The following is a 70923-nucleotide window of genomic DNA, read 5'->3' as shown; positions in this document are numbered from 1 at the left end:
AGTCGTGTTCGACTTTTTGCCACCCCGTGGACTGTAGCCTGCCAGGCTCCTCTGTCCGTGGGATTTCCGAGGCAAGAATACTGGTGTGGGTAGCCATTCCCTTCTCCAGAGGATCATCCCAACCCAGAGATTGAACCCAGGTCTTCTACACTGCAGGCAGATTCTTTACCATCTGAGCCACCAGGGAAGACCGCTTCACCTCTATTGTGGTTGTAAATCATTATGGCACCTAACTCATGGTTTGGAACAGTTTCTTGACTCACATCAGTAATACATTGTCAGCTCCAGTTAGGGTCTGGCACTGGGTTAAGTTATGCTCAGCAAAAACTGTTCTCTTGTAATTGCATTTTTCAGGGCAAAATGGCCTTTCATCATCAAATAATCACAAGAGTCTTAGATCTCAGTACAGTCACAGGTGAGTGTCACCAATGAGTAGAGCCCCAAATTAAGAACCCTGGCCCCAGCAGGGGTGTCAGAGGAAGTCACCTGAACAGGTGCTCCTGATGCAAAAATCTAGAAACTGTAGAGATGTACTCATTAGTGTTTCCAAAACAGGATGCAGAGAGTATTTTAAAGACTGTATGTTTTGCTTGGCCAAAAAGTTCCCTTGGGTTTTTCTGTAAGCTGTTATGGAAAAACTGGAATGAACTTTAAAAATATATATATATTTGTTTTTTATTTATTTGACTGCATTGAGTCTTAGTCATGGCATGTGCAATCTAGTTCCTGACTGTGGATGGAACTTGGACCCCTTGCATTGGGAGCTCTGAGTCTCAGCCACTAGGCCACCAGGGAAGTCCCTTGAATGAACTTTTTGGCCAAGCCAAATATTTTAATATGTATTATAAAATATTCCCTGATAGCTCAGTTGGTAATGCAGGAGACCCCAGTTTGACTCTTGGGTTGGGAAGATCTGCTGGAGAAGGGATAAGCTACCCACTCCAGTATTCTTGGGCTTCCCTGGTGGCTCAGCTAGTAAAGAATCCTCCTGCAATGCAGGAGACCTGGGTTCGATCCTTGAGTTGGGAAGATCCCCTGGAGAAGGGAAAGGCTACCCACTCCAGTATTCTGGCCTGGAGAATTCCATGGACTACAGTCCATGGGGTCACAAAGAGTTGGACAGGACTGAGCGACTTTCACTTTCACAGGTGTCTCAGTGGTAAAAAAGATTCACTTGCCAATGCAGGAAACCTCGGGCATACGGGCTTGATCCCTGAGTCAGGAAGATCCCCTGGAGGAGGAAATGGCAACCCACTCCAGTGTTCTTGCCTGGAAAATCCCATGGACAGAGAAGCCTGGCAGGCTACAACCCACGGGGTTGAAAAGAGTCGGACATGACTGAGCAACTGAACACACACACACTTTACAAATTACATCACCAAAAAAAAAGAAAACCTGCTGAGTTTAACAAAAGAGCCAATTAAGAGTCACTTCCAAGTAAATAGGAGTATTAGCAACAATCATGGTGATCAGGAATGGATCATTTTGGGAGACTGCTTCCTTGATAAGGGAGTGATACTTGGTAAAGGACGACTATCTCTGCTGTTGGGCATCTGACCCACCCTGGGCTGTGAACTTTGGTAGCTGAGAGAGGTAAGAGGAAAGGTCACATGCTTATCCCCACTCAGGGAATTAGCAAGCCAGTAGTTTTCTTCTTTCTGTTGCAGGACTGAAGTGATGAGAGAGCAATTTGGCTAATGAGGAACTTTGGAGATAATGCTCCAAGGGCCAGAAAAACAAAACAAAACACAAAACTGTAAACTGGCCCCCTATCCCCATCAGTGCAATCTTACACTTACAAGACCAGAAAGGAAGTTACTTTGTTACTTTTTAGAGAATAGTCTTATCCGGAAACTGCATGCATAGACTGTCTCCTTGAAATTTTCAAACATCAATTTGTCTTCAACATCTAACTCCTGGGGAGAAACTCAGCCCCTGTGGTCTTCTATGGGGCCATCCTGGAGATACAGACACCCTTGTAAGTTCTAGAGGAAAGGGGAAACATTATTATTATCATTATCACTATTATTCTCATTTGGATGTAGTCTTGGGTTAATTAAACAGGAAATCTAAACCAACGGTTCTCAAAATGTGTCCTTAGGACTGCCCTGGTGGTCCAGGAGTTAAGACTCTATGCCTCCACGTCAGGGGCCTCAGGTTCAATCCCTAGTCAGGAAGCTAAGATCTTGCATGCTGTGCAGCATGGCCAAAAAATTAAAAAAAAAAAAAAAAAGAACACTTCCCTGCTGATCCAGTGGCTAAGACTTTATGCTCCCAATGCAGGGGGCCCAGATTCAATCCCTGGTCAGGGAACTAGGTCCCACATGCTCCAGTTAAAGATCTCACACTAAGACCTGGTACAGCCAAATAAATAAGTAAATGTGTATGTTTGTGTTAGTCGCTCAGTTGTGTCTGACTCTTTGCAAACCATGGACTGTATCCCACCAGGCCCCTCTGTCCATGGGATTCTCCAGGCAAGAATACTGGAGTGGGTTGCCATTTCCTTCTCCAGAGGATCTTCCCCACCCAGGGTTAGAGCCCAGGTCTCTTACACTGCAGGCAGATTCTTTACATCTGAGCCACCAGGGAATCCCTAAGAAATACATAGAAATAAATAAATATTAGAAAAATAATGTGTCCCTTAAATAATGGGACCAGCAGTCAGAGCTGGATTTGTGGGTGTGCAATCAGAAGGGCCACAGAGGACCCTGCTGTTGGTTGAACGCTCTGCTATCACTGTCTTGACATTTTCGCAACCTGGGGTTCCAAATTTTCATTTTGCACTGGGACCTGAAAATTATGCAGCAGGTTCTACCAGTTGTATCAGCATTACCTGGGGAATTCTTTGAAATGCAGTTTCTCAGACTTCACCTAGAGATGCTGAAACTGGGGTGGCGCCCAGCAACCTCTGTTTTAAGAAACCCTCCAGGTGACTCTGACACATGGTCAAGACTGAGAGTCACTGTCTAATGGGCCTCTTGATTTTTCTGGCCTATTCCCAAGTCCCTTGGCACCAGGTTTGCAATTGCTCCTGGCTCTGCTGACCCCATTCTCTCACCCTGAAATTTTATGGACTAATTTGCTACTCAAAGGAAATCAATACTTCCTAATATTTTCTGATAATTTCAGGCTGCTCCAATGTATTTCAGGAAGGGAAGGAAGAGACCTGTGCTATCAATTCTGATGTGATTCTACCAAGAACAGGAGGAGGTAAGATCTGAGTCTCTGTGAATGGTGTTAAATATTCCCTGATCTGCAGAATTCCCTGACTGAGGGAGAAGCCTGAAACAGAAGTGGGGGTGGGGCTGTGTCCCTAAGAACCATGAAGTTCAAGAAATGAAGGGGCAGCTGGCTGATTTCTTAAAGCACAGAGGACAAGCACATGCATAAGCAAAACAGAAAGAGTTCCTTCAGTACTTCTTATAAATTCATTTATTTTTTAATAGTGACAAAATATAGAAAATAAAATGTACCCTTTTAACTATTTTAAGTATGCAGTTCAGTGGCATTGAGTTCAATTCCATTTTTGTGTAACCATCACTACCATTTATCTCCAGAACAGTTTTCATCTTTCAAAAGTGATTCTTGGTCCCCTTGAAACACTAAACACCACCCACCCACCCCCCATTCTGCCATCCTCCCATCCCCTAACAACCACCCTTCTTTTTTTTTTAATTTATAAATTGAAACCTTTCATTTTGTTAGTTTGTTGTTCTTTGGTTGCTGAGTCATGTCTGCCTCTTTGCGACCCCGTGGACTGGAGCCCACAAGGCTCCAAAGGATTTCCCATGGGATTTCCCAGGCAAGAATACTGGGGTGGGTTGCCATTCCTTCTCCCAGGGATCTCCCTGACCCAGGGATTGAACTTAGACCTCCTGTGTTGGCAGGCAGATTCTTTACTGCTGAGCCACCAGAAATCACATTTGTTGGGGAATTACAAATCATTTTTGTAATGAAAAAGATAAATCATAGTACCTTCCTCTCAAAGAAAGGAAAGTTACCAAATATTAGAGAATAACCACAATGGTTTCAGGTTTATGATGCCAAGAATTAGAAAATATCATTAGGTCTTTGAGAAATCTTGGTCAAGGAAAATCAAGCAAAAAAAGTTAATTTTTTGAAGAGGTTCGTTAACATAGCTCAAAATTCAAAAGGAACCAAAAACAGTGAAAAATGTCCCTTTTACTCCTGTTTCTTAGCAGTAAAGTCCTCTTTTTGAGGTTAACATTGCACTGATACTGTGTGGAATCTTGAAGAGAAATTTTATGCACAGATAGACATCTACGTTACTTCCTCAACTCTTGTCTGCATGCTAGTAATCATACTATTTTTTTAACCTAATAAAATAGCTTACAAATTGTTCCCTACAGTGCAATAGCGTTAGAATATTTAAAGGAATGGATTAATGATATTATTTTTTTACATTGAGATAGAAGAGAATCTGAGCTTAAAATTTCCAACAATACCTGAGATTTGCAAATCTGAGCAGACTGAGTATAAGGTTAACCACAGAGTTAAAAATCCTCTGAAAAAATAAAATCATCCAACTAGGCTTGAGGGCTTCCCTGTTAGCTTAGCTGGTAAAGAATCTGCCTGCAATGCAGGAGACCCTGGTTCAATTCCTGGGTCAGGAAGATTCTCTGCAGAAGGGATAGCCTACCCACTCCAGTATTCTGGCATGGAGAATTCCACGGACTGTATAGTCCATGGGGTCTCAAAGAGTCAGACATGACTGAGCCACTTTCACTTTCACTTCTTAACTAGACTTGATCTGTATGAAGAACTGACTAGAATTTAATCATGGATTTTAAAATGTCTTGGGATTTCCCTGGTGGTGCAGTGACTAAAACTCTGTGCTCCCAATGCAGGGGGCCCAGGTTCAATTCCTAGTCTGGCAACTAGATCCCACATACTTCAACTAAGAGTTCACATGTCGCAACTAAAGATCCCAAGTGCTGCAACTAAGGCCAAATGCAGCCAAATAAATAAATTAATTAATACTAAGAAAATAAAGTGCTGTGAAGGCATGATGCATGACTGTGTGCTCAGTTGCTTCAGTCGTGTCTGACTCTTTGTGTCCCTGTGGACTGTAGCCTGCCAGTCTCCTCAGTCTACGGGATTCACTAGGCAAGAATACCGAAATGGGTTGCCATGCCCTCCTCCAGGGGATCTTCCCGACCCAGGGATAAAGCCCACATCTCTGACACCTCCTGCATTGGCAGGCGGGTTCTTTACCACTAGCACCACCTGAGAAGCCCATGCTGGTTCCTAGAAAAAAACAATAGTACTTGTTTTCATTTTTTAATTTTAGTATTGGAAAAAAAAAATGTACAGTATTTAGAAGTTATTCAAAAACTACTTGGAGAAGGAGGAAATGAGTAGAGGAACTTGAAGGGAAGAATTATTTACATTAAAAAAATTTGTTTTTGGCTGCCTCACCCACCATGCAGGTTCCTAGTTCCCTGACCAGGGGTCGAACCTGTGCCCCTTGCAGTGGAAGCATGGAGTCTTAACTCCTGGACCACCAGGGAAGTCCCTAAATATTTTTAGAATTTAAGGCATAGAAGAAAAGTTTCTCTCAAACAAGTGATATTTTCTGCAGATTTATGACTCATCTCCCTGGCATCGGTTTCCTCTTTCAGTTCAGTTCAGTTGCCCAGTCATGTTCGACTCTTTGTGACCCCATGGACTGCAGCACGCCAGGCTTCCCTGTCCATCACCAACTCCCACAGCTTGCTCAAACTCATGTCCATCGTGTCGGTGATGCCATCCAGCCATCTCATCCTCTGTCGTCCCCTTCTCCTCCCACCTTCAATCTTTCTCAACATCAGGGTTTTTTTTCCAATGAGTCAGTTCTTCGCATCAGGTGCCAAAGTATTGGAGTTTCAGCTTCAGCATCAGTCCTTCCAATGAATGTTTAGGACTGATTTCCCTTAGGATTGACTGGTTTGATCTCCTTGCAGGCCAGGAGACTCTCAAGAGTTTTCTCCAACACCACAATTCAAAAGCATCCCTAAATATTTTTAGAATTTAAGGCATAGAAGAAAAGTTTCTCTCAAAAAAATGATGTCAGGGTATCCACTTCATAGTAACTCATGTCTATATTTTCCAGTACACTCACCAACAACGTGAACCAGACAGACGTCTCAGAATTCCTCCTTCTGTGCCTCTCAGATAAGGCAGACCTGCAGTCCCTCCTGTTTGGGCTCTTCCTGTCCAGGTATCTGGTCACCGTGCTTGGGAATCTGCTCACCATCCTGGCTGTCAGCTCTGACCTCCACTTCCACACTCTCATGTACTTCTTCCTCTCCCACATCCTTTGTTGACATCTCTTTCATCTCCACTATGGTCCCCAAGGTGCTGTTGAGCATCCAGACAGAGAACAAAGCCATCACCAGTGCAGGCTGCCTCACTCAGGTGTATTTTTTCACGGTTTTCATTTGTACAGACAGTTTACTCCTGACCATCATGGCCATCTGCCACCCACTGTATTACGTGACCATCATGAACCCCTGTCTCTCTGGTCTGCGGCTGCTTCTCTCTTTGTTTGTTAGCATTCTGAATGCCCCAATCCACAGTCTGATGGTGTTGCAGCTGTCCTTCTGCCCAGACTTGAAAAACCCCACTTCTATGAATTTGCTCAGATCCGCAAACTTGCCTGTTCCGATGCTCTTATCAATAACATCCCGGTGTATCTGGTGACTAAGCTGTTACGTGTTGGTCCTGTCTCAGGCATAATTTTCTCTTACACGTGGATTGTCTCCTTCACCCAGAGAATCCCATCTGGAGGTATAAACCTTTTCCACCTGTGGGTCTCACCTCTCTGTCGTTTTCTTAAATTATGGGACCTGTGTTGGGATCTACCTTAGTTCTGCAGCTACTCTCTCTCCCCCAGGAGGAGGGCGGTGTGATGTACACTGTGATTACTCCAATGATGAACCCCTTCATCTACAACCTGAGGAACAGAGACAAAAGGTAGCCTTGAGGAAATTCATCTCCAGAACATTTTCTTTTTCATGATTCTGTCATCAACTTTTTGTGTGGGCTTCTAGAATGAGTCAAAGGGAATGAAATATTGGGTATGCCAGAATTTCTGGTTCTTCCAAAGTGATTAATCATGGGTTTTCAAGTCAAGTATCTTTGTATTAAATCCTACTACCCTGGGAATTCCCTAGCAGTCCAGTGGTTATGACTCCACGCTTCCACTTCAAGGGGAATGGGTTTGATCCCTGATTGGGGAACTAAGATCTTCCAGTTTGCTGAAATGCACACTCCCCCCAAAATCCTTCTATCTTGTGTTTTACTACCTGTCAGTTATCAAGCAACTTAACTGAGCTCAGTTTGATATCTATAAAATAGATAAAATATTACATACTTAATAGTGAAACAGGAAATACATGTGTACAGAAATTTATCTAGATTAAGAACTAGTAAAATCAAATGTGTAATTATCAGGTGCTAACAGAAGTCAATTAATCCCCATCAAGATGGAGGAAAAAATCATTATTATCAGGTGTGCAGTTTATGTGTTTGTATACTTGTGAACACGCATTTGCTTTAGCATTATACGTTGATAAACCAATTCTCATTTATCCTCTTCCTTTTGAGTCATCTTCATTTTCCTCATTTCTGCTGGAATCTACACAGAGAAATTGATTAGAATAAAGTCAATTGAGAGTTTTTCTTTCATCCATGAGTTATATAGCAGTGCGTTTCTTTGTTTCCAAATATGTGGAGGACCTATTTTTATGCCTTTGTTAGTGGCTTTTAGTGTCATTGCATTGTGGCTAGAGAACATACTCTGCACAGTTTAAATTCTTTGAAATTTAAGTGTGGAATGCAGCACTTGTGGTCAAACTTGGTAGATGATCTGTTTGTGCTTAAGGATCATTTCGGCCGTGATCAAGTGCATTTTCTGTATACGCCCACCCATTAGGTCAATCATGTTGAAATCTGACTTTTTGGTTTCCTTGTTGTATCAATCATGGAGTGATATATGTTAAAATCATTCAATGTGATATTGAATTTGACGGGTTTTTTTTTTAATTTTTAATTGGAGGATAATTGCTTTACAATGTCATGTTGGTTCAACAGGGTGAATCAGCTATTTGTTGTTGTTCAATTGCTAAGTGGTGTCTGATGCTTTGCAACCCTGTGGACTGCAGTGCCCCAGGCTTCCCTGGCCTTTACTATCTCCCGGAGGCAGATATAAGTATACATGTATCCCCTCCTTCTTGAGCCAAATCACCCCCCCACCCCCACCCCCACACACTGAATTTGACTATTTCTGCTCATAGTTCAATCATTAGATACTGAGTACAAATTCAGAATTGTTATGTCTTTCTTGTGCATTCCATCTTTTATCTTTATGAAGCTACCTTTGTTATCCCTGGGTGTATTATTGCATTAAAATCTACTTTGTCTGAAAAGTGAAAGTGAAAATGTTAGTTGCTCAGTAGTATCTGACTCTTTGCAGTCCCATGGACTATAGACCACCAGGCTCCTTTGTCCATGGAATTCTCCAGGCAAGAATCCTGGAATGGGTTGCCATTTCCCTCTCCAAGAGAAAAAATTGTAGCCTTAGAAAGTGTGTTAAAGCTTGAAATTTTATTTAATAAACACAGTAAGGTATTAATAAGAATAAATGTAGCAAACTCAAAGAAGAAAGCAGGAAACAGTGATCACAAAAGAACAAATTAGATTAATTTTGAAGAAGTGGAGTAGTAGGGAGAAAAAACCTGAAATTTGGTTTCTTGAAAAAATACTAATAAAGCAATCTCTAGCAAGATTGATAAATTTAAAAGTTTACACAAATTAGTATTGGTATTAATTAGTATTAGTATTAATTGCCAGTCCAGAAGTTAATTCAGAAAAGTAGATTCTCCAGGCCAGAATAGTGGAGTGGGTTGCTATGCCCTCCTCCAGGGGATCTTCCCAACCCAAGGATCAAACCCAGGTCTGTTATGTCTCCTTCATAAGCAGGTGGTCTCTTTACTGTTAGCACCACCTGGGAAGCCCAGAAAGGTAGGACATGGATATTTATTATATTAGGGTCCTGCCCTCTTTGTGTTTGAAATATTCCACAATATGGAGAAGGAAATGACAACCCACTCCAGTTTTTTTGCCTGGGAAATCATATGAACAGAAGAGCCTGATGGGCTACAGTCCATGGGGTCACAAAGAGTCAGACACAACTGAAGCGACTTAGCATACACACCTGCATGTCATAGTCTAGGCATTGCCTATTGCCCCTGTATTCTGTGTACTATGCTTTAACAGGTACCAGTTCTCTCCTGTTCTAGTGCATCTTGCTCCAAGTGACTGTTGCATTCTTGCTTTGAACAGGCTTGATATTTGAAATCCCAGTAGTTGAAGCAGTGGCAGGGTCAAAATGTGAAATCAACAGACTGAATGCCTTTAGCAGTGGTTGGAGAGAATAAGACTCCTATCCACACATGGTCAAAATAGATGGATGCACAATGGATCAAAGTCATGGTTGGTCTAGGGACAGTTTCCATGGAAGGCATGGGCTTCCTTGAGGCCTCTTATCCCCAGCCACCCCAAGATTATCCAATTGCTTTTCCTTAACTGGTTGATGTTATTATTCCTCCCTTTGGCATTTCTTGGGCTTCCTAGTGGCTCAGCTGGTAAATAATCTGCCTGCAATGCAGGAGACCTGGGTTCAATCCCTGGGTTGGGAAGATCTCCTGGAGAAGGGAAAGGCTACCCACTCCAGTATTCTGGCCTGGAGAATTCCCTGGACTGTATAGTCCATGGGGTTGCAAAGAGTTGGACACGACTGTATGATTTTCACTTCATTTCTCCAAGGGATCTTCCTGACGTGGGATTTGAACCTGGGTCTCCTATATTGCAGGTAGAGTCTTCACCATCTGAGATAGCAATGCACCATAGTTACCCAAGGTTTTTCTGGCATCTCCCAGGTGGTGGGCAACCTGGCTGTAGCCCATACTGGTTTGCTTTCAGTTCCTCCCTATTCCCCAGAGATATTCCTTTGGGGTGCTAGCCTAAAGGGAGAGCTTTACCCTCACTGTTCACCCCTGATCCTGCAGAACTTAAAGCTCACACTGGTCCCTCAGCTTCCCTTGTAGACCACCTCAAGGGTAAAACCAGCACCAGTGTCTGACTCACCACTCTGGAGCCCTTTCCTCTCCTAGTGTACATGCAGCATTCTCTTTTTTGTGTTAAGTTTAATGTGTACAAGGTACTAATTTGCAAAATGCTTACATCTTGCAAAATGGTTACATTCATAGTATTAGCCATCATCTCTACCATGCCACATAATTACCACATTTTTTTGTAGTAAGAACATTTATGATTTCCTTTCTTAGCAACTTTCAAGTATAAAATACATTTTTTGCTTTCCTTAATATTTTAATATAATTTGTTTCCTCTATAATTCTGTGTATTTTATTAAATGCATAAAATTACTAAACTATTAAATGCATGTAAATATAAATTACTCTAAGAAGCGGTTGATAAACTTTTGCTTTTTTTGCTCTTTGTTGTTTTGGCCAAACCCTGTAGCATGTGGGTTTGCCAGGTTGCCCTCGAGGTAAAGAACCGCCTGCCAATGCAGGAGACACAGAGACACAGGTTCGATCCCTAGATTGGGAAGATCCCTGGAGGAAGAAATGGCTACCCACTCCAATATTCTTGCCTGGAGAAGCCCATGGACAGAGGAGCCTGGCAGGTTACAGTACATGGGATCACAAAGGGTCGGACATGACTAAGCAACTGAGCACACACACAAAGGTATCTTATAGTAAACTAGGCATTTGTATGCATGGCTCAAATATTAACATATAAAAGTGAGTGATAATAGCGAATTTTACCTGTGCTGCTGGAAAATGCTGAGAAGATGTTGACATGCTGTATCATGTGGAATCTTAGTTCCCTGACCAGGGTGGAAACCTTGCCCCTCTGCATTGGAAGCACAGAGTCTTAACCATGGGACAAACAGGGAAATTCCACAAGTGAAGCCTCCTGGGAGGAGCAAGACTCATTATTCCCTGGAATTACCCTTTGACTTTTGACTCCAGGGAGACTTTTTGCTATGTGTATTGTCTCCCTTATCCTTTACTCAGACAGGGTTTTTGCTTCTCTTTGTCCTTGGCATGATTATTTCCTTGAGGTGTTTACAAGAGACAAAAATCGGCTATTTACCCTGTTTCCGTTGTTACTTCCATTTCTGAGACCAAACAGGGGGCTGTTTGTAAATTCCTCAACTGGAGCCCACCTATCTCTTGCCTCAGGAAATGCAAAATGGAGGCTTGCCGTTCAGTTGCAGTCCTGTCCAACTTTGCAACCCTACGGACTGCAGCACACTAGGCTTCCCTGTCCTTTAGTATGTCCCGGAGCTTGCTCAAACTCATATCCATTGAGTTGGTGAAGCCATCCAACATCTTGTCCTCTATTGTCCCCTTCTCCTCCTGCCTCCAATCCTTCCCAGCATCAGGGTCTTTTCTAATGAGTCTGTTCTTCGCCTCAGGTGGCCAGAGTATTGGAACTTCAGCTTCAGCATTAGTCCTTCCAATGAATATTCAGGGTTGATTTCCTTTAGGATTGACTGGTTTGATCTCCTTGCAGTCCAAGGGACTCTCCAGAGCCTTCTTCAACACCGCAATTCAAAAGCATTAATTTTTCAGTGCTCAGCCTTCTTTATGGTCCAACTCTCACATCCATACATGACTACTAGAAAAATCATAGCTGTGGCTATACAGCGCTTTGTTGGCAAAGTAATGTGTCTGCTTTTTAATATGCTGTCTAGGTCTGTCATACCTTTTCTTCTAAGGAGCAAGTGTCTTTTAATTTTATGGCTGCACTCACCATCTGCAGTGATTTTGGAGCCCCGCTCCCCGCCCCAAATAAAGTCTGTCACTGTTTCCATTGTTTCCCCATCTATTTGCCCTGAAGTGATGGGACTGGATGCCATGACCTTCATTTTTTGAATTTTGAGTTTTAAGCCAGCTTTTTCACTCTCTTCTTTGACCTTCATCAAGAGGCTCTTTAGTTCATCTTTGCTTTCTGACATAAGGGTGGTTTCATCTGCGTATCTGAGGTTAAAGAGGAGGCTGGCTGGTTTTAAATGTCCAACTGGAGTCCATTTATTTCTTCCCTCAAACCTAATAGGTTGGGGTTCAGGGAGCTTCCAGGTTGGAAAGCAAGAACTCATCTATGTGCTTGGACAGTGGAGCTTCCTGAACTCTCAGGTGACAGAATCTCCTGTGCTGAAGACCCTCTGGACCCTGCCCTGTGTATATATCTATCTGATTGTTCATTCGTATTCTTTAGTATCCTTTGTAATAAAGAAGTGACCTAGTAACTTATTTTCCTGAGTTCTGTGAGCTACTCTAGCAAACTGAGCAAACCAAGGATGGCTTTGAGGGAACTTGCAATGTATAGCTCAGAGAAGGCAACGGCAAGCCATTCCAGTACCCTTGCGTAGACAATCCCATGACAGAGGAGTCTGGTAGGCTGCAGTCCATGGGGTCGCACAGAGTCGGACATGACTGAATGTATAGCCAATTAGTCAGACTGATTCTCAAAAGGTGTGCTGCTATTTTACCATGACCCCATCGCCACACCCTGACTCCGCCTCCAATCTTCATTCTATTCACCTTTGGCACCAGATTAAAGTCTTTTCTGGGAGATTATCCTGTGCATTTTGAGATGTTTAGCTGCACCCCCAGATGACACCACTAGATGCCAGTAGCACTCCACCCAAACCAAGTTGTGCCATTTTACAAAAATCTCCAGTTCAGTTCAGTTCATTTCAATCGCTCAGTCGTGTCCGACTTTTTGTGACTCCATGGATTGCAACACGCCAGGCTTCTCTGTCTATCACCAACTCCTGGAGCTTACTCAAACTCATGTCAATTGAGTTGGTGATGCCATCCAAGCAAGTCATCCTCTGTCGTCCCCTTCTCCTGCCGTCAGTCTTTCCCAGCATCAGGGTCTTTTCCAATGAGTCAGTTCTTCCAATCAGGTGGCCAAAGTATTGGAGTTTCAACTTCAGCATCAGTCCTTCCAATGAATATTCAGGATTGATTTCCTTTAGGATTGACTGGTTTGATCTCCTTGAAATCCAAGGGACTTTCAAGAGTCTTCTCCAACACCATAGTTCAAAAGCATCAATTCTTTGGTGCTCAGCCTTTAAGGTCCAAATCTCACATCAATATATGACTACTGGAAAAACCATAGCTTTGACTAGATGGACCTTTGTTGGCAAAGTAATGTCACTGCTTTTTAATATGCTGTCTAGGTTTGTCAGGAAGCAACAGAACTGGACATGGAACAACAGACTGGTTCCAAATAGGAAAAGGAGTATGGCAAGGCTGTATATTGTCACCCTGCTTATTTAACTTATATGCAGAGTACATCATGAGAAACGCTGGGCTGGATGAAGCACAAGCTGGAATCAAGAGTGCTGGGGGAAATATAAATAACCACAGATATGCAAATGATACTACCCTTACAGTAGAAAGTGAAGAAGAACTAAAGAGCCTCCTGATGAAAGAGAAAGAGGAGAGTGAAAAAGTTGGCTTAAAGCTCAACATTCAGAAAACTAAGATCATGGCATCTGGTCCCACTTCATGGCAAATAGATGGGGAAACAGTGGAAACAGTGGCTGACTTTATTTTTTTGGGTCCAAAGTCACTGCTTATGGTGATTGCAGCCATGAAATTAAAAGACCTTTACTTCTTGGAAGGAAAGTTATGATCAACCTAAACAGCATATTAAAAAGCAGAGACATAACTTTGCCAACAAAGGTCCATCTAGTCAAGGCTATGGTTTTTCCAGTAGTTATGTATGGATGGATGTGAGAGTTGGACTATATAGAAAGCAGAGTGCCAAAGAATTGATGCTTTTGAACTGTGGTGTTGGAAAAGATTCTTGAGAGTCCCTTGGACTGCAAGGAGATCCAACCAGTCCATCCTAAAGGAGATCAGTCCTGAATGTTCATTGGAAGGACTGATGTTGAAGCTGAAACTCCAATACTTTGGCCACCTGATGCGAAGAACTGACTCATTTGAAAAGACCCTGATGTTGGGAAAGATTGAAGGCAGGAGGAGAAGGGAACGACAGAGGATGAGATGGTTGGATGACATCACCGACTCAGTGGACATGAGTTTGGGTGGACTCCGGGAGTTGGTGATGGACAGGGAGGCCTGGCATGCTGCAGTCCATGGGGTCACAAAGAGTCGGACATGACTGAGCGACTGAACTGAACTGAACTGAACTGAGGCATGTCATAGCTTTTCTTCCAAGGAGCAAGTGTCTTTTAATTTCATGGCTGCAGTCACCATCTGCAGTGATTTGGGAGCCCCCCAAAATAAAGTCTGTCACTGTTTCCATTGTTTACCCATCTGTATGCCATGAAGTTTTGGTACCAGATGCCATGACCTTCATTTTTTGAATGTTGAGTTTTAAACCACTTTTTCACTTTCCTCTTTGACTTTCATCAAGTGGCTCTTTAGTTCCTCTTCACTTTCTGCCATAAGGGTGGTGTCATCTGCATATCTGAGGTTTTTGATATTTCTCCCGGCAATCTTGATTCCAGCTTGTGCTTTATCCAGTCTGGCATTTTGCATCATGTACTCTTGCATATGGCAAGAATACACAGAAGAACTGTACAAAAAAGATCTTCACGACAAAGATAATCATGATGGCGTGATCACTCACCTGGAACCAGACATCTTGGAATGTGAAGTCAAGTGGGCCTTAGAAAGCATCACACGAACAAAGCTAGAGGAGGTGATCAAATTCCAATTGAGCTATTTCAAATCCTGAAAGATGATCCTGTGAAAGTGCTGCACTCAATATGCCAGCAAATTTGGAAAACTCAGCAGTGGCCATAGGACTGGAAGAGGTCAGTCTTCATTCCAATCCCAAAGAAAGGCAATGCCAAAGAATGCTCAAACTACCGCACAATTGCACTCATCTCACACGCTGGTAAAGTCATGCTCAAAATTCTCCAAGCCAGGCTTCAGCAATATGTGAATCGTGAACTTCCAGATGTTCAAGCAGGTTTTAGAAAAGGCAGAGGCACCAGAGATCAAATTGCCAACATCCGCTGGATCATGGAGAAAGCAAGAGAGTTCCAGAAAAACATCTATTTCTGCTTCACTGATTATGCCAAAGTCTTTGACTGTGTGGATCACAATAAACTGTGGAAAATTCTTAAAGAGATGGGAATCTCAGACCACCTGACCTGCCTCTTGAGAAACCTGTATGCAGGTCAGGAAGCAACAGTTAGAACTGGACATGGAACAAGAAACTGGTTCCAAATAGGAAAAGGAGTACGTCAAGGTTGTATATTGTCACCCTGTTTATTTAATTTATATGCAGGGTACATCTTGAGGAATGCTGGGCTGGAAGAAGCACAAGCTGGAATCAAGATTGCCAGGAGAAATATCAATAACCTCAGATATGCAGATGACACCACCCTTATGGCAGAAAGTGAAGAGGAACTCAAAGGCCTCTTGATGAAGGTGAAAGAGGAGAGTGAAAAGTTTGACTTGAAGCTCAACATTCAGAAAACAAAGATCATGGCATCTGGTCCCATCACTTCATGGGAAAGAGATGGGGAAACAGTGTCAGACTTTAGTTTTGGGGGCTCCAAAATCAATGCAGATGCTGATTGCAGCCAGGAAATTAAAAGACGCTTACTCCTTGGAAGGGAAGTTATGACCAACCTAGATAGCATGTTAAAAAGCCGAGACATTACTTTGCCAACCAAGGTCCGTCTAGTCAAGGCTATGGTTTTTCCCGTGGTCATGTACGGATATGAGAGTTGGACTGTGAAGAAAGCTGATCGCTGAAGAATTGATGCTTTTGAACTGTGGTGCTGGTGAAGACTCTTGAGAGTCCCTTGGACTGCGAGGAGATCCAACCAGTCCATTCTAAAGGAGGTCAATCCTGGGTGTTCATTGGAAGGACTGATGCTGAAGCTGAAACTCCAATACTTTGGCCACCTCATGCGATGAGTTGACTCACTGGAAAAGAGTCTGATGCTGGGAGGGATTGGGGGTGGGAGGAGAAGGGGATGACAGAGAATGAGATGGCTGGATGGCATCACCGACTCAATGGACATGAGTTTGAGTGAACTCCGGAGGTTGGTGATGGACAGGGAGGCCTGGCGTGCTGTGATTCATGGGGTCGCAAAGAGTCGGACACGACTGAGGGACTGAACTGAACTGAACTGAACTCTGCATATAAGTTAAATAAGCAGGGTGACAATGTACAGCCTTTCCAAATTTGTAACCGGTCTGTTTCCATGTCTGGTTCTAACTGTTGCTTCCTGACCTGCATACAGGTTTCTCAGGTGGCAGGTAAGGTGCTCTGGTATTCCCATCTCTTTAAGAGTTTTCCGTAGTCTGTTGTTGTGATTCACACAGTCAAAGGCTTTGGTGCAGTCGGTGAAATAGAATTTTTTTTTTAAATTATCTTGCTTTTTATGATCAGTGGATGTTGGCAATTTGATCTCTGGTTCCTCTGCCTTTTCTAAATCCGGCTGGAACACCTGGAATTTCATGGTTCAAGTACTGTTGAAGCCTGACTCGGAGAATTTTGAGCATTACTTTGCTAGTGTGTGAGATGAGTGCAATTGTGTGGTAGTTTGAGCATTCTTTGGCATTGCTTTTCTTTGAGATTGGAATGAAGACTGACATTTTCCAGTCCTGTGGCCACTGCTGAGTCTTCCAAATTTGCTGGCATATTGAATGCAGCACTTCCACAGCATCATCTTTTAGGATTTGAAATAGCTCAACTGGAATTCCATCACCTCCACTAACTTGTTCCTAATGATGCTTCCTAAGGCCCACTTGACTTCACGCTCCAGGATATCTGGCTCTAGGTGAGTGATCATACCATCGTGATTATATGGATTGTGAAGATTTTTTTAATATATTTCTTCTTTGTATTCTTGCCACTTCTTCTTAATATCTTCTGCTTCTGGTAGGTCCATACCATTTCTGTCCTTTATTGAGCCCATCTTTGGGTGAAATATTCCTTGGTATCTCTAATTTTCTTGAAGAGATCTCTAGTCTTTCCCATTCTATTGTTTACCTCTATTTCTTTGCACTGATCACTGAGGTAGGCTTTCTTATCTCTCCTTGCTATTCTTTGGAACTCCGCATTCATAGGGTATATCTTTCCTTTTATTGTTTGTTTTTCACTTCTCTTCTTTTTTCAGCTATTTGTAAGGCCTCCTCAGACAGCCATTTTGCTTGTTTGCATTTCTTTTTCTTGGAGATGGTCTTGATCCCTGTCTCCTGTACAATGTCATGAACCTCCATCCATAGTTTATCAGGTGCTCTGTCTCCAACATTTTGGCCACCTGATGCGAGGAGCTGACTCATTTGAAAAGACCCTGATGTTGGGAAAGATTGAGGGCAGGAAGAGAAGGGGATGACACAGGATGAGATGGTTAGATGGCATCACCGACTCAATGGACATGAGTTTGGGTCAACTCCGGGAGTTGGTGATTGACAGGGAGGCCTGGTGTGCTACAGTCCATGGGGTCACAAAGAGTCGGACATGACTGAGTGACTGAACCGATTTGTCTATCAGATCTAGTCCCTTAAATCTTTTTCTTACTTCCACTGTATAAGGTATTTGTAAGGGATGTGTAAGTGATTTGATTTAGGTCATACCTGAGTGGTCTAGTGGCTTTCCCCACTTTCTTCAATTTAAGCCTGAATTTGGCAATAAGGAGTTCATGATGTGAACCACAGTCAGCTCCTGGTCTTGTTTTTTCCTCACTGTATACAGCTTTTCCATCTTTGACTGCAAAGAATATAATCAATCTGACTTCAGTATTGACCATCTGATGATGTCCATGTGTAGAGTCTTCTCTTGTGTTGTTGGAAGAGGGTGTTTGTTATGACCAGTGCGTTCTCTTGGCCGAACGCTATTAGCCTTTGCCCTGCTTCATTCTGTACTCCCCGGCCAAATTTACTTGTTACGCCAGGTGTTTCTTGATTTCTTTCTTTTGCATCCCAGTCCCATATAATGAAAAGGACATCTTTTTTGGGTGTTAGTTCTAGAAGGTCTTGTATGTCTTCATAGAACTGTTCAACTTCAGCTTCTTCAGGATTACTGGTTGGGGCATAGACTTGGATTACTGTGATGTTGAATGGTTTGCCTAGGAAATGAACAAATCCCATTCAGTCATTTTTGAGATTGCATCCAAGTACTGAGTTTCAGACTCTTGTTGACTAAGATGGGTACTCAATTTCTTCTAAGGTATTCTTGCCTACAACCTCAGTTCAGTTCAGTCACTCAGTCGTGTCGGACTCTTTGCGACTCCATGAATCACAGCACGCCAGGCCTCCCTAACCATCACCAACTCCAGGAGTTCACCCAAACTCACCTCCATTGAGTCGGAGATGCCATCCAGCCATCTCACTCTCTGTCGTCCCCGTCTCCTCCTGCCCCCAATCCCTCCCAGCATCAGAGTCTTTTTCAGTGAGTCAACTCTTCGCATGAGGTGGCCAAAGTATTGGAGTTTCAGCTTTAGCATCAGTCCTTCCAATGAATACCCAGGACTGATCTCCTTTAGAATGGACTGATTGGATCTCCTTGCAGTCCAAGGGACTCTCAAGAGTCTTCTCCAGCAACACAGTTCAAAAGCATCAATTCTTTGGTGATCAGCTTTCTTCACAGTCCAACTCTCACATCCATACATGACCACTGGAAAGACCATAGCCTTGACTAGACGGACCTTTGTTGGCAAAGTAATGTCTCTGCTTTTCAATATGCTATCTAGGTTGGTCATAACTTTCCTTCCAAGAAGTAAGCGTCTTTTAATTTCATGGCTGCAATCAGCATCCACAGTGATTCTGGAGCCCCCAAAAATAAAGTCTGACACTGTTTCCACTGTTTCCCCGTCTATTTGTCATGAAGTGATGGGACCAGATGCCATGATCTTAGTTTTCTGAATGTTGAGCTTCAAGCCAACCTTTTCACTCTCCTCTTTCACTTTCATCAAGAGGCTTTTTATTTCCTCTTTACTTTCTGCCATAAGGGTGGTGTCATCTGCATATCTGAGGTTATTGATATTTCTCCCGGGAATCTTGATTCCAGCTTGTGCTTCTTCCAGCCCAGTGTTCCTCATGATGGACTCTGCATAGAAGTTAAATAAGCAGGGTGACAATAAACAATGACCCACCTGTCTTGGGTGTCCCCACACGGCATGGCTTAGTTTCATTGAGTTAGACAAGGCTGTGGTCTGTGTACTCAGATTGACGAGTGTTCTGTGATTTTGATTTCAGTGTGTCTGCCCTCCGACGCCTTCTCGCAATACCTACCGCCTTATTTGGGTTTCTCTTTCCTTGGTCGTGGGGTATCTTTTCACGGCTGCTCCAGCAAAGCGCAGCTGCTGCACCTTACCTTGGATGAAGGGTATCTCCTCATGGCCGCCCCTCCTGACCTTGAACGTGGAGTAGCTCCTCTTAGCTCTCCTGTGCCCGCACAGCCCCCGTCAGTTTGACTTGGGGTTGTTCCTCTCGGCAGCTGGCCCTGACCTCGGGCGTTGCCTACAACCTAGCTGCTGCTGCTATGTCGCTTCAGTCGTGTCCGACTCTGTGCGACCCCATAGACGGCAGCCCACCAGGCTCCCCTGTCCCTGGGAATCTCCAGGCAAGAACACTGAGGTCATATTAAAAAGTAGAGCCATCACTTTGTCAACAAAGGTCCGTATAGTCAAAGCTGGTTTTTCCACTACGCATGTAAGGATGTGAGAAAATGGAAGTGAAAGTATTAGTTCCTCAGTCCTGCCCGACTCTCTGTGACCCCATGGACTGTAGCCCACCAGACTCCTATGTCAATGTGATTCTCCAGGCAAGTTCCAACGTGGGTTCCCATTTCCTTCCCCAGAATATCTTTCTGACCGGGGTATTGAACCTGGGTCTCCTGCATTGCAGGCAGATTCTTTGCCCTCTGAACCATCAGGGAAGCAGCACAGATGTGAGTGCTGAGGGCCAAAGAATTGATGCTCTCAAACTGTGGTGCTGGAGAAGACTCCTTGAGTCCCTCGGACAGCAAGGAGATCAAATCTGTCAATCCTAAAGGAAATTAGCCGTGAACACTAATGGAAGGACTGATGGTGAAGCTGAAGCTCCAATAACTCTGGCCACCTGATTGGAAGAACCGTCATTGGAAAAGACCCTGATGCTGGGGAAGACTGAAGGCAGGAGAAGAGGGCAACAAAGGATAAGATGGATCCTGCTTAGTTTCAAGCGCTGCTGTCACCTTTCTTGACTCAGGAAAAATATTTCTTGCAAAGCAGTAAGATTCATGGCTGATGATCAAGGTAGAACTGAGCATTCTCTGTTGGAGGGAGAAGAGTCCAGCCTGTTGTCAAGTTTATAATGGAAATGTGGAAAGATGGGGTTGCTATTATTCGATGTTGATAAGATGCAGTCAGGAGTTTGATTTGTGGCATTTTAATGTATCTATTAAAAGCACCGTTTACTTAAAATGGTAAGATTAAGTGCTAACATAGACACAGGACGAAAAGAGGCCTGAAAACTGATTACCAAGGGACTTGAACAGTTATAAATTGGAGAAAATGTGCCTGGTTCATAGATTACACCTAGGCAACCCCTTCAGGCCCGATTTAATTCCCAAACTACATTTCCCAGAACCCTTTCCGCTCTGTGCTTCCTTGTTCGCGTCCAGTTTTGAAGTCCCGCGACACTTAGAAGGCGGAAGTGAAGCGGAAGCCATTACTCTTGGGGGGAGAGTGTTGCTGCTATACACATGGGAAGAGGAGTGGTCCACTGTGGCTTCTTACAAGCTCTTGGTCCCCGCGGCCGATCGGACTTTCCGTATGAACTTGTCATCCCTTCGACTGCAGCTTCCGTGACCTTTGCTTCCCACGATTCTACTGTCGGTGATGTAAGTCCCGCTTTCCTCACTTAACCCTTCATGAGAACCCGGGAGGCCCAAAAGGCCGGCGGAGGTAACAGGGGACAGGACCTGGGACCGGGAAGGCAGGCAGGAGTGTGTTTTAGAACCTGTGATAAGCGGTATGAAGTGCTGGTGACGAAGTTTAGGACCCGGGTGAGGCACCAGTGATGTCGTCCAAAAAAATTGACATCTTGTGGTGGGGACAAAAAAGCCCATTCCGGATGAGTTCAGGACGTTATTGAGGTGGATATATGAGTCAGGAATTGGAGACACAAGGATAAACTACCAACCTTTTGCTTTGTGGTCATTTTTGTCTAATGTTAATAGCAGCACACCGGTTTTCTTTCAGTTAACATTTGTCTTGAATGCTTTTTTACACTTAAACTTTTCTGTTATCTACTTTAGTTGACTGCCATTGTAAATAGTCTATAACTAGATTGAAAAATGCACTTCAATGTTGTTAACTTGAGAATTAGTCCATTAATATTTAATGTGATTACTAATATTTTGCATTGACTTTTGCCATCTTATTTGGTGCTTTCTATTTTCCCTTCGAATAATTTTTTTATTAGAATATAAGACATATATGTCCCCCCCAAAGTATGAAAATACACAAAATTAAAAGAAGAATAAAGTGAATCCTCAAACTAGGACAAGAAAAATAAGATTATGAAAACTCAGAAACCTGTATTCTTCTGAACTGCATCCACCTCCTTCTTCATGATTTTTTTCCTGGATTTTACTGCTTATATGTTTTCTTAAAAATGTATTTCCTAATTTTGGTAATTACTTATGAATTACATGCACCCAAGTATTTTCAGAGACATGTGGCTACCATTCCTTTTTAGATACATAGTGACTTAAATTTTAGTCAGTTTACAAAGTTCCATATACTGTGGTTTTATTTGCAAATTGTGTTTTATACACACACACACACACACACACATAAACACACAGACACACACACCTGTGCGTGTGTATAAATTTTGAGAATATTGGCATTATGCCATTGAATTTTACAGTTAACTGGTTACATCTTCTCTAATGCTTTTCAGTAAAGTTTTATGAGTATCAGCAAGAAAGATATAATGGTCTTGTTATTGTTAGTTTTATTCCTTGGAAGGTACTGATGTATATTTATGCTTTTCTTTCGTTTCACACATTTATTTTTATTATTTACTTTCTTTGTTGGACTTCCAGTAGCATTGAATGGAGTATGAAAAGCCAGCTTGAGGCAATCCTGTTTTCTTTCTGACCTTAAGGGGAATCAACTTGAGTGTTACCTGAAGGCTTTTTTTTTTTTTTTTTAAATAGGTAAAGGAAGTTCCTTTTTCCTAATCTGAGAGTTTTTTGTCATGAAAATCACTCTTACTGAGTGATTTTTTTTTTCCAGCATCTACTTTGATGTGTTGATGTACTTTAGTCATCTCAAACTATGCCTGTTCTGTAGGTTCTAGTTCTGTTTGTGCTTTAAATGAATAAGTGAAAAACATGATTATCTTATTTACCTGGTAATGGTATTAAACCAATTACAGAATTAAACCGTTCTACATTTCAGTGAAATTGGCTTGTAATTTTCCTTTTCTGTTTGAGTTTTATGCCAGCCTCATAATGAGGTGGGAGTGTTCTCTCTTTTTTTCCAAACTCTGGAATATTTTACCTAAGAGTATAATCACTTTTTCTTTAAAAGGGAATGAGTTCAGTTCCGTTCAGTTGCTCAGTCGTGTCCGACTCTTTGTGACCCCATGAATCACAGCACGCCAGGCCTCACTGTCCATCACCAACTCCTGGAGTTCACCCAAACTCATGTACATTGAGTTGGTGATGCCATCCAGCCATCTCATTCTCTGTCGTCCCCGTCTCCTCCTGCCCCCAATCCCTCCCAGCATCAGAGTCTTTTCCAGTGAGTCAGCTCATCGCATGAGGTGGCCAAAGTATTGGAGTTTCAGCTTTAGCATCAGTACTTCCAATGAGCACCCAGGATTGATCTCCTTTCGAACGGACTGATTGGATCTCCTTGCAGTCCAAGCGATTCTCAAGAGTCTTCTCCAGCACCACAGTTCAAAAGCATCAATTCTTCAGCGATCAGCTTTCTTCACAGTCCAACTCTCACATCCATACATGACCACTGGAAAAACCATGGCCTTGACTAGACGGACCTTTGTTGGCAAAGTAATGTCTCTGCTTTTTAACATGCTGTCTAGGTTGGTTATAACTTTCCTTCCAAGGAGTAAGCATCTTTTAATTTCATGGCTGCAATCAGCATCTACAGTGATTTTGGAGCCCCCAAAAATAAAGTCTGACACTGTTTCCACTTTTCCCCATCTATTTGCCATGAAGTGATGGGAGCAGATGCCATGATCTTAGTTTTCTGAATGTTGAGCTTCAAGTCAAACTTTTCACTCTCCTCTTTCACTTTCATCAAGAGGCTTTTTAGTTCCTCTTCACTTTCTGCCATAAGGGTGGTGTCATCTGCATATCTGAGGTTATTGATATTTCTCCTGGCAATCTTGATTCCAACTTGTGCTTCTTCCAGCCCAACGTTCCTCATGATGTACTCTGCATAGACGTTAAATAAGCAGGGTGACAATATACAACCTTGACGTACTCCTTTTCCTATTGGGAACCAGTCTGTTGTTCCATGACCGGTTCTAACTGTTGCTTCCTGACCTGCATACAGGTTTCTCAAGAGGCAGGTCAGGTGGTCTGGTATTCCCATCTCTTTCAGAATTTTCCACAGTTTATTGTGATCCACACAGTCAAAGGCTTTGGCATAGTCAATGAAGCAGAAATAGATGTTTTTCTGGAACTCTCTTGCTTTCTCCATGATCCAGCGGATGTTGGCAATTTGATCTCTGGTGCCTCTGCCTTTTCTAAAACCTGCTTGAACATCTGGAAGTTCACGGTTCACATATTGCTGAAGCCTGGCTTGGAGAATTTTGAGCATGACTTTAATAGCGTGTGAGATGAGTGCGATTGTGCAGTAGTTTGAGCATTCTTTGGCATTTCCTTTCTTTGGGATTGGAATGAAGACTGACCTTTTCCAGTCCTGTGACCACTGCTGAGTTTTCCAAATTTGGTGGCATATTGAGTGCAGCATTTCCACAGCATCATCTTTTAGGATTTGAAATAGCTCAACTGGAATTCCATCACCTCCACTAGCTTTGTCCGGAGTGATGCTTTCTAAGGCCCACTTGACTTCACATTCCAGGATGTCTGACTCTAGGTGAGTGATCACATCATCGTGATTATCTTGGTCGTGAAGATCTTTTTTATACAGTTCTTCTGTGTATTCTTGCTACCTTTTCTTAATATCTTCTGCTTCTGTTAAGTCCATACCATTTCTGTCCTTTATCGAGCCCATCCTTGGTATCTCTGATTTTCTTGAAGAGATCTTTTGTCTTTCCTATTCTGTTGTTTTCCTCTATTTCTTTGCATTGATCGCTGAAGAAGGCTTTCTTATCTTGCCTTGCTATTCTTTGGAACTCTGCATTCAGATGCTTATATCTTTCCTTTTCTCCTTTGCTTTTCGCTTCTCTTCTTTTCACAGCTATTTGTAAGGCTTCCTCAGACAGCCATTTTGCTTTTTTGCATTTCTTTTCCATGGGGATGGTCTTCAGGAAAAACCATTGGGGTCTGGAGGTTTTTTTTTTCTAAAGCTGTTGTTTCAGTTCTCTAAGAGTCAAAGGGCATCCAAGTTCACTATTTCATTATAGTAAATAAAATTTCTTTAGGAACTTATTCATTTCATCTAAAGCTAAATTGTATAATCAAAGTTGTTAAAATATGCTCTTCAGTTCAGTTCAGTCACTCAGTCGTGTCCGACTGTTTGTGACCCTGTGGACTGCAACATGCCAGGCTTCCCTGTCCATCACTAACTCCCGGAGCCTACTCAAACTCATGTCCATCATGTCAGTGATGCCATCCAACCATGTCATCCTCTGTCGTCCCCTTCTCCTCCTGCCTTCAATCTTTTGCAGCATTAGGGTCTTTTCCAGTGAGTGGTTCTTTGCATCAGGTGGCCAAAGGATTGGAGTTTCAGCTTTAGCATCAGTCTTTCCCATGAACACCCAGGATCGATCTCCCTTAGAATGGACTGGTTGGATCTCCTTGCAGTCCAAGGGACTCTCAAGAGTCTTCTCCAACACCACAGTTCAAAAGCATCAGTTCTTCGGCACTCAGCTTTTTTTATGGTCCAACTCTCACGCCATACATGACTACTGGAAAAACCGTAGCTTTGACTAGACAGACCTTTGTCTCTGATTTTTAATATGCAGTCTAGGTTGGTCATAGCTCTTGTTCCAAGGAGCAAGTGTCTTTTAATTTCATGGTTGCAGTCACCATCTGCAGTGATTTGGGAGCCCCCCAAAAATAAAATCTGTCACTGTTTCCGTTGTTTCCCCGTCTGTTTGCCATGAAGTCATCTGTTACTGTGTTTTTAATGCTTGATACATGTGTAATGTTACCAGTTTTTCATTCTCATATTTATTTTCCTTTATTTTAAATAAGTCCTGTCAGAATTGTGTCAATTTTGTTTTTCTCTTAAAACTTTTGGCTTGATTGAACCACTTTATAATATGTATGTTTTCTATTTCATAACTTTGTGTTCTTCATAATTTTTTTCTTTTACTTTCTTGGCACGTTTTCTTTACAGTTTCTTACGCTGGATACCTGCATGTCCCAAAGGACTGTAGTGAGTATTCTACTGTATTTCAGTTCTAAGTATTATCAAATACTATGACTCCTTTGACATGAAAGTTATTTAGGACTTTTAGTTTTCATTTCTGTGACCTTTTTCTGGTTATCTTTTGGTTATTGTTTGCTAACTTACACTGTCGTCAGTTTGATGGCATTCTCTGAGACACACATTTGTACCCCATGTGTGATTGGATTTTATAGTTAGGAAATACTATTTCATCTTGTGTAGTCTGCATGTAGTTATTGAGTTGTCTGCTTGAATGTAATGTTGAGAGTGGCTTTGTCCATTCTCCTTAGAGACCTACCACCCTTCCCCTGTATTTTTGAGGCTAAAACAGCTAAAACATATTTAGTATATAGCTAAAACAGCATATAGCTTTTTTTGGGGTTATAGCTTTTTTCATTATGCAGTTCCTCAGTTTTCACTCTTAACCTTTTTGCTTTAATTCATTCTGGTATTAAAATATTTAAACCAGATTTAAAAAAAAATATTTACCTTGAATGTGAAGCGAAAGTCACTCAGTCATATCCGACTCTTTGCAACTCCATGGACTGTACAGTCCGTGGAATTTTCCAGGACAGAATACTGGAGTGGGTAGCCTTTCCCTTCTCTAGGGGATCTTCCCAACCTAGGGATTGAACCCAGGTCTACCCACATTGCATGCAGATTCTTTACCAGCTGAGCCACAAGGGAAGCCCATTTACCTTTCCATTCTTGCTGTATCCTTATTTTTTAGATGTTCTTGCAAACACCATATAACTGGATTGTTTTTACTCCATTTTGAGAATCTCTCTACTGTAGTTGAAATGTTTGGTCATTTTTTTTATAGCAATTTTTTTTTCACCCTCTAGCTTCTTTTGATTTGAGAATTTTGTTCACTTTTTTCTTTGCATGTTTTGAATTTATCTATGTGTGTGTGTGTGTATAATTTATTTATGTGTCTTATCTTAATAGTTGTCTTGGAGAATTTTTATCCTTGTTCACTCATGAAATTTAGATTTTTGATACCTTATCACTCTCGTTTACATGGTTTTTTTGATCATTTTATTATTTTAAAAAATATTTATTTAATTATTTGGTTGTACCTGGGCTTAGATGTGGCAAACAAGATCTTCAGTCTTCATCCTTATTTTGTGACATGCAGGGTCAAGTTCCCTGACCAGGGATTGAACCTGGTCCCTCTGCATTGTGAACAGAATTTTAGCCACTGGACCATCGGGGATGTCACTGATCATGCATTCTAATTCTGTCATTTTTTTTTTTAAACTCAAAAGAGATTATCGTGTATAGTCATGTTTAGTTTCATTATACCTACACATTTTCCTTGTTGTATTCTTTCTTTGGTTCTTGGACCCTTTGGTGTAAGTTCTTAACAGTCTTTGCTTCCTTGAATTTTCCTTTCTCCCTAAAATGTTTATTTTAGAATTTCTCTTTTCTGTGAGTGGCAAGTTCAAATATGATGTTATTTTGCCATCTTAATGGACATTTTGATTTTTAAAGTATATTCCAGAGCCATGAAGATGTTCCACTATCTCTGGCTCCCATTGTTGCTGGTCAGAAGTCAGGTGTCAGCCTAATGTTTTACTTTTTTAAAGCAGTGATTCTTAAAGTGTGTTCTTCAGACCAATAGCATCAGTGTCACCTGGGAAGTTGTTAGAAATTTATATTTTTGTATTTCACACCCCATATCTTCGGAGTCAAAAGCTGGGGCTAGGGCCTAGCAATGTGAGTTTTTTGAAATACATTTCCAGTTTTAACAAGCTCTCCAGGTGATTGAGATGCAACTTGAAGTTTAAGAACCATTGCTTTAAAGGTAACCTGTGTTTTTTTCCTCCTGGGCTGTTGTTCAGATATTCTTTTGCCATTTTTGTTCTCTGGTTCAGTTTACTTGTATCTAACTGTGATCTGTTTTTATCTTCAGTCTGTTTATATTTGTCTTCTGAAATGAGACATTCACAGCTATTGTGTTTTGCAATAATTGCCTGGATTCCTACCTTCTCCTTTTAGAATTCTATTTAGAATCAGTTCAGCCATTTTCCTCTGTCCCCCATAGCTCTTTATACTTATCGTCTCTTTATCTGTGTGCCCTCATGTTTATTCTCTAGAAGTGGTTTTTAAATTTAAGCCTGTGTAAAAGTCACCTCTAGTGCTCGTTATTAATAAAATAGATTCATCTGTCTACTTCAAAACTCTCATTTAATTGGGCTTGGATATGAACTGGGCATCAGAATTATTAAAGTTCTCTAGGTGATATTCTTACCTGGAGAATCCCAAGGACGGAGAAGCCTGGTAGGCTGCAGTCCACGGGGTCGCATAGAGTCGGACACGACTGAGCGACGGAACGGAACGGAGGTGATGTTTATGCAGCTGGCTTGAGGACCACACTTTGTGTAAGACTCTGAAAAACAGGAGTTTTTTTTTTTTTTAGTTTGAGGGGGGCGGGCTGTGTAATCTGATGAAACTCTTTATTTCAACATTTTGCCTTTAACAATTGTAATTGTCCTTTTAAAATTACACATTTTAAAATTTCTGCATATTTATTACCAGCGTGTGAATGATTTTAAAAAATACCTGTGTTTATTTTATATTGCTCTTAAAATAGTTTTGAGTGGAAGATTTAACCAGTATATGTAGATTACCTGTTGGAAACAAAAGTATTCATCTGTCCTTTTATCCCCTGGGACATTTCATCTGGTTGGTTGAAAGCTAGTGAAGTATAGAGATGTTAGTTTATGACTGTAACACATTTCTGGAGTAAAAAAAAGGGCTTGCAGTGTTCTCAAAACTATTGTGTCTTTGGGCCTACAGGAATGACTGGTGGAAACAATTCTAGCAGGGGCAGAAATACCACTTAATAAAAGTAACAGATTATTCTCTCTATAGTAGTTCCACCTGCAAATTCTGAATATCTCTGGGTTGTATTACAAAATTGAATATGGGGATTTTAAATCAAATATTGGAGGAATTATGGCCACAAAAGGAGAAATCATAATAGAACAATTGTAAAGGATAGAATGTGTTTTGGACTGAAAAACGATGAAGGTAGGTCTTTTGTAATTGTGAGGAGCAGGGGTGAGATTAGGGTGAGGTAGAAATGCATGTGAGCATGCAGAATACATGGTGGCGTTAACTCTGCTTGTGTGCTGCTGAGATCTGTATCCAGGGTCACCAATTCTCAACAAGTGGTATAATTGCTCAGATGAGAAATACTCCAGAACCTTGCTCTGGTCTATAGTTTACATTACCATGAGACTTTGAAAATATTCCATAGGTTTGAAATTGATGTGCGTGCATTCTCCATCCAGGCTTGAACCACTGTGTACCTTGCCCCATATCGCAGATGGTGAACAGTGAGGGCCAAGGTTGTGTCAACATATATCTCATAGGATCTGAACAGGATCCTCCTCCCCTCCAAGTTCCATCCTTTGTGATCTTCCCAAGACTCCAAGGCCCAGGGATGTCATCTCAGTATGAAGAGAAATGTGGGTCAGCTTATTTGTCACCATTCATTCTTTCACTCACTGTAAACCTGTTTATTATTTGAGGTACTGTTCCAGACACTGCGTACTCAGTCTGTTAGTCATGTCCAACTCTTTGTGACCCCATAGACTGTAGCCCGCCAGGCTCCTCTGTCCGTTGGATTTTCCAGACAAAATACTGGAGAGTATTTTGCCATTTCCTTCTCCAGGGGATCTTCCTGACTCGGGGATCGAACCTGCATCTCTTATGTCTCCTGCATTGGTAGGTGGGTTCTTTTACCCACTGAGCCACCTGGGAAGCCCTTCAGACACTGCAGCAGTGAACAAAACAAAGAAGTGAAAAATCTTTGTCTTTCTGGCACTTCTTGTCTAACAGGGTATACATTGTGTAGGAGATTTTGTCCAGAGAGCAAATTTTTGAATCATTGTTAGGTAAACCTGATTCTAGTGATGACAAGCCCTGAGCTGTAGCCCACAGTTGTGTATGCTGACATCGAGTATGGGGCCAGAAGGCATTGGAGATCAGAACACATGGTCCTAGATGGATCCTCCTCATGGTTACTTGAACCGTCATAAGCCAGGATGAGCCTTGAATAAGTCTGGAGCCTAAGTGTTTAGTGAGTGACAGAGTTTATCATAACTGTAATTGGTGACATGGACTTCTCATGTGGCTCAGTGATAAAGAATCTACTTGCCAAATAGGAGATGCAGGTTTGATCCCTGGGATGGGACAGTCCCCTGGAGAAGGAAATGGCAAACACTTCAGTATTCTTGCCTGGGAAATTTTATGGACAGAGGAGCCTGGTGGGCTATGGTTCATGGAGTTGCAAAGAGTTGGACATGGCTTGCTGCTGCTGCTGCTAAGTCGCTTCAGTCGTGTCCGACTCTGTGCGACCCCGTAGACGGCAGCTGACCAGGCTCCGCCGTCCCTGGGATTCTCCAGGCAAGAACACTGGAGTGGGTTGCTATTTCCTTCTCCAATGTGTGAAAGTGAAAAGTGAAAGTGAAGTCGCTCAGTCGTGTACGACTAGTAGCAACCCCATGGACTGCAGCCCACCAGGCTCCTCTGTCCATGCGATTTTCTAGGCAAGAGTACTGGAGTGGCTTGCCATTGCCTTCTCCATTGGCTTGCCATTGCCTTCTCCATTGGCTTAGCAACTGAATAACAATTGGTGACACATTACTTGAGAGAGTGCCTCTGAATCTTAGTTGAGGTGGGTCCAGGACCTCCACCATGTTGCCTGGAGGTTTTACCTAAGCAAGGTTAAGGCCCAGGATGAGATAGAACTTGCTGCTCAAAGGAGGAAATGCTGAAAAACAAAAGTCAGAATTGTCATGTGAGTGGGAGAGACAGGAAACCTTTGACTACACCTAGTAGTCTTTCTCTCATTTCCTACAGATGTCTGCCCCAGGAGACCCATGAGAGAGAAAGTAGCTTCCTGGTCCCAGGCCCTGCTCTTCAGGCAGATTTACTGTCATTCTCGCAAGATGGCAACTCTTGGCCTGGCTCCCACATGTGGTAAGTTCTTCAGGTATTGAATGTCCTCAGAAATCAAGCTTCTGTGGCTCCTGCCACTTCACTGAGGGCAAGGATGTGCATAGCTTGTGGGAGGGCTGCCAGGTCAAAAGTGGTGGAGGATGCGTGAACTGAAGTGGGTGGGGCAAAGTCCTGAGAGCTCCCCTGGCAATTATGTCTGATTCAGGGTCTTTGTGAGTTTGGGTGAGACAGGGAGTGTTTGTAGTTTGTGAGTAAAGAAAGCTACAGGTAATTGATAACCCATTTATTATTTTGATAAATCTGAGGAAAGTAATACCTCCATCTCTTAGAGCTTTCATTTCTTCACTCATAAATTGAGAATGTATATAATTTTCTTTTTTTTTTTTGAGACTGTATATTAGTTTCTTTCTTTTATTTTGAGGATGTGTCATTTTCTTTATGGCTATGTAGACCCACCACCCTTTTTCCTCTCCTTGAGTGGAGCAGGGCTGCTCTGGCTTGTTACACAATGTGTGTGTGTGTGTGTGATTGTGATTGGGGCATGTGCACTGCACACACACATAATTAGTATGGGATCATTTCCTGATTTGCGAGTGTCAGATGGGCTTTAATCTTCATGGGTTCTCTCTTCTCTAGCTATGCCCAACCAGGAGCCTGCCTATATCCATGAGTCAGAAATTCCTCTTTCTTCAAAAGACCATTCCTGTCCCCAGGATGTGGACCTGTTTGCATGCAATGGCCTGGAGCCTCATACATCAACCAGTGTTGAACCATCCCAGGTATACCAAGCTCTTTAAGACCCCTAAAGGTGGGGGAGGGTCTTCATCTGGGCTGATGGATGCCTGATCAGAGTGCAAGAGGAAGAGCCAGAGAAGGTTGTGAGGCTGGTATCAGGGATGTTAGGGAAAATTACATGTAACAGGTTGTTTTTTCATCATACAGCTCAAAGCTCTCAGGCTAGAAGTGAAGGGAGGTTTGATCCCTTGTCAGAGTTGCATTTGAAGCAATGAGATAGGATGAAATTATCTCATAAGGAAGAGAAAACATCTGAGGACTGTCTTCTAAAGTAAATGTTTAGACCCCAGAGCCCTGTATTGAAAATCTTGTGTTTAGAGTCTCACATGTATTCTTTATCTTCAGCCATCTTTTAACACAGGCTGGGTTCTCACTGAGCCCAAATGTGTGTGGTGTTTCAGGAGTCAGTGACTTTCCAGGATGTTGCTGTGGACTTCACTGAAAAGGAGTGGCCCTTGTTGGACTCTACTCAGAGAAAACTGTACAAAGATGTGATGCTGGAGAACTATAGCAACCTTGCCTCAGTGGGTAAGGCTGGTGTCATTTCTTCATTCGTTCATTCATGAATCAAATGTCCTTGTTACAAGTGCTTGCTGTGGCTCAGGAACTGTGTGGGGATTTGGAATACAGTTATGAACAAGTTGACCTGGTCCCTGCCCTAGTGGTATCTCCCTTTGGATATGGAGATCTGTCCACTGCATTGACTTTGGAGGTTATGTGTGACTGAGCTTGGGCATAGTTTTCTGAGTTAAGAAATCCTCATTCTTTTGAAGGGCAAAATGTATGGGAATATTTCGGGTTTTGTGTTTTATGAAAGCCTTTCACTGTGTTCCTTAGAAATGTGGCACCGCCATTTTGCTGCTCCTAAGTCAGACTTGTCCATCCTCAGAACACTGAAGACCAAAACACTGACCCCAGACTATTGGAAGGGGTGGTCCTCTGCACAATCCTCTGTCAACATATGTCTTTCCCCATGAGTAGGGTGCCAGGTGGGCAAACCCAGCCTCATCTCCCACTTGGAGCAAGAAGAGGAGCTGAGGGCAGAGGATCGGGAACTTCACCGAGGCCCTTGTCCCGGTAAGCACCAGGCAGACGCAAGTGCTACTGAGAATCTGCTCTTGCCAGCGATGGGGATGAATGGGGTTTCATTGGGAAACCTCACCCAGCTTGAAAATGCCCTTTCTCTTTCACTGAACCTCCATCCTCTCAAAAGTCTTTGTTTCGGTGTCCCTTCATCTTTAAATTTGAGGTGGCTATGTGGGCTCTTTGTCCCATTCTTTCCTATTCCACTTTCCTGGTCATACTCTTAATATCATTATCAGTGTCAGTATTTGAGGAGTTAATTCTTAGTGAGTCAACTTAAATTTCTACCCCCTTCATTGCCAAATGTCTCACATGTTCAAATCTCTGAGTCCTTTTTACTTATGTGTGTTCTCCACTCTCACATTCCCTTTTCTTCTTTATGGTTTGTATCTGCAAAGAAAGACACCTCTGTTTTTGTCACCGTCATCCCACCATTTTCCTTCATCTGCAGGTTGATATTTTTCCAATTTGTTTCAGATTGGGCGACGCCATCTAAAACCAAATGGTCAATTCTTATGGAAGATATTTTTGGGAAGGAAACATCTAATGGTGTGACAGTGGTAAGATTTCCTTGGAATAATTCTGAATCTTCCATACTGGGAGAGGATGGGGGCAGCCTGAATTAGACAAGCTTCTCAAAACCAGGCAGGTGCCCCACTCCCCTCAGCCACCCCCAAGAGCAAACAGTGATAGAGATAATATTACCAGTTTGGGGAAAACCCTGAATTTGGCCCCAGACTTTTCTTAAAATCCTATTGAGTAATTATTTCTATAACTACATCTCAGATGTTGAGTGTTGGCTTAATTTAGTTTTAAACAGTTAACAAAGTATATATGCAAGAAGCTTTGTGAAAGTTACATTCATGGCATTCATTTATTTCTTTCTTTGATGGAGTCCATACAGGGCAGGAGCAATATTTTGCTTTGCAGATTGTGACATCATTAGTAATTACAGTGTGTTTCTACTTAAACCAGTTTATGTGGGGATAGTCTTAGGAATGTAACAAACATGGGAAATGCCTTAGTCAGTTCCTTAATGCCTTAGTGCTCCCTCTCCATCAACAGGAAAGCAGTCAGCTTGGAGAGAAGTCCACGGAGTACTCTAACCTGTTTGACATCTTAAGCATAGGCACTCATCTCACTCAGCAGATGGGAAGGCACACTGGCAAGAGACCGTATCACCACCAGGACTGCGGGGTGACTATCAGAAACAGGTCCCATGTAACCCAACACGTGAGCATTTACAATGGGAGGAAGATGCACGAATGTCATCAGTGCCAGAAAGCCTTCACTACAAGTGCTTCCCTCACACGGCACAGGAGAATACATACTGGGGAGAAGCCCTACGAGTGCAGTGCCTGTGGGAAGGCTTTCAATGACCCCTCAGCCCTCAGGAGTCACGCAAGAACTCACCTCACAGAGAAACCATTCGACTGCACTCAATGTGGGAATGCCTTCCGCACCCTCTCCTCCCTGAAGATACACATGAGAGTCCACACTGGGGAGCGGCCGTACAAGTGCGACGAATGTGGGAAGGCTTATGGCCGGAGCTGCCACCTCATTGCCCACAGGAGAACACACACTGGGGAGAGACCCTACGAGTGTCATGATTGTGGCAAGTCTTTCCAGCACCCCTCCCATCTCAAAGAACATGTCAGGAATCACACCGGGGAGAAGCCCTACGAGTGCACGCAGTGTGGGAAGGCCTTCCGGTGGAAGTCAAACTTTAACTTGCACAGGAAGAACCACACAGTAGAGAAAACCTACGAGTGTAAAGAGTGTGGGAAATCTTTCGGAGACCTCCTGTCCCGGAGGAAACACATGAGAATTCACATTGTAAAGAAACCTGTGGAGTGCAGACAGTGCGGGAAGGCATTCAGGAACCAGTCCATCCTCAAGACACACATGAATTCCCATACTGGAGAGAAGCCATATGGGTGCGACCTCTGCGGGAAAGCCTTCAGTGCGAGCTCCAACCTAACTGCACACAGGAAGATCCATACCCAAGAGAGACGCTACGAGTGTGCTGCCTGCGGGAAGGTCTTTGGAGACTATTTATCCCGGAGGAGGCACATGAGCATTCATCTCGTGAAGAAGCGTGTTGAATGCAGACAGTGTGGGAAAGCCTTCAGAAACCAGTCAACCCTCAAGACTCACATGAGAAGTCACACAGGAGAGAAGCCCTACGAGTGCGACCACTGTGGGAAGTCCTTTAGCATTGGCTCGAACCTCAATGTGCACAGGAGGATACACACTGGGGAGAAGCCCTATGAGTGCCTGGCCTGCGGGAAAGCCTTCAGTGACCATTCGTCCCTCAGGAGCCATGTGAAAACTCACCGGGGTGAGAAGTTCTTTGTGTCATCGGTGTGGAAAAGACTCCAGTGACACATCTTTTTTAAAGAAAAACATGAGAACTCAGATTGGCAGGGAACCTGGCAAGTGTCAGGAAGGCAGGAAGCTTTGAGGAACTCATCTCACTGGGCATAAATTATTAAGTTGGGAGAAATCCAGTTTGTATAAAAACTGTGGAAAGACTTTGGTTTTTCCATGTCGCATTGGAACTATGTGAGAACTCACAGTGGGTGAAAAAACATGTATCTGAGGTGCGAAGAAGCCGTCAGTGTACATGTAGCTCTCAACAAACAGGAGGACTTTGAGAGGGAACCCCTAACCTGGTATTTAATGTCAGAATTACTTTAGTACCACCTTGTACCTTCTGGGCACGAGAACAAGCTCATCCTGGAGGATCTCTGTAAATTCCATGACTGGACAAAACTTTTCTGGTCTGATTGTATCCCTCATGAGAGAAATCACACTAAAGAGAAAAATCTATGAAATAAGGACCACGGGAAAGCCAGTAACAGGTTGGCAAGCTATAGCCAGCTGTCTGTTTTAATGCATCTGGCAAGTTTAGAATAGTGGTTGTGTTTTTAAAGAAGGAAAATGTTGGAGACCACTTTTGGCCCACAAAGCTTAAAATACTCAACTCTCTGGCCCTTTACAGAAAAAAAAATTGCCAATTCTTTATCTACAGCAGTGGGGATAACTTAACTCCCTGGGGTCATTTGGCAAAGTCTAAAGACATCGTTGGTCTTTAAAAGTGGAGGGGGGTTGCCATTGGCATGTTTTGGAAGACACCAAGGATGCTGCTAAATATCCTACAATGCACAGGGGCTTTCCTCAAGAGGGAGAAAGTATGTGCCCCAGAATGTCAGTATTGCTAAGGTTGAGAAATTTTAACCAACAATTCCTAATGTTTTTGTGAAACACGTGGGTACTCATATTATGAGAAATTCCTATTTACAGCTTCAAAACTATACTCAGTGTAATTGTTTTAGGAATCACACGAGAACCCACACTGCAGACAATCCTTCTGTGGAGTTTTATCCACAGCCCTCTCACGTGTGTGTATGAGAATTCTCTCCCCATTAGGATTTCTCAGTACATGTGGAATTGCTCTTATCAGTCAGTCTTCTATCACGAAAATGGACCCTAGCTCATTAATTTTTCAGTCTTTAATTTTAAGGTTATGGTCTTGCAAATAACCCTCATGCCTCATCATAGAAGGTTTGTACATAGTACTTCTACTATAATTTCATTTGTGATGTGTTTATTTCCTTTTGGACAACTTTGAACGGGTTTTTTTTGTTTGTTTTTTTAGAATAGTGTCATGTGCTGTGTAACATGTGGGTATTTTTAGTACCTGTTTGTTACAAATATCTAATTCAAATAAGTTGTGATCAGAGCAGGATGTCATTATCAAATTGTTCCTTTGAAATGTTTTTGGCTTCTTGTCCAGCCACAAGTAACCTAAACTTGTAGTTGCATCTTTAGTATCTTTTTCTTTCATATCAGAAAGATCCAAGTTCTGATTAGTAAGGTATGCTATTTTAGAAAATCTCTTACAGATTTTCCTACAACTAGTAGAGTCTGTGTCCACAGCCTGGCCATTGACAAAAAAAGCAGATGCCACGAAACAGGCTGTGAGAAAGTGCTTGAAAAAGGGTCTGTCTTACCTGGATTCCTCTCTACATTTTTTTCCCCCTCCTTGTTCTTCCCCTTCTTACCTTGAGAAGAGATCCAGGACCTAGGTTAAAGATTCATCTTATGACCATGAGGATGCAAGCCACAGGCTAAACAAGAGGGGTGGGGCAGTTAACTGCAGAAAAATCACAATAATCTTGGCTTCCTCGGTGGTCTCTTTGAGTGTCTGCACTAGCCCTGGATTTGTTGTTTCCAGACTTACTATTACATGAGAAAAAATAAAACTGGTTATTGGTTTAAGCTGCTTTGGATATTTCATTGTTTAATCTATTTAATAATTGTTTTATTGGTGGTGGGAATGTTCTACTGTACCAGATTGGATGTTGTCCATAATCCATGCATCAGGTCATTAGTGGGGTTGGGTAGCTGCTGCTATACATGTGGGTATAATCTGCTTATAATTGTTGGATTTGGATTTTTAAAAATCCTTAAGGGCATCCCTGGTGGCTCAGTGGTAAAGAATCCGCCTGCACTGCAGGAGACCGGGGTTCCATCCCTGGGTCAGGAAGATCCCTTGAAGAAGGAAGTGGCAATCCACTTCATTATTCTCGCCTGGGAAATCTTATGGACAGAGGAGCCTGGCAGGCTACAGTCCATGGGGTCGCAAAAGAGTCAGACATGACTTAGTGACTAAACAACAAAAATCCTTGTACCCCTGTTTTTAAAATTGTATTTCATGTCTGATGTGCTTAAGCATTATTTCTTGACTTGTGTTGAAGTAAATGTATTGGTTTTCTCAAAAACCCTAAGAAATAGGTACCGCCAATAACACCCTTTTGCATATGGGCATTCTGAGGCAAGGAAGTTTAATGTTATTTGTTTGAGGTCAGCTTATTAACAAGTTGTAGTGCCTTTTTTGTTGTTCGTTTTAAATATTTATTTATTTGGCTGTGCCAGGTCTTAGTTGTGGCATACAGGATCTTTAGTTGCATCATGTGGACTCTAGTTTCCTGAGCAGGGATGGAACCTAGGCCCCCCGCTTTGGGAACACAAGTCTTACCCACTGGACCACCAGGGAGGTCCCTGTGCCCGTGTTTCAAGTTCATTCTTATGTCAAGCCCTGTTCTGTGCCCTGAGTCTATAACAGTGAATCAGGATTTTTGCCTTTATGGTGATCACATTCTACATGGGATGAAGGCATGTGATAAACAAATGAGTAAATATGTGGTATATTGGCAGTGAGTTCAGTGCCCCAAAATTTAAGCATCAGTGCCCTGATGATGGCAGGGATGTGGGGCTTCAGTGAATCTGTTTTATGGATAGGGAAAACCTGTTGCTTAAGGGGACATTATAGAGCAGAGATATAAATTCCCTGCAAGTGTGCGCCACATTCTAATGTGGGCAGGAGCACCCGAGGCAGTTCAGAGGTCATGGAAAAAGAATTTTGCTTGCTAGGGCCAGTGTGGCTGGAATCTGGCAAGCTTGGGAGTCACAGATGGTGGTAAGTTCAGAGCTGGATTGGGATCCTTTTCACGGAGGCATCTTGTGAGTCAACTGGAAAGACTTCGCCTTTTATTCTCTGTGGAAGGTCAGTGGATGGTTCTGTACAGAGAAGTAACAACTATTCCATCTCTGTTTTAAAGAATCTTATTGGTTTCTGCGTTGGTTAGCTGAGTAGAGGGATAGGATACAAAAACAGAAATCTGTTAGAAGTTCATTGCAGAGTTCAAGTTAAGTATAACGGTGTCCAGTTGCTGTATTTAAAATGGATAACTAATAAGGACTTACTGTATAGCACATGGAACTCTGCTTAATGTTATGTGGCAGCTTGGATGGGAGGAGAATTTATGGGAGAATGCAGCCATGTATATGTATGGCTGAATCCCTTCACTGTTTATTTAAAATTACCACAACGTTGTTAATCACCTATAGCCCAATACAAAATAAAAAGTTTAGAGTTTGAAAATAAAAAAGTAACAGTACTAGTATTGGGTTGGCCGAAAAGTTCACTTGGGTCTTTCTGTAAGATATTAGGAAAAAGCCAAATGAACTTTTTGGCTGACTAGTAAGGCTATTTCGAGAGTCACATTGAATGTGGCTGTAGTTTCATTTTCACTTCGGATAAGTGGTTCCTTATCATCCCACAATTTGTTTAACAATAGCTGATGTACAGTTCCTGGAATGTTTCCACTTTCACTGATTATTAACAATGCTGTTGTAAGAAACTGTATAATACACTTCCTGGAGTGTTGGTTATTCCAGGAGTGTGAAATTGTTAGGTTGTAAGGTCTGTGCATGTTCAGTTTATCTTAATGCCAAAGGTGTTTCTAACTGTTTGTGTAATGGTTTGTGTGTGGTACAACTTAAAACAGGTGTTGCTGAACTTCAGAAAAGTGTTTAACTCATACTTTGTTGTTATTTATTTGCTAAGTCATATCTGACTTTTTTGCAACCCAAAGACTGTAAACTGCCTGGCTCTTCTTTCCATGGGATTTCGATCTCCCAGGCAAGAATACTAGAGTGAGTTGCCATTTTCTTCTCCGGGGCATCTTTCCAAACCAGTGATCAAACCCACGTCTCCTACATTGGTAGACAGTTTTTTTTGCCATTGAGCCACCAGGGAAGTCTTAACTCATGTACTGCTAAATTGTCACATGAACTCATCCATGTAAGCAGGCAAGAAAATTGTTTTACGTGTTTTAGCATTCCTGATAACTCCTCGCCAAATAACATCCCTTGCCTTACTCCCCACAAGTGACCGGTGTTCTGGCTCTGATAACATGGCTTGGATTTTTATTTTTGGACGCTGTACAAATGGAACCAAAGAGTATACGTTCTGTAGTGTCTTTCTTTAATTTACTCAAAATTTTTGTGAAACTGATCCATGTGAGGTCCACTGGAGAAGGGAATGGCAAACCACTTCAGTATACTTGCCTTGAGAACCCCATGAACTGTATCAGAAGGCAAAATGATAGGATACTGAATGAGGAATTCCCCAGGTCAGTAGGTGCCCAGTATGCTACTGGAGATCAGTGGAGAAATAAATCCAGAAAGAATGAAGGGATGGAGCCAAAGCAAAACCAATACCCAGTTGTGGATGTGACTGGTGATAGAAGCAAGGTCCGATGCTGTAAAGAGCAATATTGCATAGGAACCTGGAATGTTAGGTCCATGAATCAAGGCAAATTGGAAGTGGTCAAACAGGAGATGGCAAGAGTGAACACAGGCATTCTAGGAATCAGTGAACTTAAATGGACTGGAATGGGTGAATTTAACTCAGATGACCATTATATCTACTACTGTGGGCAGGAATCCCTTAGAAGAAATGGAGTAGCCATCATGGTCAAGAAAAGAGTCCGAAATGCAGTACTTGGATGCAATCTTAAAAACGACAGAATGATTTCTGTTCGTTTCCAAGGCAAACCATTCAACATTACAGTAATCTAGGCCTATGCCCCAACCAGTAACGCTGAAGAAGCCGAAGTTGAACGGTTCTATGAAGACCTACAAGACCTTTTAGAACTAACACCCAAAAAAGATGTCCTTTTCATTACAGGGGACTGGAATGCAAAAGTAGGAAGTCAAGAAACACCTGGAGTGACAGGCAAATTTGTCCTTGGAGCACGGAATGAAGTAGGGCAACAGCTAATAGAGTTTTGCCAAGAGAACGCACTGGTCATAGCAGACACCCTCTTCCAACAACACGAGAAGACTCTACACATGGACATCACCAGATGGTCAGCCCCAAAATCAGATTGATTATATTCTTTGCAGCCAAAGATGGAGAAGCTCTATACAGTTAGCAAAAACAAGACCAGGAGCTGACTGTGGCTCAAATCATGAACTCCTTATTGCCAAATTTAGACTTAACTTGAAGAAAGTAGTGAAAGCCACTAGACCATTCAGATATGACCTAAATCAAATCCCTTATGATTATACAGTGGAAGTGAGAAATAGATTTAAGAGACTAAATCTGATTGATAGAGTGCCTGATGAACTCTGGACGGAGGTTCATGACATTGTACAGGAGACAGGGACCAAGACCATCCCCATGGAAAAGAAATGCAAAAAAGCAAAATGGCTGTCTGAGGAGGCCTTACAAATAGCTGTGAAAAGAAGAGAGGTGAAAAGCAAAGGAGAAAAGGAAAGATAAAAGCATCTGGATGCAGAGTTCCAAAGAATAGCAAGGAGAGATAAGAAAGCCTTCCTCAGCGATCAATGCAAAGAAATAGAGGAAAACAACAGAATAGGAAAAACAAGAGATCTCTTCAAGAAAATTAGAGATATCAAGGGAACATTTCATGCAAAGATGGGCTGGATAAAGGACAGAAATAGTATGGACCTAACAGAAACAGAAGATATTAAGAAGAGGTGGCAAGAATACACAGAAGAACTGCACAAAACAGATCTTCACGACCAACATAATCACGATGGTGTGATCACTGACCTAGAGCCAGACATCTTGGAATGTGAAGTCAAGTGGGCCTTAGAAAGCATCACTACGAACAAAGCGAGTGGAGGTGATGGAATTCCAGTAGAGCTATTTCAGATCCTGAAAGATGATGCTGTGAAAGTGCTGCACTCAATATGCCAGCAAATTTGGAAAACTCAGCAGTGGCCACAGGACTGGAAAAGGTCAGTCTTCATTCCAATTCCAAAGAAAGGAAATGCTAAAGAATGCTCAAACTGCCGCACAATTGCACTCATCTCACATGCTAGTAAAGTCATGCCCCAAATTTTCCAAGCCAGGCTTCAGCAATATGTGAACCGTGAACTCCCAGATGTTCAAGCAGGTTTTAGAAAAGGCAGAGGCACCAGAGATCAAATTGCCAACATCTGCTGGATCATGGAGAAAGCAAAAGAGTTCCAGAAAAACATCTATTTCTGCTTCATTGACTATGCCAAAGCCTTTGACTGTGTGGGTCACAATAAACCGTGGAAAAATCTGAAAGAGTTGGGACTACCAGAGCACCTGACCTGCCTCTTGAGAAACATGTATGCAGGTCAGGAAGCAACAGTTAGAACTGGACATGGAACAACAGACTGGTTCCCAATAGGAAAAGGAGTACGTCAAGGTTGTATATTGTCACCCTGCTTATTTAACTTCTATGCAGAGTACATCATGAGGAACGCTGGGCTGGAAGAAGCAGAAGCTGGAATCAAGATTGCTGGGAGAAATATCAATAACCTCAGATATGCAGATGACACCACCCTTATGGCAGAAAGTGAAGAGAAACTAAAAAGCCTCTTGATGAAAGTGAAAGAGAAGAGTGAAAAGGTTGGCTTGAAGCTCAACATTCAGAAAACGAAGATCATGGCATCTGGTCCCATCACTTCATGGGAAATAGAATGGGAAACAGTGGAGACAGTGTCAGACTTTATTTTTTTTGGCTCCAAAATCACTGCGGATGGTGATTGCAGCCATGAAATTAAAAGACACTTACTCCTTGGAAAGTTATGACCAACCTAGATAGTGTATTAAAAAGCAGAGACATTATGCCAACAAAGGTCCATCTAGTCAAGGCTATGGTTTTTCCTGTGGTCATGTATGGATGTGAGAGTTGGACTGTGAAGAAAGCTGATCGCCGAAGAATTGATGCTTTTGAACTGTGGTGCTGGAGAAGACTCTTGAGAGTCCGTTGGACTGCAAGGAGATCCAACCAGTCCATTCTAAAGGAGATCAATCCTGGGTGTTCATTGGAAGGACTGATGCTAAAGCTGAAACTCCAGTAATTTGGCCACCTCATGGGACGAGTTGACTAACTGGAAAAGACTCTGATGCTGGGAGGGATTGAGGGGCAGGAGGAGAAGGGGACGACAGAGAATGAGATGGCTGGATGGCATCACCGACTCAATGGAGGTGAGTTTGAGTGAACTCTGGGAGTTGGTAACGGACAGGGAGGCCTGGCGTGCTGTGATTCATGGGGTCGCAACGAGTCGGATACGACTGAGCGACTGAACTGAACTGAGATAGTAGTACATTTTATTGTGTTTCATTGTTTGACTATTCCAGTTATTTAACCAGTTTGTGTTGTTGGACATTTGACTTCTCAGTTTGAGGCTATTGTAAATAATGCTGCTATGAGCATATTTTAATATTTCTGATAGTGCATAAATTCATGAGTTTCTGTTGCGTTTATACCCTGGACTAATATCACTGGGTCATATGCAATGCATATTTCATAAATGATGCCAGTTTTCCAGTGTTTGTAGACAGTTTTCGAACAGGCTCTTTTATGGAATTGGTTTTGTTCAGTTCAGTTGCTCAGTCGTGTCCAGCTGTTTGCGACCCCATGAATCACAGCACACTAGGCCTCCCTGTCCATCACCAACTCCCGGAGTTCACTCAAACTCATGTGCATCGAGTCGGTGATGCCATCCAGCCATCTCATTCTCTGTCGTCTCCTTCTCCTCTTGCCCCCGATCCTTCCGAGCATCAGAGTCTTTTCCAGTGAGTCATCAGATGATACCAAATTTGCCTGCATTTTTTGCACTGATTTATATATTCCAGATGTGGGCCTTATGGCTGGATATGTTTTGCAAGTTATTTTCCCCATTCTGACTTGTCTCTTCGTTGTTTTAATTGTTATCCTTTTATGAAATAAGTTCTTAATTTTAATGTCATCTAATCTTTATGGGCATCCTCTTTTTGTGTAAGAAACATTTACCTACCCTGAGGGCAAGAAGATACTCCACATTTGTTTCTATAAGTTTTATTGTTTTTGTGTATGCATTAGGTCTGCATCTTGGAACTGATTTTTTCTGTTAGAGTATGAAGTAGGATTTTTATTTTTTCTATATTAACCCAACATCATTTATTTTAAAAGTACATCTTCACCCCACGAATTTTCCACCTTTGTCATATACTGAATTCCGTATGCATTGGGTCTAAATTTAGGCTTAATTCTATTCTACTGTTCTATTTGTTCACACACCATGCCACAGTGTTTAAATTATAAAGAAGAAGCTTTATAATAAGTCTCAATATCTGGATGGACTACTTTCTCCTCATGGTTTATCTTTTTCAGTCTTTTCCTTGGTATCGTGTGTGTGTGTTTGGGGAGATGATGTTTACTTGTCTGTTACCTTGTCCATCTCCATAATACTAGCTTATTGGTGTTTTTATTGGCATTACCTTGAATTTGTAAGTTAACTTGGTGGAGAATTAATATCTCTATAATGTTAAGTTGTCTTATCCAAGAACACAGTATGTTTTCCCATTTGTTCAAGTCTACTTCAGTGTTTGTCAGGAATGTTTAAAAATTTTCTTTTACAAGTATTCTAGTCTTATTAGGTTTTCCGTAAGTATTTAATCTTACATTGTTAATTAAAATTTCTCAACCATTATGTCTTCACAGCTTTTGTATGTGAGAGCTACTAATACTGTATCTTGATTTTATAATTTGCTGCTTCACTGAATTCTTTCATTTTTTTTTTTTTTAGTTCATTTTATTATTTATTTTCTGGGATATTCCAGGCATACATACTACTGTATCATCTACAGATTGAGTGAGCTTTGCTTGTTTATCAATCTTTTAAAAAATACTTGTTTATTTTTGCTGTGCTGTCTTAGTTGTGATTTTGAACTCATAGTTTCATCATGCAAACTCTTGGTTACAGCATGCATATGAGATCTAGTTCCCCAGCCAAGGATCAAACCCAGACCCTCTGCATTGGGAACATGGAGGCTTACCCACTGGACCATCAGGGAAGTCCCTGTTTGTCAGTTCTCAAGCCTTTCATTTTTTTTTTTTTTTTTTTGCCTATGTGGTTGCATTGGCTAGTACCTCTAGTATGATAATAGAGGGCATTTTTGTATTGTTCTAGGGGTAATACCCTGTTTTTCCATTGATTAAGATAAATGTCTTTTGGAATGAAATATACAGTTGACCCTTGAACAACCTGGGGGTTAGGGACATTGACACTCCACATAGTAAAAAATCCGTGTATAACTTTTTTGGTCCTCCATATCCATGATTCCACATCCAAGGATTCAGTTGCAGATTGCAATACATATTTTTTGAAAATAATCCATGTGTAAGTGGACTCCTGCAATTCAAACTCATGTTATTCAAGGATCAATATTTTATCATATTGAGAAGGTATTCTATGTTCTTAAATATTTTATCATAGATGTGTACTGTATTTTGTCAGAGTTTTTCTGAACATCTGTGAGGAGGATTGTGATTCTCTTCCTCTGATTTATTAATATATTAATAAATTTTCAACACTCAATAAATTTTGTGTCCTGAGAATGAATTTCATTGGCCATGGTATATTATTTTCTTAATGTGTTGTTGGATTCTGTTTGCTAGTATTTTGTTGAGAATTTTGCATTGGTATTCATGAGTAATTGATACATGGTTTCTTAGAACTATCTTTCTGGTTTGGGTTTTAGTATTATGTCTGCTTCATGAGAGGACTTAGAAATTTTTTTCCTCTTTTTCAGTACTCTGGAATAGTTTGTACAGCATTAGGAATATGTGGTTTTTGGAAAATTAGGTAGAATTCCCTATGAAACCATCTGGGTGAATTGTTTTTTAGTAGTATATTTTCTTAGGAACTTTATTTCTTTTATGGAAATTAGTCTGTGTTAAGTTTTTTAACCTGAATGGAGTCAGCATTGGTAATCTGTATTTTCCCAGGGAATAGCTCGTTTCATCTAGCATAGAGGTCAGTAGATTGGTCATATGATTTAAAAATATTTTTTGATTCAGTGGTCATCACAAGTGACCATCACATTCGATGGTCATTTCTCTTTTCCTGCACCCTTTCTACTTGCAGTGCTCCATGCAGGTCTTTGGGTGCTTGGTGTTGATAATTGTGCATCGGTGAGTGAAGGTGTTGAGTGTTTTGCAGACCAAAGTTTTCCTCAGCTCACTAGTGAAGGAATAGCAATTATTGACTAGCTCTTGCCTAGATTTGGAGGGGAAAAAAAATGTACCCTAGAGGTCAGGCCCAAGGGGAGAAGAGTACTTTTCCTCAGCATTGACTAATATAAGACTGTTTCTTTAATTAGGAGCCCTGGGAATCCAACACAGCTACTCCATCAGCTCATTTCCAACATCATGTCAGTTAACAGGGCAGAAGGAAACTGAATTCCCACCTGCACCTAAGTGCCCCAGAGCTCTTGCATCTCATTGCACTTTTCTGCCACTTCTTGGGACAGACCTGCTACCTTACATAGTCTCTCTGGAGGGGACTTCTAATTATATTCTTACTCAGTCTTCATGTCTCATCATGGCCTGAGTTCTTGGGGCTTCTCCTACAGGAACCAGCTCTATCTTGTGTAATGTTTGGGTAACCCCAACCCACTCTGGATTTTTTCCTCTCTAAAGCTGAAAGAACCAGTGCATATCAATTAAGGGCCTTATATTGAATTAGGCTTTGGGAAGAAAGACATGATGCTGTCCTTAAAGGAGTAAAGTTCTAAGAGGAGAGATGGGTATAAGCAATAAATAAGATAGCTAATATGGCCTGTTAATCCATTAAAAAGGACCCAAGGAAGTATATTGAACTTTTGGAGTTCAAAGAGAGCCGTATTGAAGAGACGACACAAGCTAAGCTTAGAAGGCTTATTTATAGTGTTCAGGATCAGATTTGAGTAAGCATGTCAATCATGAGTGCAAAGGCAAAGAAAGTCATGCATCACATACTCTGACATGTGAAAAAGGACAGTCTTGGAAGTAGAAGATAAAACTAGAGGGGTAACATGGGACATTATGTAACACACACACACATACATCAGGACTTTATCAATCTCAGTTTAAATGTTAATTGAAGTTGATAGAAATATGTAGACATTTGGTGAGATTCAGTTTAGAAAAGTAGCCTGTGCACACTTCTTAGAATGGAATGAAGGGAGCCTGTTCATAATTGCTGTATAATAAGCTACCTGAACCACAGTGGTATAAAACTACCACCATTTGTTTAGTTTACAGTTCTGTTGGTTGACAGTTGGGACTGTGCTTAGCTGGGCTTACTAATGTGCTTGCAGTCGACTGCTGGTTTGGCATGGGGGTTACTTGCTCCTCATTCTGGTCTCATCCTCCAACAGTCTAGATGGGGCCTTGTGAGATGGGGCTTTGTACATATGATGCTGGAAGGTTCTAGAAGAGCACAAGCTCCACTGTGCAGGTGCTTTTCAAGTGCCTGTATGTGTCATGTTTGCCTGCAACCCATTGCCCAGTGCTGGTCACATGGGTGAGCCCATGGTGGAAGAATCCTCGGAGCTACAAAGAAAGGAAGTGGGTACAAGAAAGGGAAGAAATGGTACCTGTTTTTGCAGTCACCACAAGCCCAGTGTTATAGTGCAAGGATTTCAAATGAGAGAGGATAACTTTATATAGATGTAATTAACATATAAGGAAGGGGGTTTCCTGGTGGTCGAGTGGCTAAGAATCCACCTTGCAATGCAGGGGACATGGGTTCGATCCCTGGTTTGGGAAGATCCCACATGCTACCGAGCAACTAAGCCCATGCACCACAACTACTGAGCGTGCATTCTGGAGCCTGTGCTGTGCATAAAGAAGCCACTGCATGAGAAGCCCGTGCATTGCAATGAAGAGTAGCCCCTGCTTTCCGCAACTAGAGAAAACCCTCGTGCAGCAATGAAGACCCAGTGCAGCCAAAATAAATAAGTCTTTAAAAAGTCAATATATATGAAGCTGCACAATATATACTGAGATAAGTTTTTATCTATAGTCGGACACGACTGAGCGACTGAACTGAACTGATATATACACTTGTGAAACCATCACACAGTCAAGATGGTGACCCATGTCCCTTTCCTCATGTCCCTTTTAATGCTTTCCCATCATTCCCCAGGCAACCAATGAACAGACAAGGTTCTTGTCCTCTGGCACTAAAATTTGTTCATCAGTTCAACAAATGTCCATTAATGCTCCTGTACCAGACCTAAGGTGCCATTCTTCCTGTAAGAAGAGGCTCGTATCTTAGGTCCATTCTATTTGGGGCCTTAGGAAAACCAGGGTCTAACCCTCACTTATTTTTTTCTCTTCATTTTCCTTTCATCAGTTGTCTGAGTCATGGTAAATCACTAATTTTCATTCAGGAGTGATTTTGTTCTTAAAGGATATTTGCAATGTCTGGAGATATTTTTTAAAAACCTTTTTTGAATGGGATGTGAGAGTTGGGGAAGCTACTGGTATCTAGTGTATAAGGCCACAAATGCTGCTAAGCATCCTACAATGTATAGGGCAGTGCCCCTGCTCCTCCTTCACCCTCTGTCCCAAGAATTACCTGGCCCCAAATTTTAACAGTACCCAGATTGAGAAACCCTGTGATATAGTGTCTCTACACTTGTAACTAATTGAAAGACGGAGGACAATCATACTGTTGCAGGCTTATTAGGATGGTCCTATCTTGGCTTCATCTTATTCTAATTCTCCAGGTCACCAGGGCCAGAGGTTCCATAGAATGATTGGAAGCTAAAACGTTGTATTAAATAAAGTGATTTTTTTTTTTTTTTTCACCAGTAGCAATCAGTTTGTATCTCAGCCTCAGACCCCTGCTGGAGAGGAATGCAGCTGTGCAGAGCTTTCTGGAGTCCAGGATCCTGCTGATAGGTGTACCTCTTTTGGTACAAGGTGGGGGCATAAATAAATAAATGCAGTGTTCATAAATATGGTAGCCACTGCTTTTTGCAAATGTGTGCATTTGATATTAATTTTCTATAATCACCCCAGCAATTATTTAATACTTACCAATGAAGAATCTGAGTCTACTTAGAAACAGTGCTAAATTGCTTTAGTCATGTCCAACTCTGCAACCCTATGGATTGTATAGCCTGCCAGGCTCCTCTGTCCAAGAGTGAGAAAGTTATAATTCAACCATTGGAGTCTACCAGGATCCAAATCATGTATTCACCAAGAGGGTTCAACATTCCTCAGGTTAACCCAAGGCAGGTTTTAATTTTTTACCTTCATTTTAAGAGAATCTCCCCTTGGGGCTGAACTGTATAAAGGATGCTCTGCCCTCCCAGTTAACTGTTGCAGGGAGTCTTGGTCCAATCCTTAATCTCTAGATCCAAGGAAGTTCTCTCCTGGACTCTGCAGATCTGATCTTCAGCACATGGTGCTCTGGACTGAGCCTTGGACGGGCTGCCTCTCCTACATGATGTCCTCAGTGCTGTGAATCAGCTCTGGGAATTCACTTCTAAATCCATAGCCTGATCAACCCTCTACAGCTTTTCTGTCTGGTGATAATGGATCCCTGTGTACCTTCACCATGGCGAGCATGGACCTAGACGGCCCTCATGGATCTTCTGATACTTATGCCAGACACTGTTCTGAGTTCTTTTATGTATAATGTTTAATCTTCATTGGAACTCTTAAGGAAATATGGGGCACAGGGACACAAAGAGGTTAAGGAACATGCATGAGATTGCACCCTTGGTGAATGATGAAGAGAGATTAACCCAGAGTCCTCTTGGCCTCTGTGATCTGCCCCACCTCAAAATACGCTAAGTGCTATGGAAATGAATGAACAGGAGGATGGTGGTCAGGTTTGGGCTCTCGGAAGAGCTGACAGTTTCTATTTGAAGCCTAGCATGTGACAATTCAGGGACGTGTGGACCAGTGAAGGAAGACAGTGAGAAAAATGTTTTGGACCTTTATTTTAGATCAAATGGGTCAACAGAGACCAGAGTTCTTGAAAGTAGAAACTGCACTGAGTTTCCTAAAGAAGTTTGTCATTAAAGTCCCGAGTATAGGTCAATGGCCAACACCAAAGCAAGACTCAATAAGGGTAAAATCTTACGGGGTGAGGGAGGTTGGTATGAGACAGTCCAAACAATGGTTTTCAGACCAAGACTAGGGAAAAGCATGGTCCAGCAGGCACGGTGCTAGAAGTCTGAACAAAACTGAGAGGGTTTAAAGGTGAGCCAATGTGTAAATTTTTGTGGTCATTTTGTCCTCTTCCCATCTGCATTTCTTGACTTTCTTTTTCCTCCCTTGATGCTTATAGGAATTAATCCTTGGAATGATTTGTTTCCATGAGAAGTTTAGTTATTGATTGGTCATTCTTTTTCCTTGGTAGATGGTGAGCATTTTAGTGTGCTGCTTCAAGTTTATCTTTGGCTCAGAAACATTTTCTTCTAGTATATCATAAATAATGTCTCTTTTCTATGTCTTCAGATTACACATTCATGGACACCAGTTATCAGCACTTGGGATCTCCGTGGCCTGCCCTTAACTTCCATTATCTCATTGAGAGTATGTTCCTCTAGTGAAAAGTCTCCTCAGAGCCCCCTTCATGTCCCTGTTCCTCAGACTGTAGATGAAGGGGTTCAGCATGGGAGTGACTATCGTGTACATCACCGAGGCTATTGAACCCTTTCTGGAGGGATGGGCTGTTCCTGAAGTGAGGTAAACCCCAAGGCCTGCGCCATAGAACAAGGAGACAACTGATAGGTGAGACCCACAGGTGGAAAAGGCTTTATACTTGCCCCCAGAAGATGAAATGCCCATTATGGAGGAGATAATTCTAGAATAAGAGAACAGGATCCCAGTCAGGGGAATAATACCCAGCAGGCCTGTTACAAAATATAGCAGAATGTCATTGACAAGGGTGTCAGAGCAGGCAAGCTTGAGAATTTGAGCAAGTTCACAGAAGAAGTGGGGGATTTCTGTCTCTTTGCAGAAAGATACCCTCAAAACCATCAAACTTTGCAACAAAGAATATGTCAGGCAGATCAGCCAAGAAAGCAGAAGCAGGAGACCACAAAGGTGAGGGTTCATGATGACTGTGTAGTGCAGGGGGTGACAGATGGCCACGAATCGGTCATAGGCCATCACTGTCAGTAGCAAATTATCTAGCCCAGCAAAGATCATGAAAAAATACATCTGGGTAAGGCATCCTTCATACGTGATGCCTTTGTTCTTCTTCTGGATATTTACTAACATTTTGGGGACTATGGTGGAGGTGAAACATATGTCAGTGAAGTACAGGTTGGAGAGGAAGAAGTACATGGGGGTGTGCAGGTTGGACTCAGAAATGATGGCCAGGATGATGAGCAGGTTCCCTGTAACACAAACCAGGTACATGGACAGGAACAGTCCAATGAGGAGGGGCTGAAGGTCCGCATCATCCGAGAGCCCCAGAAGGATGAATTTTGAGATAACTGTCTGGTTCTCTATTTCCATGTAAGTTATGGAAATTGCCTTATGGAAAGAGGCAAGAATAATGTTCAAACAATGACAAAACAGGAATGTACCATATACTTGAAACTCATTCACTCAAGTCTTATGTCTTATCTATGAGTTTTCTTTAGTTGACCAATATCTCAATAATACCTTCCTTGTTTTGACCTCTACTCCTCGGAAAACCTCTTTAAAAATTGAATGTTCCAGGACTTCCCTGGGGGGGCCAGTGGTTTAGAATCTGCCTGCCAATCCAGGGGACATGGGCCCGATCCCTGGTCCAGGAGGGTTCCACATGCCATGGAGCAACTAGGTCCTTGAGCCACAACTACTGAAGCCCGTGCACACTAGAGCCCCTGCTCTGCAACAAGAGAAGTCACTGCAATGAGAAGTCTACACGCTGCAACTAGAGAGGAACTGCAGCCTGCTGCAACTACAGAACGCCTGCATGTGGCAGCAAAGACCCAGTGTAGCCAAGAATAAATTAAAAAATTGAATGTTCTAGGAATTCACTGGTGGTCCAGTGGTTAAGAGTCTCCCTTCCAATGTGGGGGATGCTGGTTCGATCCCAGGTTGGGGAACTAAGGTCCCACATGGCATGGAGCGTGGGCTATAGAGCCCACGTGCCACAACGCAACAGCCCGTGTGCCACAAGAGCCCGGGTGATCCAGTGTGCCACAACTAAGACCAAACACAGCCAATAAATAAATAAATATGTATTTAAAAACATGAACGTTCTACACCATGCTGGGCTTTCTTTCATCTTCCCTGACTCACGACTGTTCCTTTGCTCCCTAATTCCTGTGAAAGTACCAGCCTCATGACCATCTCCTTCCTGCCTTGCAGTTGTAGTCTCTTCAAGTCCCAGGGAAAGGTGGAGAGGAGATCATTGGGAGTTACAAAATTAAATGATATTTTAGTATCCTCATGCCGTTTGCTTGAAACAGGATCTTTAAGTAGACCATTCTCTGTCTCAAGTTTGACTTGGAAAAGGATAAGTGTGAAAAAGCTTTATAGATAATTCCTCCATTATCATATAGCTTCTCTATTACTATCCCAATTGATCCCTCGTTTGTTGTCATAATGATCAATGTAGCATAATACACCCTAATTCCAAAGGCAAAGTCAGAGCCCCCATCATAATTGTTCCCAGTAGGTTTGTGTTGTAGTTCTTTACATTTCTTCAGGTTGAGAGGACTATGCCTTTTCTGTTGCGTTGCCATTTCATAACCTAAGCACTTGTACTTGATATATAGTGTGTGTGTGTGCTTAGTAGCTTCAGTCATGCCTGACTCTTTTCAACCCTATGGACTGAAGCCCACCAGGCTCCTCTTCCATGGGATTCTCCAGGCAAGAATATTGGAGTGGATTGCCATGCCCTCCTTCAGGGGATCTTTCCAGCCCAGGTGTCAAATTCTGTCTGCACCTCCTGGATTGCAGGTGGATTCTTTCCCCACTGAGCCATCTGGGATATAATAGGTGCTCTATGAATATTTGTTGAATGAATAACAGAAATTGTCAGGGTAGAGTAGAGGCAATTCCCTATCATAAAATATATTGACTAAGAACAAAGAGACTATTTATCATGAACTTTTTTCAGTTGAAAATAAAGAGAATGAGAGCCTTCTGTCTTTTATTGCACTCCTTAAAAAAAAAAAGCTTTGGTTTCTCTCTGAATGTTGCACTTCAGCCACAGGAGGGAATTTCTAAACTGAGAACAATGGTCCTCACTTTTATAAGCATTTAAGCAAAGGTTCCTTCCTTTGAGCTGAAATGTGTCTTTATAACTTACATGGTTTTACTTCCCCTCTCTGAAGATCATTTCTCTTTGCCATGATTACTTTAGATGTTTGCAGACATTTAAATGATTCTCTGAGTCTCCTCATCTTTCATTGATTTCATGGTTTTTGAATGCCTGCTGTATGCCAGGCACTGGGTTAGAGCCAAGTGTGAAAGGTAAGAGACATGGGCTCTGCTATTCTGTAGCATGGAGTGTTACGGAAATGTTACTGCCTTTGACTCCCCTGAGGTCATTATTCTGATTAAGACTCTGATGATCCAGCCACTCAAAGAAAGTGATTAGTAGGAGTATTAACTGGTCAAATGTAAGGCACTTAGTTGAAAATCCAAGAAAGTTTGTGAAAGAAGATGAATGAGAAAAGGCAACTTTTGAAACAGTGAGATGCCATAAATACAGAAATATCAATGGGACATACTGGACAGTCATGAAACAGTTATTAGCCAACATGAGAATTTAGTTTGTAATATAGATATATTGGGCTTCCCTGGTGGTTCTGAGATTAAAGAATCTGCCTGCCAATGCAGGAGATCTGGGTTCGATCCGTGGACCTGGAAGATCCTCTGGAGAAGGACATGGCTATCAACTCCAGTATTCTTGCCCCCAAAATTCCAGGGACAGAGGAGCCTGGTGGGCTGCAGTCCATGGGGTCACAAAGAGTTTGACGTGACTGAGCAACTGAGCATGAGCAACACTATATGTGAGAGTCACACTTTTATTTACTGGAAAATAATGCTTTGATATTAGATACTCAACTACTCAATATCTTATAATTCCAGGAACATCCTGTACAATTTCATAGCTTTGGACCTTAGCCCCTCTCATTGGGAGTCCCCTCTCACCTGGAAAAGTCATGTCCCCACTTCCATACTCTGTCCTGAAATCTTCATTGGCATTGCCAGGCAGCAATGGGCATACTCTTTTTGGACCTTCTCTGTACCTTGTTGAAATTGGACCACACCTGAAGCAAGCTATCACATTGCATTGCATGCATGTGTTCATTTCTGGGTTTTTACTTCCTACCCAGAGAGCAATGCATTATAATTACCTCTTTATGTGCAGTACCCAGCTCAGTGTTAGGCATAGAGGAGAAACTCTGTAGATGTATGTCATTTTGAAGGAAAAATTGGTGGAAAATTATTCAGGTGGGTACAGAGTGGGCTTCTCTGGTGGCTCAGATGGCAGAGAATCCACCTGCTGTGCAAGAGACCTGGGTTCAATCCTGGTTTGGGAAGATCCCCTGGAGAAGGGAATGGCTACCCACCCCAGTATTCTTGCCTGGGGAATTCCATGGAAAGAGGAGCCTGGCAGTCTATGGTTCATGGGGTTGAAAGAGTTGAACACAACCAAAGGATTAACACATAGACACATAGAGTGTGTTATGAGGGGGTGGGCCAGAACTGAGGAACACTTAAAGGAGAGTTGACCTAGAAATAGAGGTAAGAGAACACAGAGTGTAGTGGGGCTTGGAGAGCCATGTCCAGCACCAGGGACTTTTCCTTGATTTTGGTGGGCTTTTCTTCCCCTGGTGGCTCAGTCAGGGAAAAAAAATCTGCCTGCAATGCAGGAGACCTGGGTTTGATCTCTTGGTGGGGAAGATCCCCTGGAGAAGGTAATGGGAACCCACTCCAGTATTCTTGCCTGGAGAATTGCATGGACAGAGGAGGCTGGCGGGCTACAGTCCATGCAGTCGCAAAGAGTCAGACACAGCTGAGTGACTAATACCTCTTCCATGTACATACCTACCTGTGTGCCAGGAAAATGTGCAAGGAAAAGATTTGACTCCTTCTTACCTCTTTACCACAGCTGTTTCTGAGCAACCTAAGGCATCACAGTGCAACTTCTAAAGGTCTGGGATCTATGATCTTTGCTTCTCTCAGTGGAGGATGAACAAGGACGGAGATCAGAGATGGGCAGCTGAGTCTGGGACTCAGGGCTAGACTGATACCTGGCGTGACACAGGGCGTTTCCTCCTGCTGTGGGATAGGTGAGCCAGAGGAGAAGAACACAGGAGGATTACGTGGGGCTGAATCCCCTCACTTCCTACTGAATGATTGGCTGCTTTTGTGGTCTGTTTCTGGAGAGTTCCCCCCTCGAGGGTCTGGGCAGTGACCTGCTCTGGCACATCCACCCACTGGGAGCAGAGCTGGAGCCACACGTGGGGTCTGCTATCTCCTCATCCCCAAGTCCTACAACCCCACACCTCAGCCCTCATTAGCCCCTTTTCTTCCTGAAGCAGTTTTTCTCCTCTCGAGTGTGGCCTCTAGGGTACCCAGCTTCCCTTAGGGAGCATCTTACTCCACCTCCAGTTCAATTACAAGTCTAAAGATTAAGAAACATCTCGGTTGAAGTCTTCTTCAAGATCCTGGGGACACCTGCGGACCATGCTTTGGGACAGATTTGAAAGCAGTAGAGGGACTTCCCTGGTGGTTCAGTGACTAAGACTCCATGCTCCCAGTGCGGGGGGACTGGGTTCAATCTCTGGTCAGGGAGCTAGAGCCCACATGCTGCCAACTGAGTTAACATAACCATCAGCCAAAAAGTAAAAAAAGGCAATGGACAGGAGGACAAGATTTCAAGAGTCACTGCAGTAACAGGACAATGACCTTGACCATTCCCAGGCCCAAACAGGCATGAGGCAACTAATACTATGTGTCTGGAGAGTAAGTCGGAAGTCAGGGGTAACTGAGTGATGGGGATGTCAGGACCTTCACAGAGCCCTGTGGTCTGTTTCGTAGTCGGCCTAGCAGATGCCTCTGGTTCATTTGACTTATAAACCCTTTTAAATCCCCTTCCTTTTTTTAAAACTTTTTATTTTATATTGGAGTATAGCCGATTAACAATGTGATACCTTCGGGCAGACAGTGAAGGGATTCAGCCATACTTATACACGTATCCATCCTTCTCCAAACTGCCCTCCCATCCAGGCTGCCACATGGCGCTGAGTAGAGTTCCCTGGAGCACCTTCCATTTTTGATAATGTGATAAACAACTCAGAGTAAGCCTCATGGCATTTCCTTGTGGTTATACAACCTGTTGAGGTTATCCAAGGAGACAAAGGATAAATGAACAGGTAAATAGAAAATGATGTATATAGATAATGATTTAGTTATATAAATATATAATGATGTATATGATTAAAATATTAATGAAGTAGGGCTATGGGTTAGAGTGAGCCTGAGGCTTCTCAGAGGAGGTGACATTTGGAGCTAAGATGGAAATATTCAGAAAAGACCTGGAGCCAGTCAAAAGGCAAGGGGGGAAAAGCATACTTGGCACTCTTGGGAGAGGAAAGCACATATGCAAAGGCCCTGAGACAGCAACTGGTTTGATATTTTTGTCACAGGCCAGTGTTTCAGAAGCCAACATAGAAAATATGGGCGATGGGTGTGGCCAAATGTTGGGACCCTGTTCATTCAGATCTTTATAGACCCATTTGAGGAGTTCGGATTTTAATCTTAGAGAGATGGGAAGACACTGCAATGCTTTGTAGCAAAAATGATGTGATGTGATGTCCTTTTTTGATTTCTAAATTTTCTCTGGCTGCTGTGTAGAGATTGGGCTGTAGTTGGGCCAGAATGGAATTAGGGAGACCAATGAAGAGACATGGAGACCATCTGGGGAAGCGATGGCAACAATTATCTTTACTCTTTAGGAGATTTTTATTCTGATCAGTCTGTCTGTCTTATTTATTTTCAATTAGTTTAATTCTCACCTGATCATCCCAAAGGGAACACAAAAAATTTTCCAAGATTATGAAATGCCTTGTTGTTTAATCACTCAGTCATGCCCAACTCTTTTGTGACTCCAGGGACTGTAGCATGTCAGGCTCTGCTGTCCTCCGTTATCTCACAGAGTTTGCTCAAATTCGTGTCCATTGAGTCAGTGACACTGTTCAGTGACTGTTGCCTTCTTCTCCTTTTGCCTTTAATTTTTTGCATCAGGGTCTGTTGCAATGAGTTGGCTCCTCACATCATCTGGCCAAAGTATTGGAGCTTCAGCTTCAGTAACAGAGGAGGAAATGGCAACCTACTCCAGTGTTCTTGTCTAGAGAACCTCATGGACAGTATGAAATGCCTAGGCCACAGGAAAATGCCAACCACCTACAGAAAAAGATGGAAGTGCCAACTGGCCAACCTGTCACCCCATAGTAACCTTTCTCTTCCTTCTAGGCCTGATATCAGATTTTCATGATGGGAAAGAATACACCTTTTTAATAAATTTATTTATTTGTTATTTTATTTTTGGCTGCACTGTGTCTCTGTTGCTGTGTGCGGACTTTCTCTAGTTGCAGCAAGCAGAGGCTACTCTCTAGGTGCAGTGTGCAGGCTTCTCATTTCAGTGGCTTCTCATAGATCACAGGCTCTATGACACACAGGCTTCAGTAGCTGCAGCACATGAGCTCAGTGGTTGTGGCTTTGGGGCTCAGTAGAACCTGTATGCAGGTCAGGAAGCAACAGTTAGAACTGGACATGGAACAACAGACTGGTTCCAAATAGGAAAAAGAGTACGTCAAGGCTGTATATTGTCACCCTGCTTATTTAACTTCTATGCAGAGTACATCATGAGGAACGCTGGGCTGGAAGAAGCACAAGCTGGAATCAAGATTGCCGGGAGAAATATCAATAACCTCAGATATGCAGATGACACCACCCTTATGGCAGAAAGCGAAGAGGAACTAAAGAGCCTCTTGATGAAAGTGAAAGAGGAGAGTGAAAAAGTTGGCTTGAAGCTCAACATTCAGAAAACTAAGATCATGGCATCTGGTCCCATCACTTCATGAGAAATAGATGGGGAAACAGTGGAAACAGTGTCAGACTTTATTTTTCTGGGCTCCAAAATCACTGCAGATGCTGATTGCAGCCATGAAATTAGAAGACGCTTACTCCTTGGAAGGAAAGTTATGACCAACCTAGATAGCATATTAAAAAGCAGAGACATTACTTTGCCAACCAAGGTCTGTCTAGTCACGGCTATGGTTTTTCCCGTGGTCATGTATGGATGTGAGAGTTGGACTGTGAAGAAAGCTGATTGCCGAAGAATTGATGCTTTTGAACTGTGGTGCTGGAGAAGACTCTTGAGAGTTCCTTGGACTGCAAGGAGATCCAATCAATCCATTCTAAAGGAGATCAATCCTGGGTGTTCATTGGAAGGACTGATGCTGAAGCTGAAACTCCAATACTTTGGCCACCTCATGTGACGAGTTGACTCACTGGAAAAGACTCTGATGCTGGGAGGGATTGGGGGCAGGAGGAGACGGGGACGACAGAGAATGAGATGGCTGGATGGCATCACCGACTCGATGGACATGGGTTTGAGTGAACTCCAGGAGTTGGTGACGGATAGGGAGGCCTGGCGTGCTGTGATTCATGGGGTCGCAAAGAGTCGGACACGACGGAGCGACTGAACTGAACTGAACTGAAGTGTGGTGCATGGGCTTAGTTGCCCCTTGGCATGTGGAATCTTCCTGGATCAAGGATTGAATGCGTGTCCCCTGAATTGGCAGGTGGATTTTTAACCATTGGATCACGAGGGAAGTCCACAATGCATCTTTAAAGAGGTCCATTGGATTTGTTTGGGTCTGAAGGTCCATGGGGTGAATGGGAAGGACCCTGGGAGCAATATTTCCTCATCATCAAGACAAACAGGACAGCTGGGACAGACAGATGCTAGGGTAACAATATGCAAGATTTCTGCTCCGAGGACTGCAGTTTGTGTTCTTTGTTTTGACAGGTGTCCAAGGAGTCTCCCCCAGAGTTCTGCTTTTCTCCCACACCTATTTGAGCTCCCATAGGCATCTCAGCTCTGAGCAGCAAACAGGTGCCTCTCAAGTGTCCTCTAAGTATTCCAAAAAGGTGGTGAAGGTGATAGTTAGAATGAAGACAAGGAGGACAGCAACTGCGTTATGAACCTTTGTGGAGGGCATCCTGTGTCCCAAATCTGAGCTTATATAGCTTGTTTCATTTCATCTGCATAATCACTCTCAAAATCTAGGTGCATGCTCTATTTTTATTATTGTTAAACTTTTTATTGGAGTATAGTTATTTACAATGTTATGTTAATTTCTGCTGTGCAGCAACGTGATTCAACTATACCTATACATATATCCACTCTTTTAGATTTCTTTCTCATTTAGGTCCACAGAGCATTGAGTAGAGTTCCCTGTGCTTTGCAGTAGGTTCTTTATTTTAAACAGAATATCAGTAATGTATATATATCAATACCAATCTCCCAGTTCATCCCACCCCTCTCCCCTTGATATCCATAAGTTTGTTCTCTATATCTGTGACTTTATCTCTGCTCTGAAAATAGCTTCATTTTTTTAAGATTCCATGTATAAGTGATATTATGATCCTGCTTTTCTGCTTTATTATTATTTTGTAGAAGAGAGAAGGAACTAAGAATTTTTATGTAATTTGTACCAATCATGAAGTAGAAAGGTGTGAAGCCAAGTTTAAATCAGGTCTTCTGACTCCCAACACAGGGCAACTGAATGATACTCTCCCTCTTTCAACTAGACATTTCACTTCCCTGGACACTTCAGGAAGAGATTGCCTGCTCAGTTTGCTTTCCCTTTGGGGGCTCCTGGGAGACTACAGTGGGGAGCTGTGAATGGCACCTGAGGAATTGCTGTGATCACTGGCAGAGAGCATGGGAAGGGTTGTTCAGTTGACAAAAATTGAGTTTATCATGGATGGGAAAATGTTTTTGTTTATTTTGTGTGCAAGAATGCTAGTCATTTTATAGCTGACAAAAGTTATAAATGTAGATATGTTTTGAAAAAGGTTTTAAAACTTATGTAGGTGGTAAACCCATGTTCATAGCAGCATTATTCAGAGTAGCCAAAAGATGGAAGGAACCCAACTGTCCATAAACATATGAATGGACAAAGAAAATGTGTAACATACATACAGTGGATATTCATTGGAAGGACCAATGCTGAAGCTGAAGCTTCAATACTTTGGCCACCAGATGCAAAGAGCCAACTCACTGGAAAAGACCCTGATGCTGGGAAAGGTTGAAGGCAGGAAGAGAAAAGGGCGACAGAGGATGAGATAGTTGGATGGCATCATTGACTCAATGGACATGAGTTTGAGCAAATTCTGGGAGACAGAGAAGGACAGGGAAGCCTGGCATGCTGCAGTCCAGGGAGTCACAAGGAGTCAGACATTACTGAGTAACTGAACAACAACAGCACACACACACACACAACTTTATTTTCTTGTTGAGATTCCATTTCACTTTCATAGTATTGAAACGGTTGTATTGTAGTGTCTGTGTCTTGCGTGTCATCTAGTTGGTACAACTGTTTGGTGTTTGTGTATATTCCGTTCTATGTGTGTGCATGTTTTATTGGCTGTTAGAGTCTCAACTGTCTCACCTTTAAAATGTCTCACATTCCTATTGAGAAGATTACAGAGATAACAGAGAGCAGTTAGCTTAGGCTTACATAAAATAAGCACTCAAACATCAACTATATTTTCATATGTATTCAATCATACTTTATCCAATTTGAAAAACACTGATGGTGGTACAAACGTATACACAACACAAATCCACAATCAAATGCATAGGAATAAAGTGAACAATCAGGAGTTTAAACATGCTATGCCAATATTGGAGATAACAAAGCTATCAAATTGAAGTTTTGAGCTCACCAGTGTGGAAGTAAGAAGACCAAAGACATAAGTTTTTTGGATAGCAGATGGGGCAGAAATTACTGGGAGATTGTTTGAATGTGGGTTAAAACCTAGAAGAGGGAATTCCCTGGTGGTCCAGTGGTTGGGACTCATCACTTTCACTGCCAAGGCTCAAGTTCAGTCTCTGGTCAGGGAACTAAGATCCTGCAAGCCATGAGACACAGCCAAAAAAATAAAACAAAATAAAAGCTAGGAGAGGAAAAAAAAAAAATCACAGATCTTACAGGATAGGGTGAAAAAACAAGAAGATTTGAGACATGCAAGAGTACTTCTTTCCTTTTTTGTTGGTTCTGCTGGGTCTGTTTTGCTGCATGTGAGCTTTTCTCTAGTTGCAGTAAGTGGAGGCTACTCTCTCGCTGCAGTGCTCAGGCTTCTTTTGTTTTGGAGCATCTGGTCTTGAAAGTAGTTATGATGCATGGGCTTAGTTGCCTCATGGCATGTGGGATCTTAGTTCCTGGGCCAGGAGTTAAACCCATGTCCCCTGCATTGGGAGGTGGATTCCTAACCCTGGCCCACCAGGGAAGTTCCAAGAGTAAAAATGTCATCACTGACTCAATGGACATGAGTTTGAGCAAACTCTGGGAGATAGTGAAGGGCAGGGAAGCCTGATATGCTGCAGTTCACGAGGTCGCAAAGAGTCGGTAGGACTTAACGACTGAACAATAACAACCCACAAAACCTCTTAGTCCTGAAGCCATTGGAATTTTCACAAACAGGAGGTTGTTCTGTTGAGGAGCCTTCTGAGGGCTCCTTTCACATCCTTGTTCCTCAGGCTGTAGATGAAGGGGTTCAACATGGGGGTCACCACGCTGTACATCACAGAGGCCACTGAGACTTTCTGGGGGGAGTGAGTCACTGCAGAAGTGAAATGGACCCCCACACCTGTCCCATAAAATAAAGAAACGACTGAGAGGTGAGACCCACAGGTGGAAAATGCTTTTTGCTTTCCCCCAGATGAGGACATCTTCCTTATGGATGAAGCAATTCGTGAGTAGGAGAAAAGAATCCCAACGAGGGGGAAAACACCCAGCACACCAGTCAAAAAATATATCAGCGTCCAGTTCAGGAAGGTATCAGAGCTGGCCAATTCAAGAATATGTGTCAGTTCACAGAAGAAATGTGGAATTTCAAGATCTCTACGGAAGGTCAGGTGCTTCATCAGACAAATGTGAAGGAGGGATGTCAGGACACCAACGAGCCAGGTAATGAAAACCAGCCAACCACAGAGGTGTGGGTTCATGATGACCATGTAGTGCAGGGGGTGACAGATGGCCACAAACCGGTCATAGGCCATGGCAGTCAGGAGCAGAGTGTCCAGGATAGGAAAAAGCATGGAAAAATACACCTGAGTGAGGCAGTCCATGTAGGAGATGGTTTTGTTCCCTGTGTGGATGCTCAGGAGCATCTTGGGGACTATGCTGGTGCTGAAACAGATGTCAACCAGGGACAGGTTTGAGAGGAAGAAGTACATGGGGGTGTGGAGGTGGGAGTTGAAAATGATGGCCAAGATGATGAGCAGGTTGCCAAGCACAGTGACCAAGTACATGGACAGGAACAGCCCAAATATTAGGGGCTGCAGTTCTGGGTCCTCAGAGAACCCAAGGAGGATAAACTCTGAAACTCCTGTTCTGTTTCCTGCTTCCATGTAGCCGATATATCTATGAAGGAAGAGACAAGAACAGCAGGAATTAGCAAACTGGCATCCTCCACATGTTAGAAATACTGACCATGCCTTTCACTCAAGTTTTAATATTTATGAAGTGTGCCATTTTGTCTAAGAATTGAAACTTTGTTCACTCAAAAGTGAAATCCTGTTTTTGTCTTATATCTTGTCCTAATTTCTTGTATTAAGTATCCGTTTTATGACCATAAAATGAAAATAGAATCCTATAAAATGGAGTCTGGCATTCCTGACCACTTATCTGAAGGATCTGTTTTATAACAACCCTGTCAGACGGTTATGGATCTTCACAATGGGGACAAATCAACATGACGGAAATAATGTTGCTTCTGTGGGATTGAAATCCTGCACATTTGGGATCCTGCCAAAAGTGCAGGACTCCAGTCTAAAGACTGGAGAGCATCAGGGCTTCCCTGTGGCTCAGTGGTAAAGAATCCTCCTGCCAACACAGGAGACATGGTTTGATTCCTGGTCTGGGAAGATCCCACATGCCGCAGAGCAACTAAGCTCCAGCACCACAACTACTGAGCCTGTGCTCTAGAGCCCAGGAGCTGCAACTACTGAAGCTTGGGTATCCTAGAGCTCATGCTCTGCAACAAAAGAAGCCATTGCAAAGAGAAGCCCATGCACTGCAACTAGAAAGTAGCCCCAGCTCACCATAACTAGAGAAAAGCCCGCACATAGCAACAAAGACCCAGCACAACCAGAAATTTAAAAAGGAAATAAAACATATAAAGACTAGGGAACATCAGACAAATTCAAGTCGAAGGACGTTTTACACCATGTCTGACCTGCCCCTTTCAAAAATGTAAATGCCAACCAATTCAAATAAATTCTAGCAATTGTTCTGGATTAAAGGAGATTAAAGAGACTTGTCAGCAGAATGTAAGCTTAGATGTTCTTTTGCTGTAGATGAAATTATCAGGATAACTGTCGACATAGACACGAGTTCTGTAAATTTAATAATAGTATATAAATGTTAATTTCATTATTTTGATAATTGGACTATGGCTTTGTGAGGCAATGCCCTTGTATCTAGTGAATTTTGAAGACTTAGAGATAAAGAGATCCCATATGTACAGTTCTATTTTCTCTTAAATGGTTCTGAAAAATTTCACCAAGAGACACAGGCACACACACACACACACATACAAAAGGAAGAACGAAAGTGGATTAAAAAAAGTAAAGATGGTAAAGTGTTAAATTTGGGGAGATCCAATAGAAGATATACATAGGAACTATTTGTTCTTTTAACTTCTCTGTAAATCTGAAATGAGGTTAATATCAAAAGTTAAAAAATATCCCCTTCACATTATGCCCAGTAGTACAGGGCAGAAAAACAAGAAGAAAACCCTTTGTGAGATGCTGTCAGAAAAGAGTTAGACCTCCTGGTAGCTCAGATGGTAAAGAATCTTCCTGCAACGCAGGACACTAGGGTTCGATCCCTGGGTGGGGAAGATCCCCTCGAGAAGGGAATGGAATGGTAACCCACTCCAGTATTCCTGCCTGGAGAATTCCATGGACGGAGGAGCCTGTCAGGCTACAGTCCAAAGGGTTGCAAATAGTCAGACACAACTGAGTGACCAACACTTTCACTTTTCAAAGAACGCTGCAGCTGGGGTCACCACTCACAGATTTTGGAGCCCAGAGTCACACTCTCCTAGAAGCCTCAGCCTGAGGAACTTAGTCTAAAATGGTCCCTGATGAACAGTAGCCTAGGTTCCAAGCAGAAGCAAACACATCTGCTCTGGAAGGTAGAGCTTTCATCCCACGATCTCCTCAATGTCCAGAAGGGAGACTGGTCTGCAGTTTTTCTTTCTCTTAACACTCTTTTCAGGTTTTCCTGTACACATTGCTCCTCCCAATCTCCCAGTCTTATTTAGCATCATACCAGCCTTTCACTCTTGAAGCTCCCACATGTTTGCCTTTAGGAGTCCTAAAAGTGCTAGGATTCTTCCCCCAGCCATGTTTGTGGAAGTCCTGTCCTCTCTGCTGAGATCCTCCTCCCTGCTTTGGTCATCTTGTGATGACTCCTGTCCTCATCTCTCAGATGAACCCTCCCTGCCCACCAACTGCAGTCTCACTAGTCCATGCCTTTAGAACCCTCTCTATTTTTCTCCATTAAACAAATCATGGTTGTGTTTTTGCATTTACTTATGGAATTAATTGAGCTGTCCCTGTAATTACTGAATCATAAACCACACAAGTTCAGATCACACGTTACTCACCTTTGTATCCCTGGAGCTGTGTTATCAAAGCATATGGAAAGCTGAATGAAGGTTGAAAACAAATATCATCATATGTAACAGAAACGGGAAATCTACAAGTTAACCTCACATTGACTATAGATGCACCAAGGTGAAAAAGGAGTAGTAGGAAGTTATCTGATAAAAACCACCACAATATTGTAAAGTAATTATCCTCCAATTAAAATAAATACATTAAAAATTAATCTGAAAAAATCCAACAGCCCATTATGAATTAATATCCATCTGATGAGTGCAAAAAATATTTAATATTAGTAAGTCAGATAACAACGTATTTATGTCAATAGATTAACGCACAAAATAAAGATAAGTTTCAAACCAAGTTTCATTTAACAAAATTTGAGTCATTGATGGGAAGGGAACAGAGCAAAGCTTTAGTCACCTAAGAACAGAAGAGTACTGCCCACAGATGATAAAGTACAGCTATGCTGACTGAGTGTGAAAGAAAGTGAAAGTGTTAGTCGCTCAGTCATGTCTGACTCTTTGCAACCCCATGGACATAGCCCGCCAAACTCCTCTGTCCTTGGAATTCTCCAGGCAGGAATACTGGAGTGGGTTGCCATCCCTTCTCCAGAGGATCTTCCTGACCCAGTGATTGAAACTGGGTCTCCAGTGTTGCAGGCAGATTCTTTACTGTTTGAGCCACCACGGAATTCTGAGAGTCATCATTAAAACTTAAAAATCCAAAACCAACCAATAAAATGCAGGAAGGGGAAATTGTGCCAACTGTTATAACTATTTAACATTGTTTCTATTAATTCAAAAGAAGCACCATAAAAAAGTAAATGAGATATAATATTAAGAAATCAAAACAAAATTGGTCACTATCAGTTGCTGATATGATTGCCAACTTGAGACACCAAAGAAGATCAATTTAAATAGAATCTGAACTAATCAGTGTCATCAGCTTTCTTGGATTTGCAAATAATCATTACAAAAGATAAGAGAAAAAGAGGGACTGTTCATAATTGCAGTGACATAGAGGCACACCTGGCACAGAAAGGGGATTTGATACATGTTTGTTGAACCGAAGAGTGTATGCTGCTGTTGCTGTTTAGTCGCTCAGTCACTCTTTGTGACCCTGGACAGTAACCCGCCAGGCTCCTCTGCCCATGGGATTTCCCAGGCAAGAATACTGGAGTGGGTTACCATTCCCTTCTTCAGGGGATCTTCACAAACCAGGGATTGAATGCAGGTCTCCTGTGTCTCCTGCATTAGGATTCTTTACCACTGAGCTACCTGGGAAGCCCTAAAGAGTGTACACAACCTTGTAGAAAGCAAGTGACCATGGGGGTGGGGTAGAGAAGCATATATTTGCTGAAGCAGAGATTCTTCAATGAGAGCCTGCATCAGAATCACTGGAGGGCTTGTTAAAATGGACTGTGAGTTCCTGTCATTATGATTGAGCAGGGTCTAAGAATCTACCCTTCTGTCGTATTCCTGGGGATATTTTGCTCCTCCAGGAGTCCCACTTTCAGGACTACTGAGTGAAAGTCACAACCCCATGGACTATACAGTCATGGAATTCTCCAGGCCAGAATACTGGAGTGGGTAGCCTTTCCCTTCTCCAGGGGATCTTTGTAACCCAGGGATCAAACCAAGGTCTACCGCGTTGTGGGTGGATTCTTTACCAGCTAAACCACAACGGCTTCCCTGGTGGCTCAGACAGTAAAGTGTCTGCCTGCAATGCGGGAGACCTGGGTTCGATCCCTGGGTCAAGAAGATTCCCTGGAGAAGGAAATGGCAACCCACTCCAGTACTCTTGCCTGGAAAATTCCATGGATGGAGGAGCCGGGTGGGCTACAGTCCATGGGGTTGCAAAGAGTCGGACACGACTGAGTGACTTCATTTCACTTTAAGCCACAAGGGAAGCCCAGGAATACTGGAATGGGTATCCTTTCCCTTCTTCAGAGGATCTTCCCGACCCAGGGATCAAACCAGGGTCTTCTGCATTGCAGGCAGAGTCTTTACCAACTGAGTTATCAGGGAAGCCCGAGAGCTACTGCACTAGAGAAGAATAAGAAAGGTATTAGCAGGTGGATTGAAAACACTTATTACATCTGAGAGAGTGGCAATTCTTGATACTGAGAAAATTACTAGTTTCTAGAGGAGATGAGGCAGACAGAAAACAACTGTAATGGAATAAAAAAAGACATAAATAGCCAGGAAAATAAATTATAGAAATTTAACAGGAAACCATCTTGGGTTATTATCTATTTTGTTACCTCCTTCTGGGAACCACCACTGTTTTGATTCTCCTTTTTATACACAGCACTCACTCATACAGTGTGATCCCCTTGGCTGGGATTGCTCAACAAAATGCTTGTGCATCCTCTTCCCCTCTGTCTCTTGGATGCTGAAGACAGATTCTCCCAGGGACATGGAACCTGTCACTAAGCCATGACTGTGGGAGTTACCCGTGTGGTCTCCTCCTGGTCAGGCATCACTGAACTAGGGTGAGGCTACTAGGGAGGTATTTACAGTTTCTCCAGCCCCAGGGGGAAGAATTCTCACCACTCATCATTAAATAAATTGTTCCTCTGGTGCTCTGCCCTTCAAGTTATTCAGCTCCCTTTGGGTGGAGAGGAAATGGCGGAATGGAATGGTGTGTGCTCCAGGAAGGCAGCTTGGGGCTTGATGGATCTCTCTCCCACTACCACCCTCTTCCTTCCTGGAAAAGCTTTCATCATTTTTGATTTGACTTTGAGGTAAAGAAGTTCCCCCTCAGGAATGTGTCTCTGATGTAAAGACTCATCTCCCTGTAGACACACCACTTAGGGTCACAAAGTAATACAGAAGAAAAGAGACACATCTGTCTCAGTGAATTCTTCATGACATTGGATATTTGTTATGTAGACAAGAGTCTTGTTTCAAGAGAGGGTCACCAACTGTGTTAAATGATGCTATGAGGTCAAGGAACAAAGGCTGAATGATAGCCTGTAGATTTAGTGACATGGAAACAGTGGAAAGAGCAATTTTGGTAGAGTGCTGGGGAGGGGTCTGTTTGTAGAGCTTGGGAGTGATGTGGCAATGAGGAATTTGACCCTGTGAGTTTAAAACATTCTGCTAAGAATTTTGGTGGTGAAGGGAAAGAAAGAGACAATCGTTTCATATGGTGGTTTTTTTTTTTTTCAGACATGAGAAAGTATTTAGATGGCAAAAGAAATGCTTCACTTGGCTGTAGCAAATTAAATTGGTACTGTGTCATTTAATGAAAATGATACCTGATATATTTCTAAATGAATGAATCATTTATTTTATAAATTATTCTTAGTTCTAAGTAATCTGTCATCTTTAATTAGTTGACAATAGAACTAAAGCAGTGAAATCAAAGAAAGATGTGGTGTTATCACAAGTTTCATGGGTTAAAGTAACCTCCCATCCCAAGAATAACATCATTAAATTAGCAGTTTTCTACTGTGTTTTGGGTTTTAAGATCTATATTCTGTAAGATTTTATGGAAAAACCTGAATGAATGTATAGGTCAACCCAATATATATCACTTGACAAAGATATGTAAACTCAATGGTATAACTCAAGAGCCACCGGAACTATAAGTACAAGATGTCAATATTATGTAGGGAATTTCTTGATTCTTTTCAGTAGATAGTCTTAGACAGCAACGATTCCATTATGGCAATATTCAAAAATATCTTTGCCCTCACTCTGTATTTTTTTGCTTTAAAATTTACTTATTTTGTTTTTGCTTCTGCTGGGTCTTCATTGCTTTGGTGAGCAGGTCACTGTCTAGTTTCAGTGGTGCTAGGCTTCTCATTGAGGTGGCTTCTCGTTGCAGAGCATGGGCTCTAGGGCACATGGGCTTCACTGGTTGCAGCATACAGGCTTTGTTGCCCCAAGGCATGGGGGATCTTCCTGGACTGGAGATTGAACTAGTACCCCCTGCATTAGCAGGCAAATTCTTTTTTAATTTTTAATTAAAAAATTATTTTATTTTATATTTTTTTAAGCAGACAAATTCTTAACCACTGGACCACCAGGTAAGTCCCATACTTATTTTCTAAACTAGAAAAATAATTGTACTATAATTAAAATAATAATTTCAGTGTAATTACCAACTACAGTGTACATGGTATCATTGTAACTTGTGCCTTATATTCATATAAAGACATTATAATGTTACATTATTGCATTAAAAAATCATTCAAGGAGTGTGTAACCTTCCACTACTAGTGAATGAATAACCAGCTGGAAAACACCTGTCAGGTGGTGGTAGGTGCTCCCAAGAAGGGTGACAAGTCATACTTTTAATCAGATGCATTGGTAATTTTGAATAACCTAAAAAGGTTATTGTTTCCAAAGGCTAGGACTTCCTTTCTTCTAGATAATGTTGTATCCCTAAGGACAAAATCACTTCAAATGAGACATTATGAACAATGGAATGTATGTTAAAGTATGGCTGGAAATTTTCTTCTGTCTTATTTCTTCATGCTGCTGCTGCTGCTAAGTCACTTCAGTCGTGTCCGACTCTGTGTGACCCCATAGATGGCAGCCCACCAGGCTCCCCCATCCCTGGGATTCTCCAGGCAAGAACACTGGAGTGGGTTGCCATTTCCTTCTCCAGTGCATGAAAGTGAAAAGTGAAAGTGAAGTCGCTCAGTCATGTCCGACTCTCAGCGACCCCATGGACTGCAGCCCACCAGGCTCCTCCATCATGGGATTTTCCAGGCAAGAGTACTGGAGTGGGTTGCCATTGCCTTCTCCAGGGGATCTTCCCAACCCAGGGATAGAACCCATATCTCCTGCTTGTCAGGTGGATTCTTTGTCACTGAGTCACCTGGGAAGCCCACTTATTCACTGTTATTTTTAGTTAAACTGCTCAACTTTTAGTACTTGTGGAACTTTGGAATGTCCACTGATGGGAGGTGCAAGCCAGGGTGCTGGGCATGAGATTCCCAGTCTGTATCATAGCAAGTGTGTGACCTGAGAGAATTCATCTGACCTCCCTGTACCTCAGTTAAAGTGGAGGATAAAGTGGTACCTGCTGCCTAGATCTGTGGTAAGGATTAAATGAGGTACTGTCAGGAAAGTGAATAAGAGTGCCTGATACTATTGTATATTCAACAGCCATCTTTGTTGTCAGACAAGAAGCAAGTTGTCCATTGTTTAGAGACCAGAAGTGCTGAAATGCCAAGGGTACGGTGGTAGGGGGTTGGAACAGGGGAAAAAAGCATGTTAGAGCATCCCTGAGGGGAGACAGCCAAGAGGAAACCTCAGGAGCTGTTTCCTGGCCACATAGAGGTGGCCCTGAAAGTGCAGCCTCCAAGCTTCCCTTTTCCTTCCATCTCTCCACTCACCACAGGGTGGTGAAGGAGGCAGAAGCACTCAGTGAGAAAGTGCTTCTCCTTTTAGGATCTATGGTCACCACTCTGCTGAGACCTGCCAAATACTCTCTATTAAGGCAAAACCTGAGAAGCAGGACTTTGAGGCATTCAACACGCTGGTGGTGATCTGGGATTTACACTGAGGATTGCAAGAAAGCAAAGTGCCAAACTAAGAGAAGGTATGATATTCAACTAGTTAACAACACGGCATGGACTCAGGCTTACCCAGGTTTTGAAGGCTGCAGATAATAATCCTCTAGTTTCTGGACCACTGGAAATACACGGGGTACATCAGGCAGCTGCTATCTGCCAAAGATACGGAAGTGTTATGGTGCACAGGGATGTTTTCTGCTTTTCCACACCAGATGAATGTCACTCAGGTTTGTTTGTTTCTAATCCCTTATGGCAGGAAATGCCTAGTTGGAAAGAATAATCTAGAAATAAACTCACCAAAGTGTTAACACTATTTGCCAAATAGAAGTGAGAGGAAAAGATGAGGTGGACATTTGACTTTTTTTAATGTGACTTGCAGGATCTTAGTTTCCCAAGCAGGGACTGAACATGAGCCATGGCAGTTAACGGGCTTCCCAGGTGGCACTAGTGGTAAAGAACCCACCTCCTCAATGCAGAAGACGTAAGAGATGCATGTTCAATCCCTGGGTCGGCAAGATCCCCTGGAGAAGGAAATGGCAGCACACTCCAGTATTCTTGCCTGGATGAACAGAATTCTCCCATGAACGAACAGAGGAGCCTGCTGGGCTACGGTCCATAGGGCTGCAAAGAGTTGGGCACGACTGAAGTGACTTAGTGCACAAGCATGCATGGCAGTTAAAGCACCGAATCCTAGTCACTGTATTGCCAGGGAATTCCCTTGACTTTTCCTTTAAAGTTTCTGTATTATTTGAAAAAAATGATTTTACCATATAGCATATCATATTTAGTATTATATTGGTCAGTGACAGCAAACTAATAAAAAGGGGGGAAGAGAAAACAGTAAAACCTTTTCACTACTTGAAATCATTTTGGATTTGAACAGTTCACCACCGAGAGCGCATAAAAACTTGAAAGTTTGTTGAAACACATTTTTTGAACAGAGGAGGGTTTGGCTGAATAGAAATGTTCTAAGCTTGGGCCATTTTCTAAAAGAGGGAAAAGCATGAAGCAGTTATAAATCTGTAAATGGCTTCACTATTGGTGGTGATATGAAGTAAATGATTAAACATGTGAGTCAATTCTTACATGAGGAAGTAATGACTGTAAAGTTTGTCTTAGCCCATGGAGAAAGGAGTATTTTGAACTACCTGTATTTCCTTTCTTCATATCTTTATTAGACCCAATGGACTATACAGTCCATGGAATTCTCCAGGCCAGAATACTGAAGCTGGTAGCCTTTCTCTTCTCCAGGGGAGCTTCCCGACCCAGGGATCAAACCAGGGTCTCTTGCAATGCAGGCAGATTCTTTACCAGTTGGGCTATCAGAGAAGCCCTTATTAGGCAAAAG

At 42.4% G+C, this 70923-nt stretch overlaps 3 protein-coding genes and 1 pseudogene across 3 annotated transcripts; 2 read left to right on the top strand and 2 right to left on the bottom strand.

Moving 5' to 3' along the window:
- The window catches only part of LOC129558210 (olfactory receptor 7A10-like), a 9831-nt pseudogene extending 2852 nt beyond the window's left edge, over positions 1 to 6979 (top strand).
- Positions 6980 to 20741: 13762 nt separating this feature from the next.
- ZNF317 (zinc finger protein 317) lies at positions 20742 to 44711 on the top strand. Its single transcript, XM_055429340.2, has 7 exons — positions 20742 to 20922; positions 30512 to 30631; positions 31247 to 31389; positions 31807 to 31933; positions 32387 to 32482; positions 32966 to 33048; positions 33554 to 44711. The coding sequence occupies exons 2-7, from the start codon at positions 30532 to 30534 to the stop codon at positions 34871 to 34873; spliced, it is 1869 nt and encodes a 622-aa protein (XP_055285315.2). The 5' UTR covers positions 20742 to 20922; positions 30512 to 30531; the 3' UTR covers positions 34874 to 44711.
- Positions 44712 to 49634: 4923 nt separating this feature from the next.
- Positions 49635 to 50637, bottom strand: LOC129558303 (olfactory receptor 7D4-like). The gene has a single exon (XM_055429343.2). The coding sequence runs from the start codon at positions 50635 to 50637 to the stop codon at positions 49699 to 49701; it is 939 nt and encodes a 312-aa protein (XP_055285318.2). The 3' UTR covers positions 49635 to 49698.
- Positions 50638 to 60838: 10201 nt separating this feature from the next.
- Positions 60839 to 61817, bottom strand: LOC129558302 (olfactory receptor 7D2). Its single transcript, XM_055429342.2, has one exon. The coding sequence runs from the start codon at positions 61775 to 61777 to the stop codon at positions 60839 to 60841; it is 939 nt and encodes a 312-aa protein (XP_055285317.2). The 5' UTR covers positions 61778 to 61817.
- Between the last annotated feature and the right edge of the window lie 9106 nt (positions 61818 to 70923).

Source organism: Moschus berezovskii, chromosome 8 (genome assembly GCF_049115385.1).
Source record: "Moschus berezovskii isolate FMDL1 chromosome 8, NW_MosBer_1.0, whole genome shotgun sequence".
In the NCBI taxonomy this organism is placed as follows: Eukaryota; Metazoa; Chordata; class Mammalia; order Artiodactyla; family Moschidae; genus Moschus; species Moschus berezovskii.
This window is presented reverse-complemented; position numbering and strand designations above follow the sequence as displayed.

Coding starts and splice junctions, on each gene's coding strand:
- ZNF317 (XM_055429340.2), top strand. CDS start 30,532: ATGAGAGAGAAAGTAGCTTCCTGGTCCCAGGCCCTGCTCTTCAGGCAG. Junction 31,390..31,806: donor CCAGTGTTGAACCATCCCAG/GTATACCAAGCT, acceptor GTGGTGTTTCAG/GAGTCAGTGACTTTCCAGGA. Junction 32,483..32,965: donor TCACCGAGGCCCTTGTCCCG/GTAAGCACCAGG, acceptor AATTTGTTTCAG/ATTGGGCGACGCCATCTAAA.
- LOC129558303 (XM_055429343.2), bottom strand. CDS start 50,637: ATGGAAATAGAGAACCAGACAGTTATCTCAAAATTCATCCTTCTGGGG.
- LOC129558302 (XM_055429342.2), bottom strand. CDS start 61,777: ATGGAAGCAGGAAACAGAACAGGAGTTTCAGAGTTTATCCTCCTTGGG.